The sequence below is a fragment of the Bacillus rossius genome, chromosome 6 (genome assembly GCF_032445375.1).
Source record: "Bacillus rossius redtenbacheri isolate Brsri chromosome 6, Brsri_v3, whole genome shotgun sequence".
Lineage (NCBI taxonomy): Eukaryota > Metazoa > Arthropoda > Insecta > Phasmatodea > Bacillidae > Bacillus > Bacillus rossius.
In genome coordinates, this window is record NC_086334.1 from 74,432,655 (window position 1) to 74,504,743 (window position 72,089).

General features: G+C 38.6%; 1 protein-coding gene and 3 long non-coding RNA genes across 4 annotated transcripts in view; 2 read left to right on the forward strand and 2 right to left on the reverse strand.

Moving 5' to 3' along the window:
* The window catches only part of LOC134533303 (uncharacterized), a 6,084-nt gene extending 4,182 nt beyond the window's left edge, over positions 1-1,902 (reverse strand). Inside the window, exons 1-2 of the long non-coding RNA XR_010075294.1 lie at positions 1,561-1,902; positions 887-1,029 (exon numbers count right to left, since the gene is read on the reverse strand). This is a non-coding gene — a long non-coding RNA (uncharacterized LOC134533303). The remainder of the gene's footprint in view (positions 1-886; positions 1,030-1,560) is intronic.
* A 24,039-nt stretch (positions 1,903-25,941) lies between these two features.
* On the reverse strand, positions 25,942-26,889 carry LOC134533471 (uncharacterized). The gene has a single exon (XM_063370995.1). The coding sequence runs from the start codon at positions 26,887-26,889 to the stop codon at positions 25,942-25,944; it is 948 nt and encodes a 315-aa protein (XP_063227065.1).
* A 10,662-nt stretch (positions 26,890-37,551) lies between these two features.
* LOC134533304 (uncharacterized) lies at positions 37,552-39,263 on the forward strand. Its single transcript, XR_010075295.1, has 2 exons — positions 37,552-38,634; positions 38,750-39,263. It is a non-coding gene; the product is annotated as an uncharacterized LOC134533304 (long non-coding RNA).
* Positions 39,264-41,970: 2,707 nt separating this feature from the next.
* Positions 41,971-45,108, forward strand: LOC134533305 (uncharacterized). The gene is made up of 2 exons (XR_010075296.1): positions 41,971-44,479; positions 44,595-45,108. It is a non-coding gene; the product is annotated as an uncharacterized LOC134533305 (long non-coding RNA).
* The last annotated feature ends 26,981 nt before the right edge of the window (positions 45,109-72,089 follow it).

Genomic DNA, 72,089 nt, shown 5'->3' on the forward strand with positions numbered 1-72,089 from the left:
TAATAAAACATATATATTTTCATTATTATTCAACTTTAAATCATAACTCATTACTACATCACAGGTTTTTAGTTTTGGTTTTGTACAGGATTTTTAAACGTAATAAATTAGAAAAGCAAGCATCATCAATCACAGGATCAATATTTGCAGGATCATGCGATCAGGATCAATGTATCGAATCGGATACGCGATACTAAACTTTTACTGTTTTATAACCTTCTGTTACTTCATACACTAACACACAGTTTGTCTGGCTAAGTTGTGTTTTCATATGATACTTCATTACAATGAAGTAGGCCTATTGTTTATAAAATAACAATACCCCTATATTTTCTAAAGGGTTAGGCGGGGCATGACACTATTTTGCAATAGAATATATATTGTACTGGACCCTGCCACACAGTACAATTTAGCCAATTAAGTATCCCAATTTTTTTTTTAATAACCATGCTTGCTTAGACCACAACTCACTAATTTGTAACCAATTACTGCTAAAGCGCACAACTGGATATTATTTATACTGGAAATAGTCATTATTTAACCTTCTGATACATCATAAAAGTTGAGGTTATTTAATATGTATACTGTGTATAACGATATAAACATTACTTGTAGTTTTAGAATGTAACAATTTTCTTTCTATCTTTAACCTAACCTTAAAAGGACGTGTACCTATTTCATATGTTGCACAATATTCTATATATCAATACCATATCAATAAAGAAACCTAACAAACCACCCAAAAATGTTAAGTATTTTTAAAGGACAGATGATATCGGGAAAAAAACTGAACCGGTCAATCTGCATATGGATATATGAAATGAATACAATTAAGTAGGGCCTACCCCAGTGATATTGAAACTACTCTTCAGTATCAAATTTTTACCTTCAGCGTACATCCTGTAAATTTCATTCCTGATTGCATTTACTGTGAAATCGTCGACTGTGTCAAGTGACTTTCCTTCCTGTGGCCTTTTTTTCCTCTTTTTTCCTGGTGTTGAAACTTCTTCAATGTCTTTCTTGTAGTACCTAACCAAAAAAAAAAAAAACATTTGTCATAACACTTTTCCGGGGACCCGTTTACAATACGCAGTTAGGCAGTGTTCCAAATATGGCATTTTGTCACAAATATTTGCTTTGTGGTCACTAAATGGAAACATGACAGACTTTGTCCACGAAATTAATGAAGTGTTTTTTTATTTATTTTGTGATCTCCCAAACAGATGAAAAACTAATTAAATGCAAATTATAAAATCACTCCCTTATGTTATAGTTAAACCTATCATAAAGTTTATAAACATCGTTATAAACAAACGTGTATCACACCCATAAAAATACTTGAAAGTGCCTATATTGTTATTGTTAGGACCTGAGTAGGCCTAATATGATTTTAGGTTAACTTTTCAACAGAGACGCCACATGGCGGTGTTGTCTCACACCAAAAAATATAAATTGGAAATAAAACACAAAAAACCTCGTGAGTTAAAACACAGGCCGACAATACTTAGGACACAGTCGATATTTTTTTTACGTGCATGAAAACGAAAAAAGCCTACTTACTTGAGAACAGTTGACTTTGCGATGTTGAGAAGAAACGCGGTCGTCTGCGTAACGTCACATTTCTTCAAGTCGCCTTTCCTAATTAAAACATATAAGTTCTGAGCGACGTTAATGATGTCCATCTGACGCTGCGAAGAAGTAGCTTTCCCCATTCCGGAACCAATTACCATTACAGCAATCACAAGAACCACACAAAATATCAAAACGATAACAAATTCCATCATTACAATAGTAGATAATAAATAATATAACAAAGTTAAAATACACAATATTAACACAAAATCCTGAAACACAAACTGTACGTTATTTCACGGTCAGTAATATATTAAAACACACTGCAATATGGCGTAATCTGTGCAGACTGCAAACGGCTGAAAGAGAAAACAAACAAGTGACTATTAACATTATTAATGCGCGACCACGGTTTCGGCACGTAATATTTTTTTACCGTTAACATAACGTTTTTATTTCACCAGAGATTTAAAAAAATGTTCAAACTTAACAAATACCCACACAAATTCTTAAATACACGCGGAAAGTCAAAAAATATATATTTTGGCTATGGAACTATTTCGTTCTAATCATTGCCAACACACCACTTCTCTCACTGTTTCATTTACACACATGCGAGATCATTAATATTAATAATATTGTACATAGATAGTTACTTTTTTTGTAAAATTTTATTTAACATCATTATACGGTAATTTAGTGTTAATGCATGTTTAATATGCATATGATGGAAAGTATTTTTGCAAACGAACCAAACATGCTGCATCCTGGTGTGTTTTTTCAAAGGTTCGTTTAAAAAAGTAGGAGGTTACAGTGGATGGACTATATTTAGTTTATTCTTTCAAGTGTTTTGTTTCATTTGGGCCTTTGGCTCAGTAGATCGTGGCCTGATCACCCACTGATCCTAGTCTTTGAGTCCCAAGAAACTTTCTATATAAATTAAGGTGTGCCTATAAAAAAAATATAAAGTAAAAGTAATGTAATAACAGGTTTGTGCACATAAAATATAAAAATTGTGATTTTATACTAATATTATAGAGTAACCTCTAATGTGTTTCGAAGCAAAATGAAACCCCTTGAGTTGTCACTCTATAATTGTATTTACTTATATGATATGAATTATAGTTACTATATTAAGTTTATATGGGCGCCACACTTTAACATTACTATATTAATCATAAATGTTTACTATGCTATAAGTACTTTTCCATTGCGGCTTATGCCCAAGGTTACCTATTTCGACACTGAGAAACTAGGTTGCTTAACCATAAATCACATAAAATATAATTTATCTATAAAGTTATGTTGGGCACAACCAAAATCAAAAGTTCATTTGTGATAAATAATAGTATTTAAAGTGAATAAAAAAATTAACTAACTCAGTTACTTCGGAGTACACAAGAGTCTTTAAATCGGGACCACTAGGCGTAATTCAAAATAATTATGTTGTGCCATAATGAAAACCAGAGAAATAAATTACTATGCCGAAACAGTTAATAGGAGGGGCTCACCGAACACAAAACTTCAGTACTGAATACATTAGACTTTTGGTACCTTATATTTCAGCGGATAAAAGTAGCCCCGGTAATTAAATATTACCATAGCATTCGCCCTGGCTCAGGGGCACAACAGTTCACTTATTCAGTGAACTATCAGCTGATAATATAGCTGATACCAGCCACTAAAACTTCCTTCTTCATTTTATTCTCTCAAACTTCTATCGTTAACAATCCACACTCCTTTCCATTTTTTAAAAGATCCGCCGATCCATAGACAAAATCAACTTCTCTTAGTCACATATCTTTGCACAACATTAAACATAGAGAAATAAATAAACCCTAAAGATAATTACACTTGAAAGACATATAAATAAACACTGAAAAATAGTTAAACTAAAGTTTCAGTGTTCTGAGATAATTAGTATTATCACAGATGCCGCTCTCGGCCTTAATTCACACCAAAATTACCTTAAATTTGGTTTAATTTAGGTCGTACCATAATTTCAAATTCAAACACTGAAACTTGACATTTGCCAAAAGTTGGTAACACTGAGTTTCGTGACAGTTGAGAATCGTAACGGCTCACACCATATTTCTTCATCCTGGGAGCAGGCAGCTGCTATCAACAAGTGTCTGGTAAACAAACACCCGGCGTCGTGAATCGAGGTGTCTATTACCTCGCTGAAGGTCTCGGGAACAAAGAAGAAAACTCGTTCTGCCGCTGGTTACAAGGTAGGAGTTGATTCTGCAGGGAATTACGAGGCTGCTATCAACAAGTGTTGTGTGGCGGGTACTAAGCAATACCGCTCAATGTGCAGATACACGCCGTCGCTGGACGCTGTTGACCGGGATGCCGTCCAAGCCAATGACAACCACTGATGTCACCACATTGACATCGTGATCCAGGCTAGCGAGGACTGAGGCAGCCATTCCAGACAACCCATGCCTGGATATACCTCTCGGCCGCTCCACCCCAGGCCTGCGGTGTGACGTCATGCCCAAAGCCTGACAGACCTGGTGGACGCTGTCACTGCTGATGCTACTACCCCATGCAGTAGACGAGGATCAAGAAGTTTTCATCTCGGTCCGTAGTTCGTCCGCGCACTCGTGTACACTATAAACACTCATTAAACTGTTATATATTAGCCTCTAAATGCACCCGCGCTTTTTAACTTTAAGCGTCCAAGTGAACTACCTCGTACAGTTTATTCTCCATTCGCTGCAGACACCGGAACGTAAAAATTCTTCTTTACTTGCTACCCTAACTAACCTTAAATAATGGGTAAGCAACCTTGGTTTAAAATAGGCCTACTTATTAAAATTTAAAATCTTAAATTAAACACACATAATTTGACACAACTCATATTAACCAAAAATATTAAATAAAATAAGCATAATTCATTAACATAATAACACAACTACATAATATAGTGGAAATCAGATGTGGACTATTGTTGAGACTGGGTATTTTTTTCCATGTTCATGATGAAATGCTGTGTACATAAATGTGATAATTTTTACTTGTCTACAACAATCGATAACTATTTACACAAATGCCATTTAGTTATTTTGGCTGTTAATAATTTTTTTTTAACCCAGCCAAAGAAAGCTTTGTTTTATTACAATTGGTATCATACCATCAATTGAAATAGTTGTTTGTTAATCTTCATTATTAAACATTATTATGTTAGTACATTAATTTTATGGCAGAAATAATAACATTTCCTGGAATTCTGCCTATAACAATAAACATTTGTTTCATTATGATATATATATTATATTTACAATCAACTTGTTCTTAGAAACATTAACTAAACTTCAGTACAGGAAAACATAATTAAACTTCAAACACAATAACATTGAGATGCACATATTAAATAAATATTTACAGTGATTACTAGAACTTCATAAATGACTTGCTGGTATATAGGAATAGCACATTCCTGGCCATTAACATTGATATGCACATATTCTAATATTTTACAGTTATTTCTGATTATATTTAGTAATCACAATTGTTTCATTTGGTCTCCCATAAAACAACATTAAATCACATTTTCACATCACTAGCTTTTTAGCATTGTTATTAATTACCTCACAGATATTTAATAATATTTTGTCAATTAACAAATAATAACATTCTACACTCATCACTGAAGAATCTTTTCACATCAAGAAATAGACAGTGAATTACAGTGATTTCAACCTGAGTGCTATCTGTATGATGTAAACAAGTGAAATTCAATGATTAATGTGCATTTTTCTTTCTTGTCAGCTATATTTTCTTTCTTTTCAAAATTAATCTAAAGAGAATTGAAGGTGGTCTCTCTAGACAGCTATATAGCTAATTCTTTCTTCATGTGTGATATCTAGGAATTTGTGGATGAAGTAAATATCCACTTAGATAGGGTAATCCTGTGGGATTACAATCCTAGTCAGCATTATTTACTACTGATTGAAAAGTGTTAGAAATGAGAAGTGCCTAGGAAATAGGTAGGTAAAAAGACTGTAACCTGGATCATAACAAGGTAAGCCATTATTTTCAATTTCTACAGTGCTTTCTTGTTTGTTTACACACAGTGTGTCAGGGTGTCTGTGTTTACAACAGAACAGTGCCTAGGTATACATTAGCACCAATATACAGCCTGTACTGACAGTGTACATTAAAATTACTTAATTCGTGTGTGTGAACCGAACTATTAGGTGCTGCCAATAAACATGTACATACAGTACACCAGGTTCACAGTACATCCTCTAGGTCTCTGCCTAAGGACAAGAGCATTTACTCTCGTACTGAACCACATAAATGCTAGGAAGACTACGCTTCACCTAGCCGAAATCAACTGAGTTCACAAAATTAAAAAAAAAAACTCAGCTGACTAACACCATAACCTTCCGGTATAAATTCACAGTTACACATAAATCTTATTAATAATTCTAGGCACAATAACAGTACAGTATACATACAGCTAACTATTTTGTATACTCTGATCTTACAGCTGGTGCGTGGTAGGCCCTTAAATGATTAATGTTGTAGTTTCCCACATTGATACCTGTTGACACTTCCTTTAAGGTGTAACAGTTCTCCCGATGTAGCTGGAGAATCTCGTAGGGTCCACTGTAGAGTAGGAATAACTTCTTCGTTACATTCGCCCACTTGTTGCTTGTTGGCGCAGTCCTTAACAGCACAAGGTCACCGACCTTAAAACGGTGTAGCTTGCGCCTGGTTTTCCGCTTCTGTCTATTCCTGGCTTCTAGGTGTAGCTTTGCTCTAATTAAATCCTCAATTTCTTCCCTGCTAGGAAGTTTATCCTGATCCGGATTCTCGTCGCAGATGGGTAAATATTGGTTGGGTATCGCCTCCGACCGAACCAGGCATATGGCCTCATGAGGGGTGTACGCCGGTCTGCCGCTCCACAGGATTAACTGTTGGTAATCATTTACCCCCATGTCTGGTCCCTGGACTAATGATCGGGGCGTATCACCACTAATCCTTGCTAGTTTAATGCCGTCACATTGGCTGTGCTAGCCAAGGCGGCGTTTGATGATGAGCTGGCCTGCTGCTGTTGCTGCATCTGGCTGCTGTTGGGAGGGATTGGTGATTGCCGCGCAAAGTATCCTTGTTGGTACTTTGACGTGGACGAGGGGAAGTTGTGTGTGGGGAAACTCGTCGTGGTGTTCGCTGACTGGACGGTTTCAGCTCCACTGGGAGGGAACACTAGCTGTTGCTGCTGCTCCGGTGATCTTGGCAATCGGTCGTGGTACCCTTGACGTGGTGATCTTGGTCGCTCTGGGTACTCGTACCTGGGAAGCCGTTGTTCTTCGTGTTGCGACCTCTTGTTACGGGGTTGTTCATGGTGGTTCGGCTCGTACTCGTCACCACCGGGACGACTCCATTTCCCGCTCCAGAAGTTCGAGTTATGTATTCGATTCTGCCGGTTGTTCCATTTACCGGTGTGGTGAAACTTCCATTTGGCGGTGTTGACTCGTATTTTGGGCTGTTCCCCGCCGCGCTGCCACTGTTGGTAAAGCGGAGGTGATTTCTGAGCTTGTGCCTTTTCTGGTTCAGTGGTATTAATCCGCCCCTGCTGCTCTAGCCTGGCGAATGCCAGTAACTGTTCTCTAAACTCGGTAATATTCGAAAAATTCCTACCAGTTAGCTGTAACTGGTACTTGTAGGGTAGTTGTCCAAGAAACATGGAAATAAATTCCTCGTCATTCATAGGTAGGTCTAAATATCTGGTACGTTCGAACATGCTCGAGAGATAGGCTTCCAGAGACTTATGTTTTTTATAGTCAAATTTTTCCCCATGCAGCCTGGCTCTTAAGTGGCCCTGTATTCGCACACTCCAGAACTTCTGCTTGAATTGATCTTGGAAATCTGCGTATGTGTGGGTCGAAGTTTGTATTACTTCCCACCAGTAATACGCATGTTCGCGGAGGGCAGTATTCAGGCATTTTAATTTCTCCTCGTCATTCAGCTTAAACATGGCTGAATACTCCTCAAATTTTTTTAAAAACCGCATGGGGTTTTCATTTTCCCCACCTGCGAAACGAGGCATGGCATCTGACCACTGTCTGGCCGGGTGGTGCATAATGGCCACTTGGTCAAGTGCAGGAGAAAGGCTAGAATGTGCTGCATGTGGTGTAGTAACTGGTGAAGCAGTCTCTGGCACGTTACTAGGGATAGCTATGGGCGTAACTGCGGTAGTGATGGGTCTATCCATCAGGTTGTCCAACCTGAGGGTAAGCATGCGATTTTCCAGAATACCTACTCGCTGTTCTAGTTGGTGCCCTAGTTCGTCCGTTTTGTGTGAAATTTGTGCCATTTGTTCGTGCACCTGTTGACTAGTGTTGTCCAAACTGCAGAGGTTTTGTGCAGCCTGTTGGGCCACTTGTTCTAAGCGTTCTGACACACTGCCTAACTCCTCCTGTATCTTCTGTGTGGTGTCTTGGCATTGATTCTGAAGCTGGGCTAATTTCTGATCAGTGTTCAACTCTAGTATCGTTATCCGGTTGGTTACAACTGATACTGACTCCCTAACTTCCTGCAGCTCTAACTTGAGGTTACTCTCGAAGCTGAGGATACTTTGCTGTATGCCAGTCAGTTGTGCAGTATAGGAATCTAGCCTGGCACTGGTTTCAGCAGCGTTGATATCTAACCTGGTAGTGTTAGAGTCTAATTTGGCATTCATTTCAGCAGCGTTGGCATCTAACCTGGTAGTGTTAGAGTCTAATTTGGCATTCATTTCAGCAGCGTTGGCATCTAACCTGGCATTTATTTCAGCAGCGTTGGCATCTAACCTGTCCATGAGTCCCTGGAGCAAGTTATTTAAGTCAATATTGCCACTAGGAGTAGGGACTAAAACTGAGATAGTTTCCAAGTGTTCCGTGGGCTGATTAGATTTGTTTCCCTCTATCTCTTGTGTTACCAGAATAGGAATTGTCTCTCTGTCCTCGGACATGCTGCTGTCCCTAGATCCGGTATTGCCTCGGTTATGGCACCTCCCTCTGGTATTCATGATTATACTCAACAAAAATTACTTGACAAAATATCGGGCCCCACGTACGGTCGACACTCTGTAATTTTATACTAATATTATAGAGTAACCTCTAATGTGTTTCGAAGCAAAATGAAACCCCTTGAGTTGTCACTCTATAATTGTATTTACTTATATGATATGAATTATAGTTACTATATTAAGTTTATATGGGCGCCACACTTTAACATTACTATATTAATCATAAATGTTTACTATGCTATAAGTACTTTTCCATTGCGGCTTATGCCCAAGGTTACCTATTTCGACACTGAGAAACTAGGTTGCTTAACCATAACTCATTAGAAATCACATAAAATATAATTTATCTATAAAGTTATGTTGGGCACAACCAAAATCAAAAGTTCATTTGTGATAAATAATAGTATTTAAAGTGAATAAAAAAATTAACTAACTCAGTTACTTCGGAGTACACAAGAGTCTTTAAATCGGGACCACTAGGCGTAATTCAAAATAATTATGTTGTGCCATAATGAAAACCAGAGAAATAAATTACTATGCCGAAACAGTTAATAGGAGGGGCTCACCGAACACAAAACTTCAGTACTGAATACATTAGACTTTTGGTACCTTATATTTCAGCGGATAAAAGTAGCCCCGGTAATTAAATATTACCATAGCATTCGCCCTGGCTCAGGGGCACAACAGTTCACTTATTCAGTGAACTATCAGCTGATAATATAGCTGATACCAGCCACTAAAACTTCCTTCTTCATTTTATTCTCTCAAACTTCTATCGTTAACAATCCACACTCCTTTCCATTTTTTAAAAGATCCGCCGATCCATAGACAAAATCAACTTCTCTTAGTCACATCTTTGCACAACATTAAACATAGAGAAATAAATAAACCCTAAAGATAATTACACTTGAAAGACATATAAATAAACACTGAAAAATAGTTAAACTAAAGTTTCAGTGTTCTGAGATAATTAGTATTATCACAAAATATAAAAAACCATGGTACCTAGTTTTAAGTTGTCGCGACAACTCTTAATTGTTTGTATGTTAGTTTTGGGAAGTAAGTTTGGTTGTAGGGTTTTCCTAGTTTGAATTTTCATGTGGTTATTAGTAGACTGAGGATAAGTTAGATTCGAATCTCAGATTCGAATCTGAAAAATTATCGGATTGTACCATAATTATCGTACACACCTTAAACCCCCAGAAATTCCTTCGTGCAACAACAGCCTAAGTCAATTCCATAAATTAATGCGTATAAAGCAGGAACAATATTATATATGAATGTTCAAGTACTTACGTGTTAGTAAAATCGTTTGAAATACAGTATTTCAAAATTAAATAAAAATATAAAAGTTTATTTAAGATAAATAATTTTCCAAAATGAGATTCGAATTTGAAAACAAGCATAATTTTAATATATATAAATTAAACTAGACAATGGTGCAACATTCGTCTTGGTGCAGACGTTTAAGGAGACTCTTGGGTACACCACACAATCTTCAGAACAGTATTCTGCTTGGTACAAAAGATTAACCATTACGTACTTAATGTCACACATATGTCATTACCGGGTGATATGACTCCAGATTTTAATAGAAGAAGATTATCTGAACACATATGTATAGTCAAAGGAAGAATATGAAGTTTTGATTTTTTTTAATTTCTAACGTAGCAATATTCTGCTTGGTACAAAAGATTAAAAATTACGTCTTTAATGTCACATATATGTCATTACCGGGTGACATGACACCAGTTTTTAATAAAAGATTATTTAACACATATGTATAGTTAAAGGAAGATTATGAATATTTGATTTTTTTTTTAAATTTTAATTTCTTACGGTGCAATATTCTTATTGGTACAAAAGATTAACCATAATGTCCTTTATGTCACACATGTGTCATTACCGGGTGGCAACACACCAGTTTTTAATAAAAGATTATTTGAACACATATATATAGTTAAAGGAAGGTTATGAAGTTTTGATTTTTTTAAATTTTAATTTCCAACGTAGCAATATTCTGCTTGGGACAAAAGATTAAATATTATATCTTTTATGTCACACAATTGTTTTTTCCGGGTGACATGATTCCAGATTTTAATAGATGTCGATTATCTGAACACTTATGTGTAGTTAAAGGAAGAATATGAAGTTTTGATATTTTTAATTTTAATTTCCAACGTAGCAATATTCTGTTTGGTACAAAAGATTAAACATAATGTCCTTAATGTCACACATGTGTCATACCGGGTAACATGACACCAGTTTTTAATAAAAGATTATTTGAACACACATGTATAGTCAAAAGAAGGTTATGAAGTTTTGATTTTTTTTTAATTTTAATTTTCAACGTAGCAATATTCTGATTGGTACAAAAGATTAACAATTACGTCTTTAATGTCACACATATGTCATTACCGGGTGACATGACACCAGTTTTTAAAAAGATTTTTTGAACACATATGTATAGTTAAAGAAAGGTTATGAAGTTTTGATTTTTTTTTTTAAATTTTAATTTAGATCGTAGCAATATTCTTCTTGGTACAAAAGATTAAACATAATGTGCTTAATGTAACACATATTTCATTACCGGGTGATATGGCACCAGATTTTATTAAAAGAAGATTATCTGAACACATATGTATAGTTAAAGGAAGAATATAAAGTTTTGATTTTTTTTTTAAATTTTAATTTCCAACGTAGCAATTTTCTGATTGGTACAAAAGATTAAAAATTACGTCTTTAATGTTACACATATGTCATTACCGGGTGACATTACACCAGTTTTTAATAAAAGATTATTTGATTACATATGTATAGTTAAAGGAAGGTTAAGAAGTTTTGATTTTTTTTTTTAATTTTAATTTCCAACACAGCAATATTCTGCTTGGTACAAAAGATTAACCATAATGTCCTTAATGTCACACATGTGTCTTTGCTGGGTGACATGACAACAGTTTTTAATATAAGATTATTTTAACACATATGAATAGTTAAAGGAAGGTTATGAAGTTTTGATTTTTTTTTAAATTTTAATTTCCAACGTAGCAATATTCTGCTTGGTACAAAAGATTTAACATAATGTCCTATATGTCACACATGTGTCATACCGGGTGACATGACACCAGTTTTTAAATAAAATATTATTTGAACACATATGTATGGTTAAAGGAAGGTTTTAAATTTTTGGTTTTTTTTAATTTTAATTTCCAACGTAGCAATATTCTGTTTGGTACTAAAGATTAAACATTACGTCTTTATTGTCACAATATGTCATTACCGGGTGACATGACACGAAATCTGGAGTCATGTCACTAGGTAATGTCATATGCGGACATTAAGGACATTATGGTTAATTTTTGAACCAAAAAGAATATTGCTACATTTGAAATAAAATTTAAAAAAAAATTCCAAACTTCATATTCTTCCTTTAACTATACATATTTGTTTAAATAATCTTTTATTAAAACCTGGTGTGATGTCACCCGGTAATGTCATATGTGTGACATTAAGGACTTTATGCATAATCTTTTGTACCAATCAGAATATATCTACGAAGGAATTTTGAATTTAAAAAAAATCAAAACGTCATATTATTCCTTTAACTATACATACGTGTTCAGATAATCGACTTCTATTAAAATCTGGAATAATGTCACCCTTTAATGACATATGTGTGACATTAAAGACGTAATGTTTAATCTTTTGTACCAAGCAGAATATTGCTACGTTGGAAATTAAAATTTAAAAAAAAATCATAACTTTATATTCTTACTTTAACTATACATATGTGTTCTGATAATCTTCTTTTAAAAAATCTGGTGCCATGTCACCCGGTAATGACATATGTGTGACACAAAGCAAATGATGTTTAATCTTTTGTACCAAGCAGAATATTGCTACAATCTAAATAAAAATTTAAAAATATCCATTCTTCATATTGTTCCTTTAACTATACATGTGTTCAAAAAATCTTCTTTTAATAACATCTGGAGTCATGTCACCCGGTAATGCCATATGTGTGACATTAAGGACATTATGGTTAATCTTTTGTAACAAACAGAATATTGCTACGTTGGAAATTAAATTTAAAAAAAATTTCAAACTTCATATTCTTCCTTTAACTATACATATGTGTTCAGATAATCTTCTTCTATTACAAACTGAAATCATGTCACCCGGTAATGACATATGTGTGATATTAAGGACATTATGGTTAATCTTTTGTACCAAGCAGAATATTGCTACGTTGGAAATTAAAATTAAAAAAAAAAAAATCAAAACTTCATAACCTTCCTTTAACTTTACATATGTGTTCAAATAAACTTTTATTAAAAACTGTTGTGTTGTCACCCGGTAATGACATATGTGTGATATTAAGGACATTATGGTTAATCTTTTGTACCAAGCAGAATATTGCTACGTTGGAAATTAAAATTAAAAAAAAAAATCAAAACTTCATAACCTTCCTTTAACTCTACATATGTGTTCAAATAATCTTTTATTAAAAACTGTTGTGTTGTCACCCGGTAATGCCATATGTGCGACATAAAGGACATTATGGTTAATCTTTTGTAACAAGCAGAATATTGCTACATTGGAAATTAAAATTTAAAAAAAATCAAAACTTCTAATTCTTCCTTTAACTATACATAAGTGTTCAGATAATCGACATCTATTAATATCTGGAATCATGTCACCCGGTAAAGACATATGTGTGACTTTAAAGACGTAATATGTATTCTTTTGTATCTAGCAGAATATTGCTACGTTGGAAAATAAGTTATAAAAAAATCAAAACATTATATTTTTCCTTTAAGTATGCATATGTGTTCAGATAATCTTCTTTTAAAAATATCTGGAGTCATGTCATCCGGTAAAGACATATGTGTGACATTAAGGACTTTATGCTTAATCTTTTGTACCAAGCAGAATATTGCTACGTTGGAAATTAAAATTTAAAAAAAAATCAAAACTTCCTAACCTTCCTTTAAATATATATATGTGTTCAAATAATCTTTTATTAAAAACTGGTGTCATGTCACCCGGTATTGACATATGTGTAACATTAAAGACGTAATGTTTAATCTTTTGTACCATTCAGAATATTGCTAAATTGGAAATTAAAATTAAAAAAAAAATCAAATCTTCATATTCTTCCTTTAACTATACATATGTTTTCAGATAATCTTCTTTTATTAAAATCTGGTGTCATGTCACCCGGTAATGACACATGTGTGACATTAAGGATATTATGGTTAATCTTTTGTACAAAGCATAATATTGATACGTTGGAAATTAAAATTTTTAAAAAATCAAATCTACATATTCTTCCTTTAACTATACATAAGTGTTCAGATAATCGACTTCTTTTAAAATCTGGTATCAAGTTACCCGTTAATGACATATGTGTGACATTAAAGACGTAATGTTTAATCTTTTGTACCAAGTACAATATTGCTTCGTTGGAAATTAAAATTTAAAAAAAGATCTAAACTTTATATTCTTCCTTTAACTATACATATGTGTTCAGATAATCTTCTTTTAATAAAATCTGGTGCCATGTCACCCGGTAATGACATATGTGTTACTTTAATTACATTATGTTTAATCTTTTGTACCAAGCAGAATATTGCTACGTTCTAAATTAAAATAAAAAAAATCGATTCTTCATATTCTTCCTTTAACTATACATGTATGTTCAAAAAATATTTTAATAAAATTTGGAGTCATGTCACCCGGTAATGACATATGTGTGACATTAAGGACATTATGGTTAATCTTTTGTACCAAGCAGAATATTGCTACGTTAGAAATTAAAATTTAAAAATAATTCCAAACTTCATATTCTTCCTAAACTATACATAAGTGTTCAGATAATCGATTTATATTTAAATCTGGAATCATGTCACCCGGTAATGATTAATGTGTGACATTAAGGACATAATGGTTAATCTTTTGCACTAAGCAGAATACTGCTACATTGGAAAAAAATGTTGCCTTATCCCCCCCCCCCCCGCCCAGTTCTGTAGATTGTGTACCCAAGGGTCTCCTTAAACTTCTGCACCAAGCCGAATGTTGCACCATTGTCTAGTTTAATTTATATATATTAAAATTATGCTTGTTTTCAAATTCGAATCTCATTTTGGAAAATTATTTATCTTAAATAAACTTTTATATTTTTATTTAATTTTGAAATACTGTATTTAAACGATTTAACTAACACGTAAGCACTTGAACATTCATATATAATATTGTTCCTGCTTTATACGCATTAATTTATGGAATTGACTTAGGCTGTTGTTGCACGAAGGAATTTCTGGGGGTTTAAGGTGTGTACGATAATTATGGTGCGATCCAAAAATTTTTCAGATTCGAATCTGAGATTCGAATCTAACTTATCCTCAGTTATTAGTAGGTATTTGGGGTATGTATTTTCGTACAAGTTATTTTGTTATCATCTTCATGTTTTATTTTCATGAGTTCTCGTGTTCTTCATTGCACGTAATTTAAGGTTTGGTGTAACAACTAGAATAATTTCAACACTGATATTTTTGTTTTAGTTAACCATGTAAGATTGAGGTTATGTTTGGTAATTGTCGTTTAATTTGTCGCAAGTTGTTTTAGAGTTTTAAAATTTATATCTCTTTTAACCTATAAAATTGTCGTGGTTTTAATTTCATTATTTGCATATTCTTTCTTAATATAATTTTAAAAGGTATTTGAATTAAATATTGTTGCAGGTTTTGTTCGTGAGAGAACTGTTTGAGTATTATTTCTCGTTTTCATAATAATTCCATGTTTCTAATTTTTTTTTGCAGATTGCCATAAGTTGAGAAGTCAGTCTGTGGTTTCTTCAGTAATATTTAATTGATGTGATGTTTGTTTACTTTTGTGTATCACCATTTGGGGCACGTTTTTCATAATCTAACCATGATAGGTATATTTTCTTGTTTTGTTGCCATCGTTTAATAAGTTCTTCTTATAGCAGGTGGTTTTAGTAATTTAAATGTTGTTTCCTTGCCCATGTTTTGTTGTAGGTCATCTTGGGTATGTATTTTAGCTAATTTCTTTTAAGAGACATTTTACAGTTTTCCTAATAAGATTCATTTAATGTGTGTTCTAGTGCTTTTCATTGCACGATTTAATTATTGAGGTTATGGTAACCTAAATTTCATTAATATTATGGTATTGTCTTATAAGTATTTAATTTCCAGTAAACTTATCTTTGAATCAAGTATTTGAGTAACATTTTTAGGTTGTGTTTGATCTTCATTTGAATTTTTTCTCTTGAGCCTATTAATATTTTGTTTTATTTAAATTTCACTATTTTATTTTATTTCTAATTATTTTGTTTCAGTGAGATGCAGTTAAAGGTTAGTGGATTTCTTCTGTTAGAAGTTTGTCGTTTTCTCTTTTAAATCTTTTCATTAAGCACTATTATAAAGTTTTATAGTTTTGATACATTGTATGTATGTAATTTCCTATTCTGGGAGTAAGTGACTTCCAGAAGATATTTGGGTTGTGTTTTAATTGTGTTGTTGACTTTGGTCAAGTTTAGCCAGAGAGCAAACTTTTTATTTTAGGCAGGTCCTCTGAGCCAGAGCCATGAGCCAGTGCCAAGTCCTGTTGAGAAGTGTTTAGGCTTCACCAGTACTTTTCATTTTTTGCAGGCCTCAGTCATTTTTTTATCAAACCATATATCTGCCATGGAAGATCCAATCACTCATTTTTAATAATAGTTTAAATTTAGATTAATATATTTTGTGATTTTATTTGTTTTTAAATAATAAATAATTTATTTTGAGTGCTATCTTGAATTATTATTCTTTTGTTTGTCTTGCTAGTGTCATCTTTTAAAATAATATTTTAATTTATGAGTTTGGTTTCTTGTCTTGTTTTGTCATCCAAAACATATTCTTTTTGAAATTTCTGTTTTGTAGGTTATGTGTGTGTTAGTTCATGTGGGGATGTGGTGTGTTGTGTGTTTTACACAGCTTTCCACACGACACAGCTATTTCACATGTGTTCCACACATTACACCGTGTAGTGTCATCAATTTAATCATTTTTTTTAATTTGTGTTTAACTTTTTTTAACTTAGATACTGTTCTTGTTTTGATTTGTGTACTAGGGTTGTTGCTGTAGGGCATCTCTCCTGTGGGGTGTCTGCTGCATGGAGTTTGCTAGGGTGGTTGCAGCTTCGGCTCGGTGTTGCTGCGACTCACCGTTACAGCCATCTCTGGTGAATTTCGTGTAGTGCAGTTCTGCTGGGTGGGGTTGTCTTATAGTGACACATTCTTCATTGTAAGGTATGGTTTTAACTGATTTCTTCTTAAAGATTTTCCTTTTAATACATTGCAGGCAGTTTTTTTTATTCACTTCACCTTTGCTGAATCTTAACTTTGTTCATGTCATATTTTGTGTTAGTGGTCAAGCTTGCTTTTGCAGGTACTAAATTATCTCTTGAGTGTCTAAGGTATGGGACTTATTCATTCACCTTTGGACGACCGTTTTCTTATTTTTTATTTTCAATTTTGTGTTGTCGCTGAATAAGCATTTTAAAGACTTTTGTTTTCCTTCTGTTTGGGCTCATGTTTATCTTCATGTGTTGTTTGAGCTGCAGTCTTCAGAGCGGTATCATAAGATCAGGATTTTAGTGACCAGAGTTTAAGTAAGGGTAAAGAATCCCCAAGTTTTTTTTATATAATAAGAAGGGGTAGAGAATCCCCAATTTTGTTAATATGGAGGAGGTAGGAGAACCCCCCATTAAGCTGAATAAGTAGGAGGTAAAGAGTCCCCACTATTCTGAATAAGCCGACGGGCATTTTATATGAGGTATGGTCCTCTTTTGAATATATAGTATGTAACTGGTTGTCCTGGGTACTTGTACCACCATTCTGTCCTGTTTGTTCTACAATCACACATTAAAAATATTTTGTATTTTGGTATTTTGATCTTCGATTAATTTATTCTTTAGCTTTGAGATTTTTCTCTCGCAGGTATGTGAGCATCCTACGTTCAGCTAATTGATGTTGATGTCGAGACCAAGTTTTCTATGGTATTTTCTTGAGCGAGCATTTAAATAATTTTTTTTTATAAGAAGGGATGATTGGTCCCCAGTTTATATAATAATTGTATGTAGAGGTGAATATTTCTCATTGAGTATTGAGTTTGTAAGGATAATATTTTGTTGTTTTTCAGTATATATATATATAAGTTTTATGCTAGTGTCTGTGGTGTTTGTTTCTTCGGCAGTATAATGATTAAATTTCTTGATTTCTATATCTAATACAGTCTTTGTAGTTTTGACATCATTAATTACTATGTCTCTTTTGTTTTAATGGCAACTTTTTAAATAAAAAAAAAGATATATATATATATATATATTTAAAATTTTAAATAAATAAAAATAAATAAATAATATAAAAATAATAATACATAATTTTTTAAGAAAGTAGGGTCTGCTTTGAGGGGGGGAGTATGTGCCATTGTAATGTGGTGGCACTTGCTCAACTTATTTATTTATTATTATTTTTCTTTTTTTTTTGGGCGAACTGGTTTCCACACGTTTTCAGTATTCTATATTGGTATTTGTTAATGGTAATATGTCATTTAAAGATTTAAAAGTTAATTTTGAAAGAAGTTGTAATAATTTTAATTATGTGTAATTTAAATGTTTGAACACATCAAGTTTTTTTTTATTGTGTCAATGTATTTTTTTTGAATCTATTATGAATAATGTGTTTACAATTTAATTATTATAGCAAATATGTGAAGGTATATTTAAGAAATTATAAGTCAATCTTTTTTGTAATAGAATTAATGCTCCATTAATAATCAATATGTTGTTGTTTTAAAAAAAAGTACTCTCTACAAGTGCCATGTTCAATGTCCTTCTTCGTCTTGCACTTACAGACCACAAACTGTCTTTTCCAGCACCTTGACGCCATGATGTAGTAACTCAAAAAATTCTTTCTTGTGTGATTTAAAGTTTTCAAGATGCATTAAGCATCTTCAACCGCACTAAGTGGTAAGTTTTGTTGTATTATTTCTTAAGAACGTAGGGAAATGTTTGTAGCACCGGGCGTGTTAATATTCTTTGTTATTTTTATGTTAATTAGCGGTTCCACGATACCGGCCATGCGGTAATCCACGATACCGGCCATGCGGTTAGCTTGAACCAACTTGTGCTGTGGTGTTGGGGGCCTGTCCCCGGCAGCCCGGAAGCAAAATGAAGTGACCGCACCTAATTCAGGAAAGCCGACGACTATTTTATTATTTTTGGCATGAATTACTAACCTTTTTTTTTAATCAACTCTACCTATGTGAACATTTCGTGGACTTAACCTCATCGGACTTCTCGTCAAACTTGTCTTCTCTTCTATTTTAATGAAATTTATTTGAACCAACGCAACGTTTTACTTAATATATAATTTTCAAGCAACGAAGTAATGTAACATGGACTAAAGATATTTTGATAAACAAACAAAAAAAATATGTTTTGTAAGAAATTCATCATGTAATAATTGTAAGACAATTTTATTCTTTTTTTCTGTGGGGCCCCAGATAAGATAAAACTTAAATATAATAAAATCAGTATTATGTTAACGAAATAATTTAAAATCCAAGTGATATTATTACAAAAAAGGTCAGGGTGTTATTTAAAATAATTTATATAAATAAATAATTTATCTGAAATTGTCCTTTTTTTTTATCATTAAGTAATACTCTAATGGTGTATTGTGAGTGTGCATGACCAGTCAGCCCTGTTGATACTCTAACTAACCCCTCCGCACATCAAAACACTTCATGAGCCTTGGTCCACGAGCTTTCAGCATCCGCCTGCCTCTGTTCATAACCTAAAAATTTGTGAAGGGAGGTAAGGTGTGGTGCTAAGTAAAATTGACATTCTTCTACTCTTTGGCATCAAAGCTGGAATTGTTTCTCACAATGTTCTAAAGTGAAGCACATATGGCACCTTTTCTCTATGATTCACTGGTAGACATTTTATTAGCTTTGGCAGGAAAGTTTTTGAAACCAGAGGTACTGAAGAGCTTTAGGGAGAAACACAATGTATCTCGATTGGATGTAGATAACCAGGAAAATCTATTGACTGCTAACAATATCAAGTTGGGTTATGCAGTACGCCATGCGATCAAGAAAGTCTGTCCTGTTACTGAAAAATGATGTTAGGACTTGTCTAAATGTTATGGTAAAAAAACTTCAAGACAAAAGTCCCCTGAAGTACAAACTTACCAAGGGAATTTCCTGCTTATGTCCGTCTGTGGCTTTAAATTCGGTTGTGAGGAAACAGTGTGTGAATTACAGTTTAGAATGTTGTCTTCAAAACAAGTGGCTATAAGAACAAGAAGCTGATAACATTGAGTGATCATATCAGTTGGTATGTTCCTTGCAAGATTCTGAAGCACTGTTCTCGTCTTTTTCTCGATAATACTGGTGCCTTGATCACTTGTGGATGTTCATTCTTAAGGCACATACAGTAGCTGCCAAAACAGGCCTTCTAAAGTTTGTGAGGATGATGTTGGTACTTTCCCATGGAAATGCATCATTGGAAAGAGGATTTTCAGTAAATTCTAATCTGCTGACTGAAAACTTGCAGGAAGCAATACTGATCGCACAAAGACAGATGTACGACTTTGTTCAACGTTCTGGAGGTGTAGAGCATGTTGATATCACTAAGTCCATGTTACAGTATTTAAGAAATGCTGGTTGTAGGCGTAAGGAAGCCCTGCAAACAAAACAAAAAGAAATGGAAGCTACAGACAAGAAGAAGGCAGAAAAAGAAGAGATGAAGAGGAGATCAAGTAATTGCAGTTGAAGAAGGCTCGAGTGTTGGATTTGGCTCGTTCTGAAGCAAGTGCAATAGACGCAAAAGTTGAGTCACTGCCAAATTGATGGGAGCTTCCTTTTACTTATGTTTTTGCAAAAGTAAGTGTGTGAAATATTTGTAGTAGCATGTTTTATTTGCCATCAATTGAGTCACTTTGGCCATGTCTGGAAGAAGGTATTTTTTTTTACTAATTTAAGTGAGTTGAAATACTTTGAAACCGATCAATGTACTGTTATGCAGTTTTTCAGTTTTGTGGAATGTCGTAATTGTGTTACAGAAAACCTGGAAAAGTTCAGTTTTAGACCTGGAAACCCTGGAAAAATCAGGGAATTTCATTTACTAGATCTGGTAGACACCCTGTATAATACAAAAGAACTTGTTGCGAGTAGTTCCGATTTCTCCTATCAGTTGTCTTGTCGTGTTGAGGAAAAAATAATTTAAATTTATGATATATAGATGCTCACTCACAATCACATGACCTCAAAGGAAATAGAAATAATCTTACATGATAGGGTTTCTGTGTTGTTTTAAGACAAAGTAATAATTTGAGTAATGAATCTTTTTTTTCGACTGAATTCCACCTGATAAATAAATGATAAGTGCTGATTTGGTAACAGAAATTCAATAACTAATCAAAACTCTGAATAAAATTACTTGCATCATTTCGAAAAAAAAAATATGTAGGTATTGTTTTCTTAGAAATACCCAAAAGCATTCCGAGAATACCAGCAGAAGTATAGCTAGGAATAACCTGGAGCAAACTGAGAAAACTATCAGATGTCGAGTGAGAAAGAATCGTGAGCACACGTATCCCTACGATAGCTAATTAGCGGTATTACCATCAGTCGTTTCATTAATTTTAACATTTTACCACAATCTATTATCCTAGATGTTTCACATCATTCTATAATTTTTTCAAAGTCTCATTCACTTTTTCTGTAGAAGCCAGTGGTTTCAGTAATATTTAATCCAGCAACACGTCATCCCAAACACATATAAATAATATATGTATATACGTGGTAAAAAAGTTTAATCTATTTAATAATATAAATCTTACCATACTTACCCCCTATAGTATATTTTCTTGTACGCAAGAGTGAATCATTGTAGTCCTTGTAGTGGTCCTCAACAGTGATGAATTATTATCAGTTATGTACAAATTGACCTATCATCTTTTCCTCACTAGTCAACCAAAAGATTACAAAATATAGTATCTTCTACAATCGATTCTTTACACTAGACAATATTCTATTCACCTCTGAAAACAGGAAGGATTAACATAAGGAACAGCTAGTCAGAGGAGATAGCACACACGTGACAGTCACTCATATGGTAAGGATCATGAGATCGAAGCTCATCCCGTTAGTTCCTGTTCGGACACGTGTGTGTGCATGTGTAATTAAATGTAATCACACACACGTCCAGTCAAAGTACCTAAATCCAAGTGAATTAACACTGAAGAATATTAAAAATTCCAAGGCTAGAGTCAACCGCCGGCTAAAAAGAGGTCCATCTGATTCTGCGTGCAGAAAGACTTTGACCCCGCACACGAGTGCGCGCGGAGAGAGTTGCAAGGTAGCAGAATGTCGAGACAGCCATATGTTCGCTGGAGCCGCAACGCTTGTTGACGAGGATACTATGCAGGTGATGGTTACAACATATAAAGACATAAAGACAGAGACAAGTTCGAACTAACCAGAAATTAGTAACTAACTTTTTTAAATTGTGTTTTGTCGGTAATCTAGACTTGAACCAGAGGGTGCACCTGTGAAGAAGACAATTTAGATAAAGCACTAAGGTCGTTAATACATTAATACAGATTACATTAATTAAAAATACTACTATGAATAGATTTAAAGTACATTATCATGCATCAGAACAGGTTAACCCATGCCTGCAGCTCATGGTAAGTCTTTCAACCATGATGTAAGCGGTAATACTGAAACGTAATTCACATGCCAAACACATCAAAAATGTCAAACCTAATCTTACAAAGTGTCACCAAGTGGGAGTAGAAAAAGTTAGTTGGAACTAAGCGATATGACAAACAATCGTATGTCGCGCAACGGTAAGTTAATTGTACAAAACATTATGTAAGAATCACATAAGTCTCTTTTCCTCGCTACACCCTATCGTCTTAATCACGTCTGCGTGACAAATTCGTAAGTGCTCGTGTCGTATGCTACGTAAGGTCTAATTGAAACGCAAGAGACACTTCCAATTCGCATGTTTACCTGCATGTAATTTGTGGACAGCAAATAATCCTCCGGAAATGCTCAAGATGTTAAGAAGGTCTCGGTTCAGCAATCGTGATGATGTTCGCGCCCCTCCACCGCAATTATCTCACTGAAATCATGCCCATCGTAGCTTACTAGATACCATAACATTTTCCTCACTATCAATTATGCAATTTCTTCATATTCCAATTACCGTAGGGAACACATGTCGTTAGGTACAGGCACATGCAAGCAGCATTTGCGAAGCAATGACTCATACATCGAAAATTATTATTCAAGCATATGTTGTTAATAGCGTACAGACCACCAATACTAGGCGTACGACATCATGTGTCAACGTAAAATTACCAGTCTGATGTCCAGCTCACTAAACCCGTGCACCTCTCTACTTGTGCTAACAACGTTGTAGTCTCTGTCGAAACGATCGCTGTTAAGGCGTGAAGATGACAGACTCGTGAGTAAACCACTCAGTCTGGGTAGAACCATCGACCCCGTTGTACGAGAGTGGACAGCACCATCACCCTAACCCATCATCTCCAATCCAGCAGCCCGCATCGACGGTTGCAATACGTCGAAACCTACGGTACGACCCGTCGCGCGCACACACACACGCACACACACCTACACATACGGTGTGGAATAGGCTGAAGCCATCCCTTAGTTGCTTAAATAATTTAATTTCATGTAAGAGATAAACATGTGACATACGTAATCTCATCGCTCACCTAACCATCTCATCATTACGTACAAAAATGATCGATAACATAATCAAACTCATGTAAAGTACTTGATGGAATCAATTTCAAAGTAGGAAACGTGGAACCAGAGCAGAAATTCACACACATATAAATATATATAGAACATTCAAACATAAAAAATATATATAAAGCACGCCTCCCTGACGTAATACATATATCCATATCGTTACGAAGTAAGGGAGATGGTGCGTACGTACCACCTGGCACAAGATAATATTGTAAGTCAATCTGTTCACACTCTCCCACATCCATTTACTATGTGCATAGCGAATCAATGTTCGACTATAAATTGACTGTATGTACCTCTCAAATACCTGCCGAACGCATTATCGATGTATACATAACTCTAGTAATAATCACTTAATGTTTGGTAACTTATGACTTTTTCCTAGTAAGTAAAGCCATTTATAAAAAATATAGCTTAATAAACTATATAAAGCCTCAGTTTTCTTCAACCTCATATCGTACAGATACTGCTTAGTTTAATACCTCCATGCATACAACACGTGTTCGTTAATCTTGTTACATATATGTAATGAAAAAAAAAAATAACATGGTACCCTGGAAAAGGTGTAACGTACGGAGTTGACTGAATCTTAATGAAGGTAATAGTAGGCTACACAAAAGTTTTGGATGATTGAATGGAAATAATGTAACTACTGTTATTAACGGAAGACTACTATTTCATATCAGGGTTTAGTGATCACTTTCTCAGAAATACCAAAAACCAGTTTTTTGTTATTTCTAACTTAGTCGTCTGGTAATGAATTTAAAAACACTTAACCTTTTTATAAATTAAGTTCACGTCACCTTCTTATGGTTACTTTGAGTAACTAAAGATTTATTGTAATATTAGCAATAGTTAGTCACCAAGTCATAGAGAACAAATAATATATAGTATCATACTGTAGTCGTTACAAGTAGTATTGTAATTAGAAATATCCTTTATGGCAGACATTAAGTATTCACTTGAAAGAATTGAATAAGTAGGACGAGAGACTCGAGACACATGTGCCACAACGTCCCCGCAAGCGACAAACACGTACAAAGGTAACATGAGGAACATCCTCCTACCGTCAGCAGCAGCAGCAGCAGTGATGTGTAATGTTAGTGTCAGGAGCTACAAACGGGAGTCAGCAACATACATGACCTACACTCTCATGGTTTGAGTCATTACAGTAGCTTTTCACGAAGTTGACCCAGTATTTCTTTTCGTATAAAGCATACCATCTGATTGACCCCGATCGTTTCTACAGGATAAGTGCAATAGAATAAAATAGAAATAAATTAATTTTACGTAACACAATCATTTTGAATGATGATGTTGACATCTATATATGTATGTAAAAAAAAATATTTACTCGTATCGAACAAAAGAATGTAACATTAAAATCAAAACTGTATAATACTTTTTATTTTCACCCATTGAACTATCACACAGTATCACCATACATAATGAAAACCATTCTAATCTTAATTCTAAATAGTAACGATCACTAATATCTAATATTAAGAAAGAAATACATAGCCACTCAAGTTCAATTTGACGTCGCGTATCACATTTATCACTTCCACCTGCTCCTGTCGGAGCAACGACACTTCGCACCGTATCTCGTGCAACAGTCTCATTATACTTGAGGATTCAGTTGAAGGAACAGAGGGTACAGTACCGGGTGCGATGCATTGTGTCGGCGGTGGTGAGGCCTCTGGCACGTGGTACATGTTGTCACCAGCGACGACGGGTGGAGAGGCCTCTAGCACGTGGTACATGTTGTCACCAGCGACGCCAGGTGGTGAGGCCTCTGGCACGAGGTACATGTTGTCACCAGCGACGCCAGGTGGAGAGGCCTCTGGCACGTGGTACATGTTGTCACCAGCGACGCCAGGTGGAGAGGCCTCTAGCACGTGGTACATGTTGTCACCAGCAACGCCAGGTGGAGAGGCCTCTAGCACGTGGTACATGATGACACCATCAATGCCAGGTGGAGAGGCCTCTGGCACGTGGTACATGTTGTCACCAGCGACGCCGGGTGGAGAGGCCTCTGGCACTGGTACATGTTGTCACCAGCGACGCCAGGTGGAGAGGCCTCTGGCACGTGGTACATGTTGTCACCAGCGACGTCGGGTGGAGAGGCCTCTGGCACGTGGTACATGATGACACCAGCGACGCCAGGTGGAGAGGCCTTTAGCACGTGGTACATGATGACACCATCAATGCCAGGTGGAGAGGCCTCTGGCACGTGGTACATGTTGTCACCAGCGACGTCAGGTGGAGATGCCTCTGGCACGTGGTACATGATGACACCAGCGGCGCCAGGTGGAGAGGCCTCTAGCACGTGGTACATGTTGTCACCAGCGACGGCGGGTGGAGAGGCCTCTGGTACGTGGTACATTATGACACCATCGATGCCAGGTGGAGAGGCCTCTAGCACGTGGTACATGTTGTCACCAGCGACGTCGGGTGGAGAGGCCTCTAGCACGTGGTACATGATGACACCATCTACGCCAGGTGGAGAGGCCTCTGGCACGTGGTACATGTTGTCACCAGCGACGTCGGGTGGAGATGCCTCTGCACGTGGTACATGATGACACCGGTGACGCCAGGTGGAGCGGCCTCTAGCACGTGGTACATGATGACACCATCAATGCCAGGTGGAGAGGCCTCTAGCACGTGGTACATGTTGTCACCAGCGACGTCGAGTGGAGAGGCCTCTAGCACGTGGTACATGTTGTCACCAGCGATGTCGGGTGGAGAGGCCTCTAGCACGTGGTACATGTTGTCACCAGCGACGCCAGGTGGAGAGGCCTCTAGCACGTGGTACATGTTGTCACCAGCGACGTCGGGTGGAGAGGCCTCTAGCACGTGGTACATGTTGTCACCAGCGACGTCGGGTGGAGAGGCCTCTAGCACGTGGTACATGTTGTCACCAGCGACGCCAGGTGGAGAGGCCTCTAGCACGTGGTACATGTTGTCACCAGCGACGCCAGGTGGTGAGGCCTCTGGCACGTGGTACATGTTGTCACCAGCGACGTCGGGTGGAGAGGCCTCTGGCACGTGGTACATGATGACACCAGCGACGCCAGGTGGAGAGGCCTTTAGCACGTGGTACATGATGACACCATCAATGCCAGGTGGAGAGGCCTCTGGCACGTGGTACATGTTGTCACCAGCGACGTCAGGTGGAGATGCCTCTGGCACGTGGTACATGATGACACCAGCGACGCCAGGTGGAGAGGCCTCTAGCACGTGGTACATGTTGTCACCAGCGACGGCGGGTGGAGAGGCCTCTGGTACGTGGTACATGTTGTCACCAGCGACGGCGGGTGGAGAGGCCTCTGGTACGTGGTACATTATGACACCATCGATGCCAGGTGGAGAGGCCTCTAGCACGTGGTACATGTTGTCACCAGCGACGTCGGGTGGAGAGGCCTCTAGCACGTGGTACATGATGACACCATCTACGCCAGGTGGAGAAGCCTCTGGCACGTGGTACATGTTGTCACCAGCGACATCGGGTGGAGATGCCTCTGCACGTGGTACATGATGACACCAGCGACGCCAGGTGGAGCGGCCTCTAGCACGTGGTACATGATGACACCATCAATGCCAGGTGGAGAGGCCTCTAGCACGTGGTACATGTTGTCACCAGCGACGTCGAGTGGAGAGGCCTCTAGCACGTGGTACATGTTGTCACCAGCGACGTCGGGTGGAGAGGCCTTTAGCACGTGGTACATGTTGTCACCAGCGACGCCAGGTGGAGAGGCCTCTAGCACGTGGTACATGTTGTCACCAGCGACGTCGGGTGGAGAGGCCTCTAGCACGTGGTACATGTTGTCACCAGCGACGTCGGGTGGAGAGGCCTCTAGCACGTGGTACATGTTGTCACCAGCGACGCCAGGTGGAGAGGCCTCTAGCACGTGGTACATGTTGTCACCAGCGACGCCAGGTGGTGAGGCCTCTGGCGCGTAGTACATGTTGACATCATCAACGCCAGGTGGTGAGGCCTCTGGTACGTAGTACCTTTTGAAACCAGCGACGCCAGGTGGAGAGGTCTCTGGCGCGTAGTACATGTTGACATCATAAACGCCAGGTGGTTTGGCCTCTGGCATGCGGTACATGTTGTCACCCATGCAGGACACGTCCTGCAGCCAGTTGAGTATTGTTCGCGTCCGTATAGCCACCATCTCGTCAACCATCATTAACACCTCTTCGTCACTATCCATACGCAGAGACATGTAGGAACTTCCATGACGAAACCGCACTTCCTTTAGGAAGCTTTTTTGAAAGCCCTATATAGCACCGCTACGTTACGAAATCTGTCGTATTTCACTTCAAGAGTGCAATTAAGCCATTCATAAGCTTCCCGCGCGCGCGCGTGCACGTGCCCACGTATCCATTTCCGTTTTGTATAGACAGAAACTCTTGAAAACTGCACATAACTACAAATAACTGTACTACCCCACGCAAAAATATATGCAGGGCTCATTTCCCGCTCGCACCGCCTTGCGCAGGGTCGTCACTTCCGTTTTGCAAAGGCAAAATCGTTGTAAACTGCTGCCTTACTGCACACGTCATGCAGGGTCACCATTTATAGTTCGTATAATCAAAACCGACGGAAACCACATCCTTTCTACTCACACCATGCACGATCATCATTCCCGTTCACAAAGATGAGCCTCCTGAACACTTAAACTTATGGTCCTCTTCTACAAGAGGATTAGGTTACTGATACAATGACAGATGTCTAATAATTGTTTCTGGTAGCGGTTAAATTTAATAAATACTACCGCAAACCTAACCCACAATTATCGATAGGTTGACCCTTACATTAATGCAAAGAAATTACCAACTTATTGAAAAATGATATATTATGACACTTTAAAGATTAGGTTATTTTCATCACTTTCATATTTAAATAACTTACAGAAAAATAATATATACATTTTTTAAATTCTTAAACACGTATTATTTTTTTTAACACTGTCAAAAGGATTTTATTTTCTTACCAAATTTTATTAACTTGTAAGTATTTTAATGAGAACTTCGTGCTACATATAGATTTAAATGAAAGGACAAAGTAAATAAAAACACAATATTAAAATTATGTACTCTATTTTTTTATTTATTTCAAAACATCTAACAAGGCGGAGAGTACAGAACACAAGGCGCTACGAATGGATGTTACAGAATCAATTTCGTAAAGGTCCGTAGCATTATCGCAATGTATCTGTGACGGATCGATGCTCAATCCACGTTTCTTGATGCTGCGGCGACGTGTCCTAGTCTTGGGTTTGGAAGCCTTGAGTTCAGGTCATGACAGGTCGCTGCGCTTCGAAGCTGCGAGTTTGAACAGTTCGCTGCATCTCGTAGACATGTGTTTGGACTGCTCACTACAGTCCAATGTGCCGGGAACGGTACCGCTACAGTCTTCTAGCGTGCAGTCGGATGCGTGTAGAGTCTTGTGGAGAATTTCTTCTCTGCTGCATGGAAGTACGGCTGTAGGTCTGAGGTTAAACACGACGCACGTATCCGGACCGGTACAGTTTATTTGTTGTTGCGATGGTTCATAACTGCGTGGCGAATGAGCCATTAGGAAATGCAATACTCCACCGTAACAGATTTCCGTATAAGTGTGTAAATTTTCTTCTTTATCCATGAAACTATATTCGACGCAGTTGAAGTCTGGTTTAGCACTCTGGTACTCGGTTTCCGGCTGGAATGGCGTCATCATCGTGTCCGAACGTAAACTGATAGATAGAGCTCGATTTTCGAGCTATTTATTGAAAAAAATAATCAGGTGTACCACTATTTGAAGAAAAAAAATAGGGTTTGCCAATATTAAAGATTAAAAATTATTCCTGCTGCGAGTGCCATTTCTGCATTAGCTACGAGTTTGAACAGGCACAGACATGTTCGAACTTATCGTTTTGATGCTTAGCTTCATACATTGAACAGAGTTTGCACAGGGAAGGACAGCCATAGTCGGTCTGTATATCTACAATTTCAACTGCTCCGTCGTCACACAGATATCGTAGCCATTTCCTCTGTTCAGGTCCGGCAACGTATATTATTTCGTTTTGGACTAGTAAATATTGAAGTGTGTTTTTCACTTGATGGTATGGGATTTTTCCTTCGTCCCACTCTAGTCCGTGATATAGCCGACATAGCCATTCGTTCGACCGTTTACTTTTTTCTTCTAATAGTTTTCACGGATACGGGGGTCGGAAGCTGCGGGTTCGAGTCTTGTCTCCGGAGGTGATGGCAATTTCTTTGAGAACAAACCTGTTTTGGCTCTGGAAACCTTGCATGTTGCAGTACATCCTGACACCAAATGATGATGAAATGATACATGCAGTCGTATTTATATCTAGCTCAATATTTTCACAAGGCCTGAAAACGCATCTTAAGTAATTACTCTGTCGTGTAGGATCAGACAGAACGCCGTTGTGAGTGATGGTACGTCATTATTCGTGGAAATTTCCATTCGACAATCAATCATTGAACTGCGAATCGATTCGTCTTGTTTGCTCACATCAAATACGATTAGCGGAGCCAATGATTTGTATGTGTCTGGACTCAGGATTGGGTGCGATTCTCGTCCGTGGTACGAAGATTGGAACTGCGTGTACATGTGGTACGGCAAGGAAATACCGCCATTTTCAAAATCAATGTTCATGTCCACGTACGGGTAGCTTTCGCTGTTTAAAAACAATTTTACGTTTTCCATAAAACAATGGTCAAACACCGACCTGTCGGCTTTCAAGTTCATTTGTCTGTCTGTCTGCAAAGCTAATGTTATATATCTCGGTTTTTCTGTACTGCTCGACGTTTTGACGACCCAGTGATTGTGTCTGTTCTGGGTCAGTAAGGGGCAAGTTACGAGATTCCAGCTCCTGAAAGCAATTTCGACCGTCTTGTCTTTTTTGACGTAACTTAAAAGTCTGAGCCTTTCTTTCGTGCTGACGGTTATGTGCGGAACAAACCACTCGGTGCTCGTGACGGAGACTACGACCGGCTGGGGGTCGTTTCCGGGTGCTCCCACGACGGCATTCAGAAGCGATGTCACTAGAATTAACACAAGTTCTTGGCGGGCTTGAATCATAATTTTCTTGTAATCCTCCGCGAAGCCGAGAAGCATCCAAAGCGGTATGCTAACTTCGAATTTACCAGATTCATAAATGGGAATTTTGAAATCGGGTTCCATTCCAAAACCTGCGATTTTGGTCGCACTCAGATCGTTCGGTGTTAGACAGGTAGTTTTTCATCGTGGCAGTAATGCCCAAGTCCCACGATTCGTCGGTCGCAATATTATTCAATTCGAAAATAACTCGTTCGAATAAATGCAATATTCCGTTTCGACCGAAGTATGCAGTTGTAGGATGTGATCCGTCCGCCTTTGTCAACGTGCCTCTTATACGAATAAACGACTGGCAAGGTAGAGTATAAAGTCTTGTTTCTGTACCGGAATGCGTATTTCCCTACCGGGCATATACGGCCCGGGGAGGTAGGGTGCGTAGCAGTGGTATTCAAATTTATTTACATCATCGCTACTCTGAGCTTTTTCTGACATGTTTTAATAATCTTCCATGCTTGTGAACTTTGTAGCCTAAACTGCGGAGATATTTAACGTTAAGAGGTGTTAGCGCATCGCGGCCTCGCAACAGACTGGTCCTGGGTTCGTGTCGCTTCTTCGATTTATAGGCCTTGAAAATCAACCCCATCGCTTCAGGTGTAAACGTAGTGTAATTTCTTCGTTTCTAAAATTTACTAGTTTATCGTTTTGATCGACAATGTCGACTACCACTTCGTGAACTGTTTTGGCGAGCACAGGGGCGTAAATGATACTTTGCGGTACTTCGACCAGTTTATATCCGGGCGGAACCGTTGGCGAAAACTCGTGTAGCATGTTGTTTAGTCTTCCGATGAGGTATGTTCCACTTGCCAAATTACAGTTTACGCGTATTACATTCACGGGCATTATTTGTACGGGTAACAAGGACATGTGCAAGGTCTTGGCTGCGTATATTTTCTGTTCGAATCCGAGCGTCGTACCTATGGTTCCCGGTATCGTAGTCGACATTTTCACTGCAATAAAGTTCGCATTAAAGGGTGTTTTGATTATCTCGCAATTCGAAAATTGTGTTTGGATTCAAAGCTTGCTTGATGTAATTCGTAATATCGATCAACTCGTACGCCCCTGTGGGTATGGACACTTCCCGAGTTAATGTTCCATCACTTTTCAAGAAGCACATTCTGCAGTTTTCGTCGTCAATGTTCGGTATGGCATTATACGTTTGAAAATCTGCGAGCCCGATGCTCCATTCTCCGTTCAAGTCCAGTGGCGGGTAGAATGTGGCTCGTAGCTGCGAGCTACGAGCTGACAATATCAGTGTTACGGTAATGACTGATTTATTTTTGCTACTGTTCATTTATTTTATACTTAGGAATCTCATGCACAAGTGACCACAGTTTGTTTGATTAGGCTTCTGTTCCGTTTCGTAATTGTAGAAAAATGTAGTGGTCAGTAGTATATAATAGGGGCAGCTGGGACAGGCTTCAGGCTGTGGAGCTGTGTGTCCTTTCCGCCATATTGGATTTTGACGTCACGGCGGCCATCTTTGACTCAAAATTCCTCAAAATTCCTCAAAAATGACTCAAAATGACTCAAAATTTCCCGTTTTCGAGGGAAAATTTCCCGTTTTCGAGGGAAAAATTCCCGTTTCGAGGAAAAATTAGGATTTCGAAAAACCACAAATGTCTTTTGCCTTAGAAAGAACACAAATTCCTGATATAGGCTTAAGCATCCTTAACTCAAGCCTCAGTTAAGCCTCTTTTAGGATTATGACGTCACCGTTGCTATTTTCGTTACGCCCGCCATCTTGAAAATCCGCAATTTTTATGTTAGAAAATCGGGAAAAAATTTAAAAATCATTAAAAAATTATTTGATCGAATTAAAAAAAATATTAAAAACCACTGTTGCAGTTATCGTTACGGTCGCCATCTTGGATTATATTAATGTTGCATATTTCGTTACACCCGCCATCTTGGTTGAGTACCATGTCATTCTTACACTTTACGTTACGACCACCATATTGGATCCTATTAATGTTGCAATTATCGTTATGGTCGCCATCTTGAAATTTAGTCACCATCTTGAAATTTAGACGACATCTTGGAAATCCGTAATTTTTATGTTAGAAAATCGGGAAAAATTCCAAAATTCATCAAAAAATTAACTTAATAGAATTCTGATCGATTATATCGATGTACGTCCTTGGTTCGAAACCGGTGAGAGCAAAAAATAAAAAAAAATCAGATCCTTCCTCCACAGAAGCCACCTACAGACTGACCTACCACCACCAATAACTAGATATTTACCATCAGCTGGTATGACGTCATGTCCGCCATCTTGTCTTTGTCCGCTGGAGGCAACCATCTTGTTTTCGTCTGCTAGAGTGTGCTGGAGACATGTAAGTATAATGTTCTGTTCACCATAACTTTGACCTTGACCTTGAACTTTGACCTTGACCTTGAACTTTGACCTTGAACTTTGACCTTGACCTTGAACTTTGACCGTGACCTTGAAATTTGACCTTGACCTTGAAATTTGACCTTGACCTTAAACTTTGACCTTGAACCTTGACCTTGAAATTTGACCTTGACCTTGATGTCCATCACGGATCCGTCATTTTATGTTCAGTACATGCTAGTGGTCATTGCCACCATCATGTTTTCGTCTGCTGGAGGACACCATATTGTGTGTACTCGTCTTACCATCATGATAGTTTTATTCTAACATGATACAGTGCAGTAATCATTTATAATTACTGAGGTGCCCACCATCTTGAAATTTGGCCGCCATCTTGAAATCATGTAATTATTTAGCTAGAAATGCGGGAAAAATTCCAATAGTCTCCGAAAAAAATCAATTATTAATTTACAAATTGAATCGATGGATCCCTGTCCACGGTTCGATTCTTGACCAGAGACAGTTAGAACCTAACATTTATTTAATAATTAGTTACGTTTTCCATTACCTTTTGCGGAGTTTATTAATCATTCACTCTACGAAAATCAACTCAAGTCATTATACCGAACCAACGAATTAAATCAGTGCGGATTAGCCTATTTTTCAATAATCTGAATAACATATAAGCCGTTCATGTACAAAGCCACACATATAGATCAATTGCCTTCAGTCCATGAGACCGACTCATGTCATTATCAGACGTATAGGCTAGTCATTTCAGGACCACATGACCTTCGTAATCCATCGTGACATTTTTATACATTCTAAAGGACCAAGTAACCTTGTAAAATATTTTAGTAACACCAAGAGGTGATTAACTAGTAAATATTCAATCACTACATTTTGTACTACGCGCAATCAACAAAAAAGGAAGCACCAACAACAAAAAGACAGCACCACCAACGAAAAGACAGCTCATTTGGAAGCACCGACAACGAAATGGCAGCACCGCCAACGTAAATACAGCACATTTGGAAGCACCGACAACGAAAAGACAGCAGCGACAACGAAAAGACAGAACATTTGAAAGCACCGACCACGAAAAGGCACCACATTTGGAAGCACCAACATCTAAAAGACAGCACCGCCATCGAAAAGGCAGCACATTTTGGAAGCACCGACAACGAAAAGGCAGCACCGTCATCGTAAAGGCACGGACCGCAAGACCATGTCATGTCAATATCAGACATATAGACCATGAACTCAGTACACACCGGAAAAAGGAATGTACACGCAGGAAAACGGAACGTACACGTTGGAAAACGGAATTTACACTCAGGAAAACGGAACGTACACGCAGGAAAAACGGAATGTACGCGCAGGAAAACGGAAGGTACACGCAGGAAAACGGAACGTACACGCAGGAAAACGGAACCTACACGCAGGAAAACGGAACGCACACGCAGGAAAACGGAACGCACACGCAGGAAAACGGAACGCACACGCAGGAAAACGGATCGCACACGCAGGAAAACGGAATGTACACGCAGGAAAAACGGAAGGGTTCACGCATGAAAACGGAAGGTACACGCAGGAAAACGGATCGTACACGCAGGAAAACGGAACGTACACGCAGGAAAACGGATCGTTCACGCAGGAAAACGGAACGTACACGCAGGAAAACGGAACGTACACGCAGGAAAACGGAACGTACACGCAGGAAAACGGAACGTACACGCAGGAAAACGGAACGTACACGCAGGAAAACGGAACGTACACGCAGGAAAACGGAACGTACACGCAGGAAAACGGAACGTACACGCAGGAAAACGGAACGTACACGCAGGAAAACGGAACGTACACGCAGGAAAACGGAACGTACACGCAGGAAAACGGAACGTACACGCAGGAAAACGGAACGTACACGCAGGAAAACGGAACGTACACGCAGGAAAACGGAACGTACACGCAGGAAAACGGAACGTACACGCAGGAAAACGGAACGTACACGCAGGAAAACGGAACGTACACGCAGGAAAACGGAACGTACAGGCAGGAAACGGAATGATCACAGGCTCCAAAATTCATTGGCTCCAATATTCATTGGCTCCAATATTCATTGGCTCCAATATTCATTGGCTCCAATATTCATTGGCTCCAATATTCATTGGCTCCAATATACATTGGCTCCAATATACATTGGCTCCAATATACATTGGCTCCAATATACATTGGCTCCAATATACATTGGCTCCAATATACATTGGCTCCAATATACATTGGCTCCAATATACATTGGCTCCAATATACATTGGCTCCAATATTCATTGGCTTCATCAGTCATTGTCACCAACAGTCATTGTCACCAACAGTCATTGTCACCAACAGTCATTGTCACCAACAGTCATTGTCACCAACAGTCATTGTCACCAACAGTCATTGTCACCAACAGTCATTGTCACCAACAGTCATTGTCACAAACAGTCATTGTCACCAACAGTCATTGTCACCAACAGTCATTGTCACCAACAGTCATTGTCACCAACAGTCATTGTCACCAACAGTCATTGTCACCAACAGTCATTGTCACCAACAGTCTTTTGGTTCCAAAAGTCTTTTGGCCCTAAATATATTTGGCTAGAATTCTTCGAGTCTAAGAGACTATGAGGCCACATGGCTACGAGTCTAAAATGATCTAGGTATTTACGAGTTATACACGGCTTGCGAGGCTAGAGCCACGAAGCTTCTAGTTCACAAGTTTACGTGACTGCGAGGATACAGGACTACTAGTCTACATGAGTACTTGACTACGAAGCTACTCGTCTACAAGGCTCCAATTGCAGCATCTGTCTTCGTCAGAATTTTCTCTCTTGCTCCAACTGCACCACCATTATGTTATAAGATTACATGGATACTTGCTTACGTAGCTTCAAGTCTACGAGGCTCCAATGTATCATGACTACGCGACTTCAAGCAATGAGTTTACGAGACTACGTGAATACGAATCTTCAAGTTTACGAGACTGCGAGGCTACAGAGCTACGAAGCCTCTAAAAAAAGAGTTTACGTGACTGCATGGATACAGGAATACAAGTCTGCATGAGTTCTTGACTACGAAGCTACTCGTCTACAAGGCTCCAATTACTACATTTGTCTTCGACGGAATTTTCTCTTTTGCTACATCTGCTCCATCAGCATTATGTTATAAGATTACAAGGCTACTTGCTTACGTAGCTTCAAGTCTACGAGGCTCCAATGAATCATGACTACGAGACTACGTACCATGAGGTTACGAGACTATGCGATTGCAAGTCTTCAAGGTTACGTGATCCCGAGGCTATAGGACTACCAAGCTTCCAGAATGTATGGTTACGAGACTGCATGACTAATTGGCGGCGCGGCTACGAAACTTCATGTCTCTAACTGACTACAATAGCACTATTCAGTGGTGAGAGTTAATTTATCTCATGCAAAGGTACTTGCTGCAAGTAGTTCCGCTTTTCAACATCAGATGATGTCTCGTGTTGCTTGCAGGTAAATAATATTTATTTCTTATATGCGGGATGCTCACTATCGATCGCATAAGAAGGATGGCTTCGTTAGTCTCCAAGGAGAAGGAAGTTCGTCCTTCCTGCTAGTGCTTCTCAGATTTCTCACGGTCCACCAACTTGGATTGCGATGTTACGGCGACCATCTTTGATGGGTGTGACCTTGACCTTTGACCGAAACCGCAGGAATGATCGCAAGCACTCGGATTAATCATCAAAATATTGATAAGAATAATCAGGAGCACACGGAGAAATCCATCACAATATTGATAAGAATAATCAGAAGCACACGGAGAAAAACGACACATGTTTTCTTTGATATCATAAAATTACAGGAAAAAAAAAAATTAAAAATAAAAAAAATTAATAAAAAATTTAAAAAAATTAAAAAATACATAAAATTCTGGCTTGTACTAAAACTCTATCTTTGCTCAACAATGATAAGTTTACAAGCTAGCAGAATCAGTTTATTTATTGAAGCTACGTAGGCAAGTATCCATGTAATCTTATAACATAATGCTGGTGGTGCAGTTGGAACAAAAGAGAAAATTCCGTCGAAGACAGATACGGCAACTGGAGCCTTGTAGATGAGTAGCTTCGTAGTCAAGTACTCATGTAGACTTGATGACCTCTATCCTCGCAGTCACGTAAACTCTTTTTCTAGAGGCTTCGTAGCTCTGTAGCCTCGCAGTCTCGTAAACTTGAAGATTCGTATTCACGTAGTCTCGTAACCTCATTGCTTGAAGTCGCGTAGTCATGATACATTGGAGCCTCGTAGACTTGAAGCTACGTAAGCAAGTATCCATGTAATCTTATAACATAATGGTGGTGCAGTTGGAGCAAGAGAGAAAATTCTGACGAAGACAGATGCTGCAATTGGAGCCTTGTAGACGAGTAGCTTCGTAGTCAAGTACTCATGTAGACTAGTAGTCCTGTATCCTCGCAGTCACGTAAACTTGTGAACTAGAAGCTTCGTAGCTCTAGCCTCGAAAGCCGTGTATAACTCGTAAATATCTAGATCATTTTAGACTCGTAGCCATGTGGCCTCATAGTCTCTTAGACTCGAAGAATTCTAGCCAAATATATTGTGCCGAATCAGTGCTACTTTAGGCACGATTTTTTTTATTTTCTTAGTTTTACAAAATTTTAAATTTTTTTATAACTTCAATTTTCCTCCTTCACCCGCTGCTTTCGCCCCCATCCAAACTTGTTCGGTCGAGTGTACCGGCAGGTTAGCTTGTTGAGCAGTATAGTGCTCTCACCGCCGTTTCCCACCAAATTTGCTGGGTCTAGCCGACTACAGGACTATCATCAGCAACGGTATCCACTGGCCGTCGCGTTTCGTCACGAGTTTAGCGCTACGCGTGACGAAAGTAGCCGCCCTAAGCTTCCCATGGTCACCCCCACCCCTTCTCGGAGGTGTGCTGAAGTTTGCGGTCTCTAACACGTTTTGGTGTCCTTTTTTCAAGCTCCGCCGCACGTCCCGACGCCGGGCCGGCGAAGCCTCCCAGGGCAGGTCATTCACCGGACATACCCCCCACCCCTCCCTGGTCCACAGCGGTCATCGGCCAGCCGCGCCAGTGACCAATCTCAAGGCCAAAATCCCCCCCCCCCACTTGCAAAATGGCGGCCACCAAGTGCCACGATGGTCTCTGCGAGACTCCGATCTGCATGCCCACGCCATCTAGCGGCGAAAGGACGAACCAGCTATCCCCTATCCCCACCAGGAGAAACAGTCGACCTCACACTTAGTCGATAGGTCGCCAGAGCCCTTTTTTTTCTTTCGGAGCCCTTCGGAGCACTTCGGGTTTCCCGATCCCCTCCTCCAGAGGAACAGACGACCGAACTAAAGTTTAAGTTAGCGTCCCGGCGCCATTTTCAGGGATTTTGAGGGCAGCTCTCGTCCAGCGCGCATCTTTGCAACAGGTCGCAGTAACGACCAGCAGCTATCGTGATCCGCTTTCGGCGATAATGTAGTTGCTTCTGAGCCAGGCCATGTCGCCTAGATTTTTTTTAGTTTTTCTTAGTAGCTGCCCAAATAGCTAAGTTTAACTTTAGTTTTTTTTTTGGTTTTCGCCATAACTATTTCTTCTATGGCTACCGCGAGCTCCCGTGCCGCGCATCCCCGGATCACCCCCAGGGACAGCCACTATCTACTTCACCCTGCCAGCTAAGGTAAGCTGCACTTCGCCCCACACAAACCTGTTAGGTTGCCTTTTTTTTGGGCTTAACTTCGCCCGTCATAAACTGCCTGCTAACCAAGCTAATCCAGGTGGATTATTGGTTACAGGCAGGGTTCCAGAATCCCAGAGGGTTCCAGAATCCCAGAGTACTTCAAGGACCCCAGACCAGTTCAAGATGGCGGCCCAGTTCCGGCGCCACATTTTGCACCTCAACATGTAACTCGTGAGCCTCTATAACGGAGTCTCCCTCCATCTTACGGCACCCCTCAAAAAGAAGTGAAGAACAGTTTATAACTCCGCCAGTTTTAGGACGTTATCCATATTATTATAAAATATTGTATTTTAAACACATATATTTGTTTTATGAGCCTGCGAGCTCAATGTTCCTAAACAGTTGAACTTAGCATAGTATGAAATTGTGTTCCCCCCCCCCGGCCCCTCTTTCTCCTTTTTTTATTCGTTAGTTACTCAATGTAATGTATCAAAAATAAGAATCTGACATTGTTAGCAGTTTTGTTTGTAATGGCTGTAATGCCGCAAGATATTTTCTAATGTAAGAAACCTATCAATGAAAAGATACTAAACTACTAATCAACAGTAAAAGCCTCTAATGAAACCAAACCATACGAGTGTTTTCATTTGCTGCTACTTGAAACCACAATCCACGTAACCTTTCCTACTGTCAGGGAGGTTAATTTTAAATTGTGTTTGTAAGTGGGGCTGTGCCCCTCTGGCAAGTTCTTTTAGATAATTAGCCTGACGCTTCCACCGGACATTTATTATCAATAATTATGGTTTTGTTTTGAGCACAGCACCACGGTTACAAATTGGTAGCAGTTAGCATGGTTACGGTTACAATGTGGTAGCAGTTTGTGTGATATGGTTACTCTTAAATTGTTAACTCTATTTTGGTTTGATTTATGAGAATGCTTTAAATTTATTTGGTATAAATATTTTTTTTGTTTGTCACTAAGATTTTCGTTATATAGTATTATTGTAAGTCCTAAAACTGGCACCCAATCTGATTCACCCAAAGTGAGTTAAATTAAAATTCTCTCGTATTTTACGTCCCGCTGTGACTGTGTTTGCGCGCGGTGAGACACCGCGCGGCCTCCTCCCGTCGGCGCTACGTCCGTGGGGGCAGCGTGCTTTATCAGCGCGCGTGTCATTCTTCCTGTCACCACTTCACCCCTCCCCTCCCCTCCACGCCTCACCGGCTGGTGGAGACAAGGTCATGCCGTTGACCCGTGTCCGGCAGCGTAACAATGCGTTGCAATCTAGTTTGTTACTCGCGGCCGACAGTGCCCTGAGTTTTTCTAAATTCCTCCCTTTATCTGTGTTTTTTTTTATAACACATCCGCCTGCAAACCAGGCAATCTTTGTGAAAAACAGATAATAGAAGTCCTTTCGGACATCGTGGTATTTTTTGTTTTGTCTCTCGGCGCCTTGCGCGCGCCAACATGTTATCTCTTCACCACATGGCAGGGCCGCCAACCGCGCGGAACTCTTCTCTACTCCACCCACGTAACACTTATTTTGTAAACAAACTACCCATGCTTTGTATGTCCTAATAATATTATTTTTATGTCACAAAACAAGCACTATAAATAATCTATACTGCATTAATTTTAGCAGCAAAGTATTTTCTTAATCTAAGGAAACGTAAAATATAACATAACATATTTATATAACTTATAATAATATAAAAAATACAAATAATATAATATAAACCTTTTGTTTTAGCTAATGTTAAGAAACTTCCATTGTTTACTATTTCTAAGTATCTTAAAATTAACGATTAAGTATTTTAATAATACATAAAATAAATCTAAAAAAGGGTCCATTCATTAAGTAACATAAAATAAGAATATGCTCATAAGTAATTTTAACAAGTACTCTAATCCTATTGCATCGTTCACAAGCAAAGTGAATATACTTCGACGTACCATTTCATTGTGTCACCATAGACACCCATGTGCCTAGCTTTTGTTTAGATTTATTTCGTGATCACCCAACGAGAGGTGCAATCACTCATGCCTTTAAGGAAAGGTTACTGAATTAAATTGTTTATATACACGGGTTGAATCCCCAATACTTTTACGCTAGCCATGAGGTGAGGAATTTATTGTAAGATAGAGTACTATACTTTTTTAACGTTGAGTCTTCTATAAGCTATTTGCCAATCAATCTAAGACGGCTAAGTAAAGGATAAATAATATTTTTGTAATTATGAATTTTGAGTAAACAATTTATTAACTTTTATATTTTTTTTGGATCGGTGTTAATTTCCTTTATAAGGTGGTGTACAGCTATGTATTTAAAACATCAAAATTTTTTTTCATTATCCATTTTTCATCCGAATTTGTTGATCTTGCGGGTTTCGAACCCGAACTAACTCAGGGGTGAAATTCCCTCGTAGGTCTCTCTGCTTCAGCCTGATGGTCTGATCAACCGTCAGAGCTTGAACATATTGAGCCTATGTGAGTTAATAAATGTAGGTATCCGGGACCGAGGTGTACTTCGCTTTTTAAGCAAGTATTAAATTCATCCATTTCGTCTGATCCATCGTCAGATTGTGCAGAGCTATGACTCAATGCCTTCGACTTCTTATGGACAGCGAAACAATTATGTACAGGGGTTATATTCCCAATTTAGTTTTGTAAGTTACGGGTCACCATACCCATATACAGGGGTTCCAATCCCCATATATCACTGAGTGCTCAAGGACGCATTTCCCTTGTTTTGGCCTCAGTGCTTTTCGGCCTCCCTCATAGCGCCCATTTTGTGTTCCTACACGATATCCAAAATCTGAGATCAACGGGATGAATTTCATTTCATTAATATAACAACGGCATAAATAGTTGTAAGCATACAGGTAATTTAAATTTAAGCTCTGAATTTAATATTTTTTTATTTATTAAATGATTTTAAGGATTTATTTTTAAATAATTCAACCAAGTTTAAATGGACCCTATTTAATTATAAACCTTGTGTTTTACTCATAAAGTGTTACAGTCAAAGGACATGGAATTAATTCTGCTTTATTACAAGTAGTAGGGCAACAGGCATCCTTTTTTGCTCATTAATAATAATAAAATCAATCATATTAAAATACGTATTCCCCCTAAATTAAGCAGCTACGAGGTAACTAGTCTCATTTTAATATTTATGGTAATCACCGAGAAGGGTGAAATACTTTCAACCCCCAACGAAAGGTCCACTTAATTAATTTGGGTATGTTTGAGCATCCCGTTTCTAGGCTAGCACAAGCTAGGTAATTTAAGATATTTTAATTTTTAATTTTTACATACTTAAGTTCAGTCTTTAACAAGCTATTTGACGTAAATAGTTTTAATTTTTTTTTTGCTCAGAAATACCTCTCTGATATTTTTTGAATCTTCATGAATCTTGTTCCACGATTTCATATATTTAATTTCTGATTACGTTCCTTTTTTTAATAACCATAATTCGTAAAGTAAGCAAGAATAATGTTTGTAGTGTTTTTTTTTTACTGATGTTGCGTTAATACTTGTACATGTTTATTTCTTTATTTTCCCTTGCACGTAAATGTGATGTACAGTGACGTACATAGAGTCTGAGCACTGAAGCTGTCACATCTAGCCATTTTTCTTTTTCTTTTGCATTCCACCCCAAAGTTGTATTTCTTTTACATCGTTATCGATCAGATTGTTTATTTAAGTAAAAGCTACGTGACTTCCAGACGGCAAACTGGTTTCTTTTATGTGTTTTTCTAAAATAGGAGCTAGGTCAAGCTAGCCAACGAGCGGCGCAAAAGTTAGGGTCCTCTGAGCCAACGAGCCATGACCAAGGTCCTCTGAGTGAAAAATCTCATGACCATTTTCGAGTGTTCTTTGGGTTACATTCCCACCACTCATTTTTGGACGGCCTATGTTCAAACCCCCTCTCAGGCAGTGCGAAGCCAATCAGCAGTCATGGAAGATCTAACCGCTCCATTATAATTTATCCCTTTTTGATTTATAATTGTTGGTTTATTGCATTTTACATTTCTTTAAATAATTTAAATTTGAGTGCGAAGAGTCGTTAATTTATCGTTTTGTTTGCAGAATACATTTAAATAATAAATATTAGTTAATAATAATAAACATCAGAGTGGTATGCGCTGAAATTTCTTAATTTATCGAATATTTAATATTTTTAAATTCATTCTCTCCTACGGATTGTTGATCTGTTGGGGTTTTCATCCCCAATCATTTAAAATTCCGCCAAGGGAATACCACCCATAGGCCCTGTGTCACTCTGGGACTGAGGTTCTGTTTCGCCTTCAGGCAAGCAGCAAATTTGACTGTCTTCTCCATCGCCTGACTGTGCAGGGCTAAGTCCCAATGCCTTCGGCTTCTTATGGAAAGACTACAGGGGTTTACATTCCCACTTTCATTATTTTCAGGGGTACACAAATCCCCACCTTCATAACTGGCACCCGACGGACCAAGTTCCGGTTCCGGCCCAGTGTTTTCGGCCCGCCTCACAGCCCCATGTTTAGAGTTTTTGTCACGTGACACCATTCCCAACATCTGAGATCAACTTTCCTCATGACTTCATTCACCGTTAAGGGTAATTAAATTAATTATAATACACCTTCGAATTGACCGTAAAATTATTTTTTGTAAGTAGTAGGATACAGACGAACCTGGTACTAGTTTTACTAATAAGTGTAGGTTTGTTTTTTTATTTTCCCTATATGCTCCGCATTTAAGCGGGGGAGTATGTGCCGAATCAGTACTACTTTAGGCACGATTTTTTTTATTTTCTTAGTTTTACAAAATTTTAAATTTTTTTATAACTTCAATTTTCCTCCTTCACCCGCTGCTTTCGCCCCCATCCAAACTTGTTCGGTCGAGTGTACCGGCAGGTTAGCTTGTTGAGCAGTATAGTGCTCTCACCGCCGTTTCCCACCAAATTTGCTGGGTCTAGCCGACTACAGGACTATCATCAGCAACGGTATCCACTGGCCGTCGCGTTTCGTCACGAGTTTAGCGCTACGCGTGACGAAAGTAGCCGCCCTAAGCTTCCCATGGTCACCCCCACCCCTTCTCGGAGGTGTGCTGAAGTTTGCGGTCTCTAACACGTTTTGGTGTCCTTTTTTCAAGCTCCGCCGCACGTCCCGACGCCGGGCCGGCGAAGCCTCCCAGGGCAGGTCATTCACCGGACATACCCCCCACCCCTCCCTGGTCCACAGCGGTCATCGGCCAGCCGCGCCAGTGACCAATCTCAAGGCCAAAATCCCCCCCCCCCCCACTTGCAAAATGGCGGCCACCAAGTGCCACGATGGTCTCTGCGAGACTCCGATCTGCATGCCCACGCCATCTAGCGGCGAAAGGACGAACCAGCTATCCCCTATCCCCACCAGGAGAAACAGTCGACCTCACACTTAGTCGATAGGTCGCCAGAGCCCTTTTTTTTCTTTCGGAGCCCTTCGGAGCACTTCGGGTTTCCCGATCCCCTCCTCCAGAGGAACAGACGACCGAACTAAAGTTTAAGTTAGCGTCCCGGCGCCATTTTCAGGGATTTTGAGGGCAGCTCTCGTCCAGCGCGCATCTTTGCAACAGGTCGCAGTAACGACCAGCAGCTATCGTGATCCGCTTTCGGCGATAATGTAGTTGCTTCTGAGCCAGGCCATGTCGCCTAGATTTTTTTTAGTTTTTCTTAGTAGCTGCCCAAATAGCTAAGTTTAACTTTAGTTTTTTTTTTGGTTTTCGCCATAACTATTTCTTCTATGGCTACCGCGAGCTCCCGTGCCGCGCATCCCCGGATCACCCCCAGGGACAGCCACTATCTACTTCACCCTGCCAGCTAAGGTAAGCTGCACTTCGCCCCACACAAACCTGTTAGGTTGCCTTTTTTTTGGGCTTAACTTCGCCCGTCATAAACTGCCTGCTAACCAAGCTAATCCAGGTGGATTATTGGTTACAGGCAGGGTTCCAGAATCCCAGAGGGTTCCAGAATCCCAGAGTACTTCAAGGACCCCAGACCAGTTCAAGATGGCGGCCCAGTTCCGGCGCCACATTTTGCACCTCAACATGTAACTCGTGAGCCTCTATAACGGAGTCTCCCTCCATCTTTCGGCACCCCTCAAAAAGAAGTGAAGAACAGTTTATAACTCCGCCAGTTTTAGGACATTATCCATATTATTATAAAATATTGTATTTTAAACACATATATTTGTTTTATGAGCCTGCGAGCTCAATGTTCCTAAACAGTTGAACTTAGCATAGTATGAAATTGTGTTCCCCCCCCCCGGCCCCTCTTTCTCCTTTTTTTATTCGTTAGTTACTCAATGTAATGTATCAAAAATAAGAATCTGACATTGTTAGCAGTTTTGTTTGTAATGGCTGTAATGCCGCAAGATATTTTCTAATGTAAGAAACCTATCAATGAAAAGATACTAAACTACTAATCAACAGTAAAAGCCTCTAATGAAACCAAACCATACGAGTGTTTTCATTTGCTGCTACTTGAAACCACAATCCACGTAACCTTTCCTACTGTCAGGGAGGTTAATTTTAAATTGTGTTTGTAAGTGGGGCTGTGCCCCTCTGGCAAGTTCTTTTAGATAATTAGCCTGACGCTTCCACCGGACATTTATTATCAATAATTATGGTTTTGTTTTGAGCACAGCACCACGGTTACAATATTTAGAGCCAAAAGACTTTTGGAACCAAAAGACTGTTGGTGACAATGACTGATGGAGCCAATGAATATTGAAGCCAATGAATATTGGAGTCAATGTATATTGGAGTAAATGAATATTGGAGCCAATGAATATTGGAGTCAATGAATATTGGAGCCAATGAATTTTGGAGCCTGTGATCATTCCGTTTACTGCGTGTACGTTCCATTTCCTGTGTGTACGTTCCGTTTTCCTGCGTGTACGATCCGTTTTCCTGCGTGTACGTTCCGTTTTCCTGCGTGTACGTTCCGTTTTCCTGCGTGAGCGATCCGTTTTCCTGCGTGTACGTTCCGTTTTCCTGCGTGTACGTTCCGTTTTCCTGCGTGTACGTTCCGTTTTCCTGCGTGTACGTTCCGTTTTCCTGCGTGTACCTTCCGTTTTCCTGCGTGTACCTTCCGTTTTCCTGCGTGTACGTTCCGTTTTTCCTGCATGTACGTTCCATTTACCTGCGTGTAAATTCCGTTTTCCTGCGTGTACATTCCGTTTTCCTGCATGTACGATCTGTTTTCCTGCGTCTACGTTCCGTTTTACTGCGTGTACCTTCCGTTTTCCTGCGCGTACATTCCGTTTTTCCTGCGCGTACATTCCGTTTTCCTGAGTGTAAATTCCGTTTTCCAGCGTGTACGTTCCGTTTTCCTGCGTGTACATTCCTTTTTCCTGTGTGTACTGAGTTCATGGTCTATATGTCTGATATTGACATGACCCGGTCTTGCGGTCCGTGCCTTTACGATGACGGTGCTGCCTTTTCGTTGTCGGTGCTTCCAAAATGTGCTGCCTTTTCGATGGCGGTGCTGTCTTTTAGATGTTGGTGCTTCCAAATGTGGTGCCTTTTCGTTGTCGGTGCTTCCAAATGTGGTGCCTTTTCGTTGTCGGTGCTTCCAAATGTTCTGTCTTTTAGTTGTCGCTGCTGTCTTTTCGTTGTCGGTGCTTCCAAATGTGGTGCCTTTTCGTTGTCGGTGCTTCCAAATGTTCTGTCTTTTCGTTGTCGCTGCTGTCTTTTCGTTGTCGGTGCTTCCAAATGTTATGTATTTACGTTGGCGGTGCTGCCTTTTCGTTGTCGGTGCTTCCAAATGAGCTGTCTTTTCGTTGGTGGTGCTGTCTTTTCGTTGTTGGTGCTTCCTTTTTTGTTGATTGCGCGTAGTACAAAATGTAGTGATTGAATATTTACTAGTTAATCACCTCTTGGTGTTACTAAAATATTTTACAAGGTTACTTGGTCCTTTAGAATGTATAAAAATGTCACGATGTATTACGAAGGTCATGTGGTCCTGAAATGACTAGCCTATACGTCTGATAGTGACATGAGTCGGTCTCATGGACTGAAGGCAATTGATCTATATGTGTGGCTTGGTACATGAACGGCTTATATGTTATTCAGATTATTGAAAAATAGGCTAATCGGCACTGATTTAATTCGTTGGTTCGGTATAATGACTTGAGTTGATTTTCGTAGAGTGAATGATTAATAAACTCCGCGAAAGGTAATGGAAAACAGAACCTAACATTTATTTAATAATTAGTTACAACTGTCTCTGGTAAAGAATCGAACCGTGGACAGGGATCCATCGATTCAATTTGTAAATTAATAATTGATTTTTTTCGGAGACTATTGGAATTTTTCCCGCATTTCTAGCTAAATAATTACATGATTTCAAGATGGCGGCCAAATTTCAAGATGGTGGGCACCTCAGTAATTATAAATGATTACTGCACTGTATCATGTTAGAATAAAACTATCATGATGGTAAAACGAGTACACACAATATGGTGTCCTCCAGCAGACGAAAACATGATGGTGGCAATGACCACTAGCATGTACTGAACATAAAATGACGGATCCGTGATGGACATCAAGGTCAAGGTCAAATTTCAAGGTCAAGGTTCAAGGTCAAAGTTTAAGGTCTAGGTCAAATTTCAAGGTCAAGGTCAAATTTCAAGGTCACGGTCAAAGTTCAAGGTCAAGGTCAAAGTTCAAGGTCAAGGTCAAAGTTATGGTGAACAGAACATTATACTTACATGTCTCCAGCACACTCTAGCAGACGAAAACAAGATGGTTGCCTCCAGCGGACAAAGACAAGATGGCGGACATGACGTCATACCAGCTGATGGTAAATATCTAGTTATTGGTGGTGGTAGGTCAGTCTGTAGGTGGCTTCTGTGGAGGAAGGATCTGATTTTTTTTTATTTTTTGCTCTCACCGGTTTCGAACCAAGGACGTACATCGATATAATCGATCAGAATTCTATTAAGTTAATTTTTTGATGAATTTTGGAATTTTTCCCGATTTTCTAACATAAAAATTACGGATTTCCAAGATGTCGTCTAAATTTCAAGATGGTGACTAAATTTCAAGATGGCGACCATAACGATAATTGCAACATTAATAGGATCCAATATGGTGGTCGTAACGTAAAGTGTAAGAATGACATGGTACTCAACCAAGATGGCGGGTGTAACGAAATATGCAACATTAATATAATCCAAGATGGCGACCGTAACGATAACTGCAACAGTGGAATTTAATATTTTTTTTTAATTCGATCAAATAATTTTTTAATGATTTTTAAATTTTTTCCCGATTTTCTAACAAAAATTGCGGATTTTCAAGATGGCGGGCGTAACGAAAATAGCAACGTCGACGTCATAATCCTAAAAGAGGCTTAACTGAGGCTTGAGTTAAGGATGCTTAAGCCTATATCAGGAATTTGTGTTCTTTCTAAGGCAAAAGAAATTTTTGGTTTTTCGAAATCCTAATTTTTCCTCGAAACGGGAATTTTTCCCTCGAAAACGGGAAATTTTCCCTCGAAAACGGGAAATTTGAGTTATTTTGAGTCATTTTTGAGGAATTTTGAGTCAGAGATGGCCGCCGTGACGTCAAAATCCAAGATGGCGGAAAGGACACACAGCTCCACAGCCTGAAGCCTGTCCCAGCTGCCCCTATTATATACTACTGTGGTCCGACCCAGGTACCGCCTAAGTTCAGGTGGAGGTCTCAAATTACCGAAACTGTCGTAGTAAGTAGCTTGTTTTCCAGACTTTATGTACACCACCCAGTGCGTGCCGCGACCTGCCGACGTGTCTAAATTAATTATGGTGCGTTCGTTGGTTTTTGGTTTGCTGGGTAAAGTGTCTCGCATAAACATGCCGCGGAAATTTGTTATTTTTAGTTTGCGTGCGTACTTTATTAAATCTACGTTGGTGAGCGGACGTTTCGGCAGAGAACTTAGGATTTTCGTTTCTTTTTTATGCCTCGGCCTGATTTTTGAGGACGTAAGTACAGTCCTGCACCGTTTTTTTACCCATGGCAATGGCTTCCATGCTTGCATTAGTTCTACGTGCTACCTCCAACTGCTTTCGCTGGTTCTTGGACGTATTCACGGCCCTATCAATGTTGGAAGCGGCTGCTGCGATCCCGCCTAATGGGCATATAGCGGGCATCAGCAATGGTAAAAATCCCCCCTTTTTATCTTATTGGATATTTGTATCTTGCGCTTCTTGGTCTTGCGAATTCTGGGTTTACGGGCACCCATTCCTAATTTGGTCTTTGCCTTCATGATTTTAGATGCGCCCTAAGCCGCGATTTTTTCTGCTAGACCCGCGTGCGACGATTTACTAATATCTTCAGCTTCCTGTGCCAATGTCTCGTCGGCCCGGTGTCTGGATTCTATATCCTTGCTGAGGGAATACGAAATATCGTGATGCTTGCACTTTTCGTCGAGAGAATTAGCGCCCACGTCACCGCGAGCTTACCTTTTCGCTAGTTTAGTGCCGGGGCTGCAAAATCTGTAGCCGGGAATGTGTAGCTCGAAAGGTAGATTGTTTATCAGCGAGTTTACGAGTCCCACGCCGATATGTTTATGGTTCTTGCCTCTTCGAGGCATTACATACAACTAACCTAAAATCAATAAATACGATTGTTCTTATAGAATGTTCGTCAGTAGCGATGGAGGTAGTCAAGCAAGATGTTTGTTTGCCAGTTTGCATTACGCAAGATGATGAAACTAGCGGTCGCGAATCGCGGCATGGTGTATTATTACCGTCCACCGTACGTTGCATCATAGCAGGACCGTCAAACTGTGACAAGACGTGCGTTCTACTAAGTTTACTGGAGGAACCAAACGGTCTTCGGTTCGAGAACGTTTACTTGTATTCCAAGTCGTTGCAACAGCCAAAGTACCAGCGCTTGGCCACTGTTCTACGCTCGGTGGAAGGACTGGAGTATTTTCCGTTTAGCGATAATACTGATGTGGTGTCTACCAACGAAGCAAAGCCTAATTCCATGTTTGTTTTCGATTATGTTGCTTGTGAGAAGTAGGGCATAATACAAGAGTACTTTTCCATGGGCAGACACGCCAAGGTAGACTGCATATACCTGTGTCAGACGTACAGTAGAATACCCAAACATCTCCTACGAGATAATGCGAATGTCCTAGTTTTGTTTCGCATGGACGAACTTAATTTGCGTCATGCCTACGACGACCATGTAAACACCGACATGACGTTTCAGGAATTCAGAGACATGTGTTCCTTGTGTTGGAAAGACGAGCACGGATTCCTAGTTATAGTCTAAGACTGGCCTCTATATAAGGGCAGGTACAGACAAGGCTTCGACCAGTTTATCGTCAAACATGAATCATAGCATTTCTAAATTTGGTCGTAGCAGCTGACATACTGTATGCCACGATTCTGAAATACGTAAATACATTTCACTACTCGGCCAAGAAATAAAACGCGCAAAAGACGAAATAATAGTGTACCTTGTAGCCATAGACCGGCGCGTGGAGACCTCTGATTCACGAATTCGAGACATGATCGAAGTTTCAAATGCACAAAGGCGTGATGACCTAAAGTCGCTTCTGTCCAAACATAATTCGTGCCTGGTGTCTAAAGGTGTTTCGAAATAAAAACTATGGATGATAAAACCGATTTGGTTAAGCAACTACACGATGTAATCGAAGCCATACGAACAAAATACCTGCTTGCCAAGCAACACAGATTAAGCGACGAGGTTCGAAGAGAGGAAAAATTGAAGCCCTTGAGTGCCCGTCTCGATAGTTTCATATCAAGGCGAGGGGTCGTCGAAAACGAGAAACCAACTAAAATTGAAATAAAAGAGCCGCAAACTACGTTCACGGGCAAACGAAAGTGGAGTCCACAATTAACAGATAATTCCATCGTTTCTACTTGCAAAGACGAAGTTCATTCCGGTCAAATTCTTAGGAAGAAACCTCGAAACAAAAAAAGTTTCGAAGTCGGTCCTCTTGCCAGCGAATACCTAGCCTCCTCTGTGCCACGAAACAACGACGTGATGTATGGAGTGCACAAGCGAGGCCTCAAGTGGGTCCTTGGTTCGAAGGAAGTTCAATTCGTGTCCGACGATAATATTTAATGTGGAAAAGAGGTCGTAAAACTTACTCTTGGATTATGTGAACTTTTGTTTCGTAAAAAACCGCGACGATATTCAGAGATGGATTTGCAAAAATATAGAAGATTGCTAGATGCTTCCAACGCCGTCTATGCTAAAAATGACCCGAAATCGGGTCGATTGAAAGATTATGAACATGTGAAATATCCTTTGATAGCTAGTCTTTTTTTAGATGTGGAAGGGTCCGGAATTTATAAACTCGACTCGAATAGCAAAATTGATTTCCAGTTTTGGGACGACCCCAATGAATTAGTTGCTCGCCTTAGACTGCTCCAGGCATCTCAGAGTGTGGGAAATAATTCACACACCAACGAAATCGCTTCCATTATAGAAGAATTACGGGAAGCTGGTTACACACAATGAGTCGATCTGGTATTGCACGCGAACTACACGCGCCTGCGAGACGTAATTATCCGCGACGAAAAATCAAGATCAAAGGATTGGACAATAATTGGCAGTCTGATCTGCTCGAAATGTGCGAATATTCACGTGTGAACAAGGGGTACAGGTACGTTCTCATAGTCATATACACTTATTCAAAGTACCTGTGGGCTAGACCCTTAAAACGGAAAACTGCTGTGGAAGTTACGAGTGCTATGGCGGATATTTTGAAACAGAAACGAAGACCTTCGTTACTTCAGACGGATGACGGGAAAGAATTCATCAATGCATCTTTCAAGGCATTGATGAAAAAGTTCGACATCAATCACTACTCTACGTTTAGCGGTGTCAAAGCATCAATAGCAGAACGTGTGATTCGTACGATAAAGAATAAACTGTATACTCGGTTCACTGCCAATGGTAATTACAAGTGGCAGAATTTACTTCCTAAACTTGTACGGGAATACAATTCTACTGTGCATTCCACTACGAAATTAAAGCCGAGAGATGTCAAGAATAATCGTCTGCTTCGAACGGTGTACTCCACGACGAATATGCTAGATTCGCGAAAGAAAAAAGCGAATATCGGCGACATTGTGCGAATTTAGAAGAATCGCTGAATTTTTCACAGGCCTTACAAAGGGAATTGGACTGGTGAACTTTTTCGTGTATGTAGACTAAAAAATACATATCCACGTACTTATTTTCTCGAGGATCTGAAGGGGAAACGTATAACAGGGGCGTTTTATGGAGAAGAGATTATGAAAACTATATTTCCAGATACTTTTCTCGTTGCAAAAGTGTTAAAACGCAAGAGAGATAGAGCCTTGATACGCTGGATGCATCATGGACCAGAGTTTGACTCGTGGATTGATGAAAAAGATATTTTGAAACATGAAATTATTTTTTTTGGTGTAAATATAGTTTATGTGTAATAGTTTGTTAATATTTTTTGTAACTACAATTTGTGTGTAAATTAAATTTACGTGAAAATGTAATTTGAGTTTTTTTTTTACTGTAAATTGCGTGCATGCTCGGAGCGGTGTCCTCTGCGCGGCGCTCTCTGCCGCGTCCAACGGAGGAATGAATGTAGATTTCCCCCACCATGCGGCCCTGGCGGAGGCGGAGCTTGGCGTCCTGATGTTGCGTATTGCTGGCGGCGGATGTGAGCGCTTGCAAATTTTTTTTTTCCCACACTCCCTGCCCCACTCCCACCTCGTGCTGGTACCTCGTCACGGACGAGCGATCTCTCGCCGCCTCTGTGCTGGCTTTTTGAAAAATTATTCAGTGTCTAATCTGAAAGATTTTTCATTAAACTTGAAAAAAAAATTTATATTGAAATTTTTTTAGAACATACTTGAAACTTTTTTTTTTTCGTAATACGCTTGAATAGTTAAAAAAATGAAATTTGTTTCCAGTCATAATTACTAGTATGGAAAATACTACACATGGTACTCTTTTTTAAATTGTGAGATGAGGAAGATTATTTACTTATAACGACATACACTTAAATATATATTTTTTATTTGTCACAACTCACCGACCAATATCACGGCCCGTACAGAGGAGAGAGACGGCTTTATGATATATATTTATTTTTTTGCTAAACATTTTTTTTAGATATATGGATCTGGTTAACATTTTTTTTATACACGACTTTTTTATGCACCTTTTTTTTTTAACATGACATTGAAATGCATACAACTCTAAGATTATTATTACACAAATGTTAAACAATCTAGCTGGTTCTCGCACACTGTTTCTGTACATGCTTTGCCGCGGAAAAGTTGGCTTCAAACAACAGCCGAGTCCTGGCCACGGAACACAGATGGCTACAACAGGGAGTGTCGAAACGTCTCCACTGTGGCGAGTAACCATAGATATTGCGACAGTGGTTTATTCCGTTGCATTGTTCACTGTAATGTTGCTCGTATTCTGTTTTTCGGGAGTTTAAGAGTTCCTCGAGCGTACAGGGGAAACTTGCACTCGGATGACAAAGTTTTACGATGCATTTGGGATCGTCACAATCAAAGACCGCCACGGGCATCACTGACTTGTCCGGATCGGGCGAGTCATATTTTAGACGAAAGTGTGTCCCGTCCCGGCATGACTCTAGGTATGTTATGGATGATGCAAACATGTCCGTCGTGGCGCTGAAAAAGTATACTTCAAATTCAATGCACTGAAGTCCGACACGTACACGAACGTAATTTTCTTCGGTCATGTTGAAGATTGAGCACTTGTTTGTCTCGTATGGTCGAGGGTCCTGGCATACGTACATGGTCCACGGAGAGATGTCCTCGTTGACGTCAGCTTCACCTCCGTCGATCATCTCGAACACGTCTGGAGAGCTGGTCCGTTGTTCGATCCTCGTTATGGAGCTCCAGGACTGCATTGATGTATGTGTGTTGGGTGCGATCAGTTGCCATGGATAAGAGTCGTACGTTTCCCACAATGATTCCGCAAAGTGCAAATCGTAGCGTGAGGGCCACAGCACATCCAGAACACGGGGTGGAGCTAACGGCAGCCCCAAAGCCCTCCGACGACCATCGATGAAATCCTTGACTGACATGGTCGTTGGGGTACGACCGTAGTCGGTTCCGGCGGTCCACCTTCAGCAGTAGCAGAGATGATATGTCTTGTATGCTAGTACAACGTTTTTCTTTCCTCGCATAATGATATTATTGTTGCGGATATAAAGTTGCAAACGAGTACATCTATCGGATCCTGGTACAATGTGTTTACCTCGGCGTTGATTGCTGCCACGTTATACCGAACACAGTCTATTTCGAAGCCGTCGTATCCTACCACGATCTCATTGATTGCATCTTGAAGATTAATTTGTAAAACTGGCGTCTTCCCGAACCGATCCGTGACTTCCAGGATTCCCGGAGACTTGCACATGATTTTTTTTTTCGACTCGTAAGGTAAAGACTCGTGCCACTCTCCTCCCAGGGTCGGTACTGGTCGGTGAGCTGCGTCAAACTGAAGGGTACCCTGGGCACTGAAGGTGGTATTTACAATGTTTAAAAAATATAGGGGGGGTAAGTTACAAATTCAATATGGCTGCGGGGTGGGGTTGATTATTACTATTTTTTATGATTTTTTTAAAAAAAAGAAAAATTTTTTTTGGGGGGGGGGGGGGTTTTGTTAAGGTGAGGGGTGGGGGGGGGAATAGAAAATATATGTGCTATGAAAAAAAAAGTGGTGGGGGGAAGTCAGTCTGCCTGCAGCCACCTGTGGCCATAGGTGACATGGCCACTTGATTTTATATTAATTTTAATTAATGTTGAATTATGGCTGTGACGTAATTTTAGTTTTAGTATTTGCCCTTTTTCCTTTTTTATAAGTATTGGTCTTTTATAAGTTTTGTTAATCTTATTTTTAAATATGTTTTTATTTTATTTTTTTTAAATGGTTTACTTTCTTGATATTTAATTATATCGTTTTGGACTTTGAATCATAATGCGGTGTACGACGCTTCCCCCGTGATAATTGAAATGGACTGTTCCAAGGCAATAAGGTGGTGGGGGAAAATACGTCAAGAGGGACGGAATGAGCTGTATGGGAGAGTCGTCAGCTGATCGCCGTGGTGGACGTGTATGCGCTTCGGGCGCGACGAGCGCGGGTGATGGCTCGTGGTATTGGGCCGGCGGGGACTCGTGAATATTTTTTAACATAAATCAGCTGACGTATATTGAACTTCGGCAAATACTTAGATTGTGGCGGGTGCTGCCAAGAGGATGAAAAGTCTACGCTACTTTTTTCGTTAATAAAGCATTTAGCATGTGTGCTAAAGTACAACCGGCTAAACTCCGGGCCAGGAGGTCCGGGGTGGGATGCGACGTACAACGTTTAATCCAAGTAAGTGATTCCGGCTCCGAACTTTTGCCCCTGTAACCCCGGGGCGTTGATATAAACTTTGCCCACCATAACAGTGAACAATTTAAAAATGATTTTGGCCAAAAGACCCTAATTCCCACGTCGAGTGTATGTTGCGTCCTCGTACTCATTTTTACCGAACCTTCCATCAAGCATGCCATGAAGCGTCGTAAAATAAATTCACCCGGGTGTAATCAAGATGTTTTAGAGAGACATTAATTTTTGCTAACTTTTACTTGAATAGTATTGTAATTTATTATTTATACATATATATTTTTTTAGAACGGTTTTTGTATCAATGTCTGAATTTATTTATGCGTTTATTGCAGTATTTATTATTTATTGGTATATATTAAAACGTGGCTATATTAAAAGCCTCTATAACTTTATAGGGCAAATGGTTTTAGATATAATTGTAATTTTTTTGGTATTTGGTGGTAACTTAAATTCCTTACCATGCTCATGCGCAAATGGTCTCATTAAAGTTTTTCACATTTCGAGTAATTACGTTCTTTTCATTTTAAATACTATTAATCTGATCTCTTCCTTTTCTAAAAACCTTTTGAATAATGTATTTATGAATTTTGGGGCACTCGTTTTTTGGAGCAGCGTGCAAAATAATAACTTAAAAAAGATAAATAAGATTGGAGTGTTGAAGACTGTTCCCAGACGGGTGTCTAACTTGTGGTGGTGTGACACCGGGAGTGTCAACCGCGACACACCATTGAGGAATGAACCTATCGCCATTTTTAATTATTTTTTGCACTCGTCGGGTTCGAACCGAGGACTCCGAGCTCCGTGTCTTAAATGTATGTTTTTTTTAAATATTTTTTTTTAAATTTTATTAATTGATTTTTTTATAAATTTTTTAATTTTTTTCATTAAAATCGATAAATAAATAAAGAAAGTTAAAGATGGCGGGCGTAACGTCAATTGCAACGGTGACGTCCAATTTCAAAATGGCGGAAAGTTCGAGAAAACAAAATGACGTCATCCAAAATGGCGGATCCAAAATAGCCGCCGGGGTCAAGTTCAAAGGCAGAGGTCACACCCATCCAAGATGGCCGCCGTGACGTCACAATCCAAGATGGCGGACACCGACACCACACACCACGCGCCGGCGCCAGGGCCTACTACTAGTAGGCTTGGCTTTACATGTTCTATCATGGCTGTTTAAGCTGTCAATTCGTGTTAACAACCTGCTACACCGATTACAGCTTAACATTTTGCATAGTGGGTTTTTAGCACAATCATTCCTCTCATGACGTCTAGCATTCCTTCTCATGACAAAATCCTTGCCACAGTATCTACAGCGGATTCCTTCCGATTCAGCTGCAGATAAACCATGATCCATGGTAGCTTCTGTGACTAATGTTGGATACAAACTGACAGTTTTCCAATTGGAACCATTTTTTTAAATATAATTTTTTAAATATTTCATCAGGGAGAGTTAAGTTATCTAATGCAAAGCAAATTGATGCAAGTAGTTCTGCTTGTCAACAACAGATGTCGATACATTTTTGCTTGCAGGTAAATCTAATTTATTTTATGTGGTTTGCGGGATGCTCACTAATGATCGCAAAAGAAGGAAGGCTTCGATAGACATCAAGGAGAAGGAAGTTCGTCCTTCGTGATAGTGTTTCTCTTCCGTCTTATCAGATATTTTTGGACTGAGTAATGTTTTTTTTTTTTATTTTTTGAATTCCACCTTATAAAAAAATATCAGTTCTGATTTAGTACTAGATATTAACAATTTATTTTCATCACAGTATAAAATGACATAACTCATTAGGTAAAAAGTCCTTCATGCGAGATCAATTTCTCAGCTGTAACCAGAAGCACTCGGAGAAAACCACCATAATATTGACAAGAATAATCAGGAGCACACGGAGAAAACCACAATAATATTGACAAGAATAATCAGTAGCACACGGGGAAAACCACCATAACATTGACATGAGTAAACGGAAGCACACGGAGAAAACCGCCTCAAGTTTTCGCAAATTACATGAAATTACAGAAAAAAATAAATAAAAAAATAAAAATAAAAACGAAAAAATACAAAGGATTCTGGCTTGTACTAGAACTCTAACTTTGCACAACAATGAGTATTTCACAAGCGAGCGCCTGTCCCAGGAAATACATCTGTATACTACTCGTACCATTATCTATAAAAACGTCAAAAAAATCATGTCTGTTGTATGGGAACCCCACTTATATATTTATTTTATTCTGTTTTAGTATTTCTTGTTATAGCGGCAACAGAAATACATCATTTGTTAAATTTTATTCTGTTTTCACGTTTGTTGTATGGGAGTCCCCCTTAAATATTTGTTTTATTTAAATTTAATCATTTATTTTTAAAGTGAATATATAACTAATTATTCTGTGAATATTTCAAGCGTCTACCTGTTGCCGTTTTCAATTTCGAGCAAAAACGAACAAAAAAATCACGTTCATGGGAGCCCCCTTAAATATTTATTTTACTATGTTTTTAGTATTTGTTGTGTCTAACTATCACGGTTCATGAGATACAGCCTGGTGGCAGACGGACAGACAGACGGACGGACAGCGGAGTCTTAGTAATAGGGTCCTGTTTTACCCTTTGGGTACGGAAGCCTTAAAATGTAACCCCACTCTTTACATCTCAAACTTCGTCAGATTGAGATGATTTAATAAGATCTGTTACCCTAATATTAAATTTTTACTGATTTTCTTATTAACTTAATCGGTATCTATGGTGAAGCTGACATTTTATATTCTCAAGAGGATCTAAAATAATTTATTAATTGTGCCTTTTAAAGCAGACGATGTATTATTACGAAAATGAAAAACAAGAAATTTTTTCTCACATAAACTTGACATTTTTGTTTCAAATTATTAATAGCATTTATGTACGCATTTAGGACGTGTGATGAAATCATCACACAGTTGAAATGAGCAAAACATAGGTATATCGAAAATGTGTATTTGGTAAAGTTCTAAATGACCACTATGCACTATTCGCTGGGATTTTATAATGTTATTAGTTTCTCTGTCAAAATTTTATTCCAGAGAAAGTCGAGTATTCTGCAAAATAATATAATTGAACCATCCTTTATAACATTACGGCCATGTCTCATTGTTGCAAATCTGTAAATGCTAAATTTAATTGCCTCAAATATATATTTCCTAGAATAAGAAATGATCATTGTTATGAAACTTGTTGCTTACAGAAGGAGAATTGTTTAACATTGTATTGAATAAAGGACCCAAAATATTTCAAAAATCTATTATTTAACGAACATTGAAGATTAGAAGAATATACTCAAACTTGCACCGAATAGTCTGCTGTAAGCCTGTAACCCCAATGTATGTATGCAAGTGTGTCGTGTGTGTGTGTGGTATGAAATAGTAGAAAAACTAAAATACTAACTTAAATATTGGGGTAAACAGTCAATATTTTATGTGTGTTTTCTTTCCCATTATACTACAATAGTACTACACAACTTTTGATAAGCCTCTTTGCTCCTTCAATTTGTTAGATGTCCTCTTCAGCGAGCCGACTGAGATATAATAAAACATTAATTCTTCTCTTTACGTTTTTAGGGAAACAAAAGAGAAGAATCACAACCTAGCACAAGTCAGACCCAGCAAATAGTCTCATTTCCAAGCCAATTAAGTTGCGAAAGGAAAGCGGAATGTTGTAACCATGATTCTTGCAATACCAGTGGTTTGAGCTCTAAGTCTGAGTGTAGTAAGTTAAACCCCGAAGAATATTTTAATGTGACAGAGTTTGTTCCGATTCAAAAACATAGCGGTCGGGTACGAACCTTTCAAAACCACTGGAAAAAAGAATTCCCATGGCTTACGACAAAACAAGAGGTTGGAGCCCTTTGTCAAGTATGCAAAACAGTTTTCAGCGAATCCACAAAATTGCCATGCAGTTCTTCAAACCAATCAGATCCAACATTTGTTACAAATGGTTTCCGAAATTGGAAAAATGCCATAGAAAAGTTTAAAAATAATGAAAAAAGTAGAAACCATGTTTTTGCTGTCCAACAGTTATCTCACAAAAAACATTCACTACCAATTGAAAGTCAGTTGAATTCTCATACAAAACAACAACAATTACAGGCTCAAGTTTGTTTGCTGAAAATTTTCAAGTCTTTGAAACTTTGTTTGAGACAAGTTTTAGCTATTAGAGGTCACAATTCCTGTGATGGAACATTCATTAAGTCCTACAAACTCTTGCTGAAGACGATTGCCACCTTTCTTCTTGGTTGGTAAATAAAACTACATGGACAAGCCCACAAATTCAAAATGAAATTGCAGAACTTATGGCGCACCATATAATCAGAAGTATATGTGAAGATGTGAATAAAGCAGGCATGTTTTCTTTGATTGTTGATGGGACACAAGATGTTGCAGGGAATGATCAGCAAAAGATTTGTATTAGACACATTGATGAAGATCTGACCTACCATGAAGATTTTGTAGGGTTCTACTCAGCGCATTCAACAACTGGAGAAAGTCTGACAGAAATTGTTGTGGATACATTGTGTCGGCTGCAGTTGCCCATCAGTAAATTAAGGGGCCAGACTTACGCTGGTGCAGCAAATATGAAAGTCGAGTATAAGGGAGTTCAAGCTAGAATAAAACTTCAACCACTGGCTGTTTATATACATTGTGCAGCACATTTCAGCCATCTTGTGGCAGAACTTGTGGCAGCTAGTAGTGGACATGTAAGTGCAGCTATAATGCATGCAAATTCTTTAGGAAACTTAATAAGTCAGCGGAAAATTTAAAGTTATTCTTAAAAACATTAACAGTAGTATAGGATAGCCGGAGCTGCGCCAGGATTCAGGCTGTGGTGCCTGTGTTGCCGACCGCCATCTTGGATTGTGACGTCACGGCGGCCATCTTGGATGACCTTGACCTTGACCTGGAATTTGATTCTCAAGACTTGCCAAAATTGGGCAAAAATTTCCCAAAATTACTCAAAAATCGCCAAATTTCAATTTTTGTGGAAAACAATTCCGCCAAAAAATCTCAAAAATTTTAATAAATTGAAAATTCCCGTTTTCGAGGGAAAAATTTCCCGTTTCGAGGGAAAAATTCCCGTTTTAAGTCCTTAAAAATTCCAGCGACTAGTAAGTCCTAAAAGAGGCTTAAAACTCCTAAGAGATAGACGCTTATAAGCCTCTGACGTCATCTAGGATTATGACAGCCATTTTGATTGATGATGTCACCGTTGCAGTTTCCATTACGGTCGCCATCTTTAAAATCTTTATTTATTATCCAATTTTAACAGAAAAAAATTAAAATTTATAAAAAAATCCAAATAATAAAAATTTAATAAAAAATAATAAAAAACAAACTTTTACGACACGGAGATCGGAGTCCTCGGTTCGAACCCGGTGAGGGCAAAAAAATAATAATGACGACTGATCCTTCCCCCCCGCGGTGGGTGCTGGCATTCTGACTCCCACCACTTTATTTCAAAGCATATATATCGCCACCTAGTATCACATCATGTCCGCCATCTTGTTTCGTCCGCTGGAGACCACCATATTGTTTTCACCCGCTAGAGTGCGCTGACGCCATGTTAGTTTAATTCTTACCCGCTAGAGTGCAGTAATCATCTATTACTGTGACACCCGCCATCTTGTCATTTCGACGCCATCTTGAAAATCCGTAATTTTAATGCTAGAAATTCGGGAAAAGTTCCAAAATTCATTAAATAAATCACTTATTAGAATTCTGATTGATTCTACCAGTTTCATTCCTTGGTTCGATACCCGATCGATGCAACAATGTTTATTTTTATGTAAAAAAATAATTTCAATATACCATGTTCATCATTCTTAAAGAGACTTTAAAACCTCTTCTACCATCATCCTATAAGCCATCAACACCACCATCTTGAAAAATTCGTAATTATATTGCTAGAGATTCGGGAAAAAGTTCAGAAATCATTAAATAAATTTCCGATTAATATACTGATTAATTAGATCGACTAAGGTCCTTGGTACGATCTATGATGATGCAAAAAAATAAATATAACATCAATTTAACATAATAGTAACAGGTTCGAGGAATTAAACACCGCAAGTTATTTTACAAACATAATATTTATTACATAATTTCTATTCTACTACAGGATCACTTACGAAAGCCAGAAAATCTATAATCAATCATTTAGTTCCGCATCGGCGTGAAATGACTAATTCTTAGCTCCAATCTGTTTATACTAGACAGAGTCCAACCAGAACCTTTACTGACATAGTCCCCCTCTCCTTGACAGAGTTTCTGGATACCGTTTTTAACAGTTTGCTTCACATCGTCAGAACTGCAAATTACTGCAGCCGATGTCTTGAATGCACACTTCTTCACTTTGTCATCGAACGGATATGGCTTTCAATATAGACAGTCCAACCACGAGTTATATTTTAATGGACCGTTTGTTGCTACGTCATCAGTAAGCTGATTATGTCCTGTCTGATATCATCAAGAAAAGTACAAATGTTTTCTTTGATATCATAAAATTTCAGGGAAAAAATATATTTAAAAATAAAAATAAATTAATAAAAAATATAAAATAAAATAAAAAAATACATAAAATTCTGGCTTGTACTAGAACTCTTTGTTTAACAATGAGAAGTTCACAAGCTAGCAGAATATATTTATGTATTAATGTTTTTATCTCTTGTATTCTGATTTCTAATTAAGACTTAGATCTCGCAATTTGTGCTTCCTTTTTGCCTTTTTTGTTGATGGAGCTTCCAAATGTGCTTCCTTATTCGATGGTGCTTCCAAAATGTGCTTTCTTTAAGATGGTGCATCCAAAATGTGCTGCCTTTTTCGTTGTCGGTGCTTCCAAATGTGCTGCCTTTTCGTTGTCGGTGCTTCTGAATTTGCTGCCTTTTCGTTGTCGGTGCTTCCAAATGTGGTGCCTTTTCGTTGGCGGTGCTTCCAAATGTGGTGCCTTTTCGTTGTCGGTGCTTCTAAATGTTTTCCCTTTTCTTTGTCGGTGCTTCCAAATGTGCTGCCTTTTCGTTGTCGGTGCTTCCAAATGTGCTGCCTTTTCGTTGTCGGTGCTTCCAAATGTGCTGCCTTTTCGTTGTCGGTGCATCCAAATGTGCTGCCTTTTCGTTGTCGGTGCTTCCAAATGTGCTGCCTTTTCGTTGTCGGTGCTTCCAAATGTGCTGTCTTTTCGTTGTCGGTGCTTCCAAATGTGCTACCTTTTCGTTGTCGGTGCTTCCAAATGTGCTGCCTTTTCGTTGTCGGTGCTTCCAAATGTGCTGCCTTTTCGTTGTCGGTGCTTCCAAATGTGCTGCCTTTTCGTTGTCGGTGCTTCCAAATGTGCTGTCTTTTCGTTGTCGGTGCTTCCAAATGTGCTGCCTTTTCGTTGTCGGTGCTTCCAAATGTGCTGCCTTTTCGTTGTCGGTGCTTCCAAATGTGCTGCCTTTTCGTTGTCGGTGCTTCCAAATGTGCTGCCTTTTCGTTGTCGGTGCTTCCAATGTGCTGTCTTTTCGTTGTCGGTGCTTCCAAATGTGCTACCTTTTCGTTGTCGGTGCTTCCAAATGTGCTACCTTTTCGTTGTCGGTGCTTCCAAATGTGCTGCCTTTTCGTTGTCGGTGCTTCCAAATGTGCTGCCTTTTCGTTGTCGGTGCTTCCAAATGTGCTGCCTTTTCGTTGTCGGTGCTTCCAAATGTGCTGCCTTTTCGTTGTCGGTGCATCCAAATGTGCTGTCTTTTCGTTGTCGGTGCTTCCAAATGTGCTGCCTTTTCGTTGTCGGTGCTTCCAAATGTGCTGCATTTTCGTTGTCGGTGCTTCCAAATGTGCTGCCTTTTCGTTGTCGGTGCTTCCAAATGTGCTGCCTTTTCGTTGATGGTCCTTCTATTTTTGATGTTGTTTTGACTCTAGTATTATTGTAGATGGTTCCTGATTTGACTAGCGTATTATTCCATACGGAGCATGTATATAAGCGAGTCCTAGACAGCAGGATGCTCAGTTTGTTAATGACGACGGCGGTGTAAGGATCACCTAGTTTGTTTAATCTGGTGCATAAATCATGTAATTACCTGTTCTTGCGAACTCGATGGCATCTTTACCAACTTTAACGTCGAACTCGATGGAGGTTTTTCCAACGACTACGGGAACCTTGATGTCAGCGACGAAGATGATGGAGCAGATCCCGTTGACAACGAGGATGTCAACATTGGAGGAGACTTCATCAGACGTGATACCACCAGCAGAAGAGACTTTAATGCCGGTAGTGCTGGCTGTGCAGGAAAACTCGACGAACTTCGTTTCGCCCTCGATGGAGACTTCAATGGATGCCGAATCGACAACAACTAACGAACATCGGTGCTGTTACTGTGACAAGATTTTCTCAAACAGCAGCAATGCTCGACGGCATGAGAAGAGAGAATGTGCCAAGAACCTATATCGTAAAATGTTTGTTTGTGAGAAATGTCAAAAGCGGTTTGCCAGAAAAGATAATATGAAAACGCACATGAAGACATGTAAAGGTCCTGCTGTGCGGCAGAAAGTAAAGGTATCGGTGCAACAGCGATGCATCGATGTTCATAAGAGTATGCCTGGAAATGGTACTACTACTGTTGCAACGTCCATAACTGGATCGGGTCTGAAAGGTTCGTCTTCATCACCACGGTATCCTTGCAGCAACTGTAATACGACGTATGCATTCTCTCATGATGCACAAAGACATGAGCGGAGCAAATGCAAAAAGATTCCTTCTCGTATAAAGTTTCGATGTGATGATTGTCATGAATGGTTTACTCGAATTGATAGTTTGCGACGACATGCGAAAATATATAAAGGTGAAGTCCGTGTGCCTACTGTTGAACTACCTGCAGACATTTCGACTCCTCGCTTTAGATTGAAGGCTCGTGAGCGTACAATCAAAAACACAGATGCGCAGCAACCGATTGCTATGACGTCTGAACATGGACCTAAACCTAAGACAGTGTTCGGAGCATTACAAGTGAACGATAATGGCTTCTACTTGGCGCAGACTGCGTTTCGTGGAACATTGAAGGACTACTATTATCTAAATACGTTCGGTGAGTCGAAGGACATTTGTACTTTTCTTGATGATATCAGACAGGACATAATCAATCAGCTTACTGATGACGTAGCAACAAACAGTCCATTAAAATATAACTCGTGGTTGGACTGTCTATATGGAAAGCCGTATCCGTTTGATGACAAAGTGAAGAAGTGTGCATTCAAGACATCGGCTGCAGTAATTTACAGTTCTGACGATGTGAAGCAAACTGTTAAAAACGGTATCCAGAAACTCTGTCAAGGAGAGGTGGACTTTGTCAGTAAAGGTTCTGGTTGGACTCTGTCTAGTATAAACCGATTGGAGCTAAGAATTAGTCATTTCACGCCGATGCGGAACTAAATGATTAAGTATAGATTTGCTGGCTTTCGTAAGTGATCCTGTAGTAGAATAGAAATTATGTAATAAATATTATGTTTGTAAAATAACTTGCGGTGTTTAATTCCTCGAACCTGTTACTATTATGTTAAATTGATGTTATATTTATTTTTTTGCATCATCCTAGATCGTACCAAGGACCTTAGTCGATCTAATTAATCAGTATATTGATCGGAAATTTATTTAATGATTTCTGAACTTTTTCCCGAATATCTAGCAATATAATTACGAATTTTCCAAGATGGTGGTGTTGATGGCTTATAGGATGATGGTAGTAGAGATTTAAAGTCTCTTTAAGAATGATGAACATGGTATATTGAAATTATTTTTTTACATAAAAATAAACATTGTTGCATCGATCGGGTATCGAACCAAGGAATGAAACTGGTAGAATCAATCAGAATACTAATTAGTGATTTATTTAATGAATTTTGGAACTTTTCCCGAATTTATAGCATTAAAATTACGGATTTTCAAGATGGCGTCGAAATGACAAGATGGCGGGTGTCACAGTAATAGATGATTACTGCACTCTAGCGGGTAAGAATTAAACTAACATGGCGTCAGCGCACTCTAGCGGGTGAAAACAAGATGGTGGTCTCCAGCGGACGAAACAAGATGGCGGACATGACGTCATACTAGGTGGCGATATATATGCTTTGAAAAAAAGTGGTGGGAGTCAGCATGCCAGCACCCACCGCGGGGGGGAAGGATCAGTCGTCATTATTATTTTTTTGCTCTCACCGGGTTCGAACGGAGGACTCCGAGCTCCGTGACGTAAAAGTTTGTTTTTTATTAAATTTTTATTTTTTGGATTTTTTTATAAATTTTAATTTTTTTCCGTTAATATCGGATAATAAATAAAGATTTTAAAGATGGCGACCGTAACGGAAACTGCAACGGTGACGTCATCAATCAAAATGGCAGTCATAATCCTAGATGACGTCAGAGGCTTATAAGCGGCTATCTCTTAGGAGTTTTAAGCCTCTTTTAGGACTTACTAGTCGCTGGGATTTTTAAGGACTAAAAACGGGAATTTTTCCCTCGAAACGGGAAATTTTTCCCTCGAAAACGGGAATTTTCAATTTATTAAAATTTTTGAGATTTTTTGGTGGAATTTTTTTCCACAAAAATTGAAATTTTGGCGATTTTTGAAGAATTTTGGGCAATTTTTGCCCAATTTTGGCAAGTTTTTAGGATCAAATTCAAGGTCAAGGTCCAAGGTCAAGGCCTTCCAAGATGGCCGCCGTGACGTCACAATCCAAGATGGCGGTCGGCACCACAGGCACCACAGCCTGAATCCTGGCGCAGCTCCGGCTATCCTATACTACTATTAACATACAATCGTGTGACATTCCATCCGCAGTGAATATTCGGCCACTTTGTCCTACTAGGTGGTTAGCTAAAGTTTTGCCGAGGAAATCCATCCTTGAAAACTATGAAACCATCATGTGTGCCCTTGAAGAGATGCAAGGTGAAGGATCTAACAAAGCAAGTGCTCTTAAACATTCTCTGAGTGACGGAAATATTATTCTTGGACTCTGTATATGGCTGCACAGTCTGTGGTTACAAAGAAATAGTTTTATTTGGTTTTTCGAAATATGAGATACAAACTTAACATTTCACTTCAGAAATAAAATACTTTAAATTGTGTATTACTGCATTCAAGGAAAAACCTATTATTTTGAATTAAAATATGTAAAAAATTTGAAAGCTCTATCAATTTTTTACTCATGTTTCTGTTTGTATAATATATTCAAAGATTAAATAATCTACAGTAAAAAAAATACATATTTCGAATTTCAATGTATTTCAAAACTGTAGAAAGTTAAATCAGGTAATATATGTTAGCTGTATTATTAACAATAAAATTCACAATATAAAATGACAAAATAGTTAAAAGATTTGAGATTTATTATTTATGATAAATGTTATTTAGTAGCGTCACACAATTGATTCAAATTGACATATATCAACTGCTAGATGTAATTAAATATTGGTAAGAACAGTAGTAAGTGAAAGGTATTGACGTATTATCTGGGCCCAAAACGCAATGTACGTCAACATTATAAATGATGACGATGGCGTGTGACTGGAGGCTGGATTGTACCACAGCCGTTGCCACTGAGCAGTGACCACACTGTGGCAGGATAGATACAGATGTTAAGTAACTGTGACCTTCCCAGTGTGGAAGTGAAGGTGTCACTGTCCCCCACGATGACAGAAGGCAGTGAGAGTCCGCCACATTTACACGCGGTAACCAAAACTTTTCAAACTAAAATTGCTATAATCAGCTCCTCGTAAAACACCGTTATTAACATGATAGCTGGTCATTATTTTCAAGCTTGTGATCAGAGAAAATTAATTCGGACAAATTTTGAGGACTACCAAGTAGCAGGTGTTAACGTAATAAAATATTTGTTATTAAATATGATCGTACTCCGTACAATGACTATATACTTCATGAGTTGTCATTGTCTGACTCCTTATAAAAATAATGTAGTTATAAATGTATTAATAGAAAAATGTAAAATATTTCAATATTATTAACATGTATCATTATATATGCCTTGAATGATTTTTAACTCATATAAATACATATTAGCCAAATAAATATTTTATAAATTTATTTGAATAATAAGTTACAATACCAAACCTACCTAAAAATATATATAATAACTAGTTTGATTCTAGTTTTTTTTCAACGTTAATTTCAGATAGTCCTTATACATTGTGGGAACCACACATAACTTAGGAAGTCACAACTTAGAAAACTTGAAAAAATCCACGTAACTTAGAAACACACAACTTAGAAAGATCATAACTTAGAAACACACAACTTAGAAAGATCATAACTTAGAAACACACAACTTAGAAAGATCATAACTTAGAAACAGACAACGCAGAACCACACAACTTAGAAACGTCATTACATAGAAAGTCGCAACTTAGAACTATCACAAGTTAGAAACACACAACTTAGAACTGTCATAACTTAGAATCACGTAACTTAGAAACACGCAACGCAGAACCACACAACTAGAAACGCCATAACGTAGAAAGTCACAACTTAGAACTGTCATAACTTAGAAACACGCAACGCAGAACCACACAACTTAGAAACGTCGTAACGTAGAAAGTCACAACTTAGAACTATCACAAGTTAGAAACACACATCTTAGAACTGTCATATCTTAGAAACACGTAACTTAAAAACACGCAATGCAGAACCACACAACTTAGAAACGTCGTAACATAGAAAGTTACAACTTAGAACTATCACAAGTTAGAAACACACAACTTAGAACTATCATAACTTAGAAACACGTAACTTAGAAACACATAACGCCGAAACACGTTACTTGTGGCTAAATAGTTACTTTCGCGTTCAGTTTGGTTCTCCCTGTATAGATGGCCCTGTTAGTTCCACACATAGCTAAATTGACTTCAGCTAATGGTTGCTCGCCACATCTGAACGTCACGTTTATTTTATTCCTGTTTTCAATGATTTAGATTTAATTTGTGTTCGTAAAACAGTTGTTTTTTTGTTTTTATAGCTATAATAAATTAAGTTGATTACATAATGAGCGTTGGGCTGAATTCACGTGTTTAAATAACAACATGTAAACCCAAGAAGAAGAAAAAAATTGAATTAATTTCGCCCGTCTCTATGATGTTGTTGTTGACGGAAATTTAAAACGAAATAAAAAAATTGTATATAAATTAAACTTGTATTATCTCATTTACTTTCGTTTTAGCGTCATTATGTATTCTTCTCTCGAAGGTTACATTAATGCCATTTATTTAATATAAAATTTTTACAATTTTTTTAAATGTAGCGTTAAACATAATCTTGAGAATATCAATACAGATTTCATGTATAATAATCATTAAAACTTTAATAAGTAAGAAATCGCGTAATGTTGAGAAAGCAGAAATATTAATTTTCAGATGCAGGGTAGTTATTAAATATTTTAAAAACATTTTTAGATAAAAAGCGTTGCAATTATTATTATTTTACATTTCATAAAATTTATATCAAGGTACTATTTTCCTGTTAATTTCCGGGGCAATACTGCACAAGCAATGTTTACTGGGGATGCAGAAAACGTTTGGCCAGACAGCTGGTTCCAACATGACGACTAGGTCATTGGAGAGGTGGTAAAAAATCAAAATTCATGAAATGATTTCGAACCTGAGCTTTCGCGTTTGCGCTACCTCGTTATATTATACGTAGTGCATTTCCGAGTAACTCTCATTACTTTATGTGAGATAATGACATATTTTTACGGTAATTAGGTTTTAAATTTAAAAGTATATATTTTTTACAATTTTTTTCTTTGTTACTTTGATTAATTATTGTTTGCGTAACTTATTTTAATAGTTTTAAAATAAAATTCGAAAACTATTTTCGTTTAATATTCCTTTTCATATCTTTGAATGAGTTCCCCATAGTTATTTATAACTATTTTTGACTAATATTATAAAAATTTTGCAGGGGTATTTTCCGTTTATATATTTATCATTACTTTGAATTAGTAACAGTTTAGGAAAAATTACGGTTTCTTTTCTTCGGCTCGTAGAAGTTTCAATCAAGTTCATACTTCAGCGTGACTCATGTGGCTGAAAATGCGGGTCGATCTGCTCGGTGTGACCTGCGTTATGCCCTACGTCTAAATCAGAAATGATACTATCTCTCGCGGACTTTCTCTTCCATCACGTAAGATTGCAGTGTATTATGTCTACAGACTTTTAAGTTTCCAATGTCTTAGTAGTAGTATAGGAATGATGGTCCTGAAACTGGCTTCTTGTTGTGGTGCTTGGTGCTGGGTCAATGACCGAACTTTGTGACGTCACGGCGGCCATCTTGGATGAGTGTGACCTTGACCTTGGCCTTGACATTTGACCCTCAAAAATTGTCAAAAATTGCCAAAATTGGGCAAAAAACCCCCATAATTCCTCAAAATTCGCCAAAATTTCCATTTCTGTGGAAAAAAATTCCACCAAAAAATCTCAAAAAATTCCACAATTCAAAAATTATGATTTCTAAAATCCTCAAAAGTCTTTTGCCCTAGAAATAACCCAAATTCCTAAAATCGGCTTAAGCATCCATGTCTAAAGCCTCCGGTAAGCCATTTCTAGGAATAAGCATACCATGACCGCCATTTTGAATTATGACATCACCGTTGCAATTTCCGTTACGGCCGCCATCTTTAACTTTTTTATCATCCGATTTTAATGAAAAAAATTTTAAATTTATAAAAAAAAAATTACTAAAAATTTTTAATAAAAAATTAAAATAAACAATCATTTACGACACGTAGCTCGGACTCCTCGGTTCGAACCCGACGAGTGCAAAAAAATAAAAATGGCGACCGAACCTTCCCTCACAGTGTCTGCAGGCAGACTGACTCCCACCACTTTTTAACCGACTTCAAAAAAAAGAGGAGGTTATCAATTCGACTGTATGTTTTTTTTTTATGTTTGTTACCTCAGTACGTTCGACTGGGTGAACCGATTTTGATGATTCTTTTTTCATTTGAAAGCTGGTGCTTCCCGTGTGGTCCCATTTAAATTTGGTCCAGTTCTGACAATGGCATCCATGAGAAAACCAAATAAGTCTTAAATTTTCATTAAATATGTGCGCGACAAAAGGACGAATAACTCAATATCACGCCAACCGATTTCGATAATTTTTTTTTTATTGGAAAAGAAGTACTTCAAGGGTATTTTAATGAGAGTTTGGTTAGGTTCTGATCATGGGATCCATGACAAAGTAACGGAACTCTTCAATTCTTAGGTGCCTGCCATGGCGCTAATTAGCAATAGCAACATTTTTTTCTAAGTTTGTTATTTTAATTTCATTTAATTTGGTTAAACTTGACTTCAAGAGGTAGTTCTTCAAGACACAGATAAGACACGACTAACACGGGCCGATACTGGTACATTAATCTATAATGATCTGTATAATGAAGAAGCACATTAACATATATTATTATTTAAAAAAACACTTCATACCTGTATTTATATTTACGAACTTAAATTAAAAAGTATAAAATAAATAATATTTTAACAAAATCTAAAAACTGACTTCAAAATAATATACTTAAATGAAAATGCAATAAAAAGTAAAAAAAAAGTACTTTATTAATTTGAGGTTTGGTACCTCAGAACATTTTAACTACGTTATGGTCAAGCAATTGTCGTAGTCGAATATGATGATCAATGGAACTCCTTAACGGCTTACAGCAAGGGTGCGATCTGTGGCAGATTTTCTTACTATAATCAAATTCCAATGCGTTTACGTTCGTTGCTGCATTGCATTACTCGAGGTGTATTATGTGTGACCTTCATTGTGGGAAAACAGATTTCGTAGTCTTGTTATTTCCGTTAACGATCTATCGTCGTGTGGTCTATTTAATAATTTGTTGGCGTCCAAATCTGATAAAGCTATGCCTTCCAAGCTTTTGACACGACTTAGTGCAACATATATTTGACCTTTTGCAAAGTTTTTTTTACCAAGGTCGATTACAGCTCTTTCGAGGGTGGTACCCTGTAGTTTATGGACTGTAACCGCCCAGCTTAATATTAGAGGCAGCATACGGCGCTCCACATCTCCGTAACCTCTTAATGCCTGAAACGTAGTACTAGATGGAGGTATGGGTATGCAACCATTACTATCTTTTAGCCTAAGCCCAATAGATTCTTCATCAAATTTAACGTACACGGCTTCTGGTAGCTCTCCATCCTCCAGTTGATCTCTCCTCAAGGCCGGTCATTTGATTTTTTTTATTATACCCACAACTCCATTCACTAGTCCTTCTGATACGGAGATGTTGCGTCTCAACATCACTCGGGAATCGACGCCAATTTTTATAGATGGCAGAAAACCACCACAGCTATTGACGTCTTTGGGAATTACGTTATCTGGTGGTGTTCTACCATATGTCGCTACTTCACGAGACTCATCCACTGCGTTGATTAGATAGGTCCGGTGCAGCTTTGCATTTTCCTTGGCAATTTTTTCGTTGTAATCGTCGACTTGCCTCACTGTGGGGAAAATACGAACGGCGGCTCCATCCGCAAATTCACCATTTAAAGACACGTGGCGCCGCTCGCATAATAATTCCAGCTGAGACGTCGTCAATTCACCTACCCGTAAACTGTTCAATAAATCGATGAATTCGCTATCATCGCGCTGTCGCATGTTTATGGTCAGTTCACAAAAAAAAAACTGATGCCACAAATTAACCTCTGCTGAAAACCACGATGGCTGCACAAAACACCAATTCCCTTTCACTGGAGGAAGCTGAAATATATCACCGAACACCAAAATGTTGACTCCACCGAATAATTTGTAGTTGTTTTTAAATTCTTGAAGTCTTAGGTGGATTATTCTTAAGTTCTCATAAGATACCATAGAAATTTCGTCTATGATTAACCAATTTATATACCGCCATTTACGTCTTTCGTTCTCGAGTCTTTGACCTGTAATTTTTTTGTATGTCATAGCATTTTTTTTTCTATCGGAAGCAAGAAAATACTATGCAATGTTTTGCCAAAAATTTGACGCGCAGCAACTCCGGTTAAGGACCCAAC

What these genes read in the sequence shown, in the direction of transcription:
- LOC134533471 (XM_063370995.1), bottom strand. Translation starts at nt 26,889, where the DNA reads ATGTACCACGTGCTAGAGGCCTCTCCACCCGACGTCGCTGGTGACAAC.